General features: G+C 34.9%; 3 protein-coding genes, 4 long non-coding RNA genes and 1 pseudogene across 8 annotated transcripts in view; 3 read left to right on the top strand and 5 right to left on the bottom strand.

Moving 5' to 3' along the window:
• LOC147501679 (uncharacterized) overlaps positions 1-3,180 on the bottom strand; it is a 19,534-nt gene extending 16,354 nt beyond the window's left edge. The window contains exon 1 of the long non-coding RNA XR_015221431.1: positions 2,338-3,180. This is a non-coding gene — a long non-coding RNA (uncharacterized LOC147501679). The remainder of the gene's footprint in view (positions 1-2,337) is intronic.
• Positions 3,181-14,955: 11,775 nt separating this feature from the next.
• LOC147501678 (argininosuccinate lyase, chloroplastic-like) lies at positions 14,956-19,821 on the top strand. Its single transcript, XM_086606694.1, is given in 8 exon segments — positions 14,956-15,340; positions 15,471-15,734; positions 15,992-16,108; positions 17,029-17,177; positions 17,397-17,688; positions 18,457-18,621; positions 19,462-19,645; positions 19,648-19,821. Coding segments are annotated over 8 exon segments (1,569 nt in total). The 5' UTR covers positions 14,956-15,004; the 3' UTR covers positions 19,710-19,821.
• A 960-nt stretch (positions 19,822-20,781) lies between these two features.
• LOC147501677 (beta-ureidopropionase-like) lies at positions 20,782-23,040 on the bottom strand. Its single transcript, XM_086606695.1, is given in 8 exon segments — positions 20,782-21,301; positions 21,765-21,842; positions 21,844-21,990; positions 22,089-22,262; positions 22,264-22,317; positions 22,437-22,625; positions 22,705-22,812; positions 22,881-23,040. Coding segments are annotated over 8 exon segments (1,224 nt in total). The 5' UTR covers positions 22,989-23,040; the 3' UTR covers positions 20,782-20,935.
• A 100-nt stretch (positions 23,041-23,140) lies between these two features.
• On the top strand, positions 23,141-25,705 carry LOC147501676 (uncharacterized; annotated as a pseudogene). The gene is made up of 6 exons (XR_015221427.1): positions 23,141-23,384; positions 23,448-23,543; positions 23,627-23,667; positions 23,736-23,853; positions 24,437-24,518; positions 25,412-25,705. The product of XR_015221427.1 is annotated as an uncharacterized LOC147501676 (transcript).
• A 927-nt stretch (positions 25,706-26,632) lies between these two features.
• LOC147501675 (kinesin-like protein KIN-4C) lies at positions 26,633-38,037 on the bottom strand. The gene is given in 32 exon segments (XM_086604368.1): positions 26,633-27,224; positions 27,695-28,308; positions 28,501-28,615; positions 29,073-29,217; positions 29,327-29,421; positions 29,423-29,555; positions 29,738-29,809; positions 29,965-30,050; positions 30,204-30,235; positions 30,326-30,407; positions 30,486-30,557; positions 31,211-31,291; positions 31,374-31,490; positions 31,578-31,691; positions 31,774-31,872; positions 33,378-33,478; positions 33,594-33,789; positions 33,965-34,051; positions 34,269-34,382; positions 34,463-34,579; positions 34,670-34,761; positions 34,882-34,918; positions 35,392-35,516; positions 35,621-35,732; positions 35,734-35,803; positions 36,808-36,853; positions 36,856-36,970; positions 36,972-37,028; positions 37,134-37,286; positions 37,386-37,532; positions 37,641-37,821; positions 37,931-38,037. Coding segments are annotated over 31 exon segments (3,873 nt in total). The 5' UTR covers positions 37,764-37,821; positions 37,931-38,037; the 3' UTR covers positions 26,633-26,900.
• A 10,344-nt stretch (positions 38,038-48,381) lies between these two features.
• On the bottom strand, positions 48,382-50,175 carry LOC147501674 (uncharacterized). The gene is made up of 2 exons (XR_015219851.1): positions 50,062-50,175; positions 48,382-48,583 (listed from the first exon to the last, which is right to left on the bottom strand). It is a non-coding gene; the product is annotated as an uncharacterized LOC147501674 (long non-coding RNA).
• Positions 50,176-53,968: 3,793 nt separating this feature from the next.
• LOC147501673 (uncharacterized) lies at positions 53,969-55,301 on the bottom strand. Its single transcript, XR_015219850.1, has 3 exons — positions 54,787-55,301; positions 54,646-54,712; positions 53,969-54,038 (listed from the first exon to the last, which is right to left on the bottom strand). It is a non-coding gene; the product is annotated as an uncharacterized LOC147501673 (long non-coding RNA).
• Positions 55,302-61,080: 5,779 nt separating this feature from the next.
• Positions 61,081-62,934, top strand: LOC147501672 (uncharacterized). The gene is made up of 3 exons (XR_015219849.1): positions 61,081-61,224; positions 61,773-61,934; positions 62,019-62,934. It is a non-coding gene; the product is annotated as an uncharacterized LOC147501672 (long non-coding RNA).
• Positions 62,935-72,089: the final 9,155 nt, after the last annotated feature.

The following is a 72,089-nucleotide window of genomic DNA, read 5'->3' as shown; positions in this document are numbered from 1 at the left end:
GCAAATGCATTGAACTTAACTCAAAAAATAATTAACAGAAAATAAAAAAACCGAATGCAACTGCATTGAACTAACCTCATAGAATAATTGGTGGGAAATTGGAAACTAAATGCAAATGCATTGAAATAACCTAAAAGAATAGTTAACGGAAAATCAGAAACCGGATATAATTGTATCGAACTAATCTAAAAGCATAAATAATAAAAAAACTAGATGCAGATGTATTGAACTAACATTAAAGAGTTATTAATGGAACATCGAAAACTGGATCCAAATGCAATAAACTAATCTCAAAGACTAATTAACGAAACATTAATAAATAGATGAAACTGCACTAAACTAACCTAAATGAATAATTAATGGAAAATTATAAATTTGATGTAACTGCATTGAACTAACCTTAAAAAATAATTAACGAGAAATCGGAAACTTGATGCAAATGCATTGAACTAACCTCAAAGAACAATTAACATAAAATTGGATGCAACTGCATTGAACTAACCTCAAAGAATAATTAACAGAAAACCAAAAATTGGATGCAACTGCATTAAACTAAAATCAGAGATTAACTAACGGAAAATGCGAAATTAGATGCAAATGTATTGAAATAACCTCAAAAAATAGTTAACTAGAAATCGGAAGTCAGATGTAACTGCATCGCACTGACCTCAAAGCATAAATGTCCACTTTTTTAGCCTCCTCACATGAGTAATTACGAGTAATTAGGAACCCAAAATAAAAGTGAGTTTATAAAAACAGACTCTTACATGTATGCAAACTGTATAGAAATTGTAAACTATATATCGAACTAACCTAGAAAAATAATTAACGGAAAATCAGAAATTGGATGCAGATGTATTGAACTAACCTCAACGAGTAATTAACGGGAGATTGGAACCTGGATGCAAATGCAATGAACTAATCTCAAACACTAATTAACGAAACATCGAAAACTAAATGCAACTATACTGAATTAACCTTTTAATGAATAACTAACGAGAAATCATAAAGTGGATGCAATTGCACTGAACTAACCTCAAATAATAATTAACAGAAAATTAGAAACTTGATGAAACTGCATTGAACTAACCTCAAAGAATAATTAATGAGAAATTGGAAATTGGAAACTGGATGCAACGTAATACATTAAACTAACCTCAAAGAATAATTAATGAAAAATCAGAAACTTGATGCAAATGCATTGAACTAATAACCCTAAAACATATTTGTATTATATGTAGGGGGAATAAATGTCTCGACAAATATAGTTTTGCATTTCAAGTAGTGTTTATTATAATTCTTTTATTGTGATTGGGAATGTCTTGCTATTCAAGCAGCTTCAATATTATCTTCGCCACATTAGGCATTCTCACAAAACTTTAATCAAACTTCTATTATTAAACTTAACAATAAAAAAAAGTCGATGAGTTTTATCAAGGTTTGATGCTTCTTTTTTATAGAGTTAATATAATTTTCATATCTCATAGCTATGCATAGTTGCTAATATTTTTTAGAATAATTTAATATAACGACACTCATTCATAGGACACGTTCATGTGATAAATCTTTTCAAGTGGGAGTAGTGTATTCCTTGAGAATATGAAAACAATCAATCTGTTTTAGTGATTTGTACACATTAGTACGTAAGCCGAACGGTGATGATTTACTGCTAAATCACTATAAATCTAATAAAACTATTATACAAGCTAGATCGAGTTTAAGATAATTTCATTTGAAAATTATGGATTAATATTTTAAACCACAAAGTGAATAGACTATCTCAATTTGATCCCTTAGTTTCTAAGTACTTATGCACCATAATCGCTACTCATTAACGTATTTCGGTTTATTTTCAATAAAAATATATTCTGATTCAAAAATTTGCCGCTAAATCACCATAAATCTAATAAAACTATTATACAAGCTAGATCGAGTTTAAGATAATTCTATTTGAAAATTACGGCGGCAAATTTTCAAATCATAATATATTTTTATTGAAAATAAACCGAAATACGTTAATAACTAGGGATTATGGTGCATAAGTATTCGAAAATTTGTGTGAGACATTTTGTAAAGCCTTTTCAGCACACAAAATATTTAATAGATCCCAGGCGTATGCCCGGATCCAAAATCTAGTAACATACTGAAATGAACCTTATGACAATAGCAATCCTTACGGACATTTTGAATTTAAAAGAAAGTTAAGATACAATTACGCATACAGTAATGCTACTGTAATATCATGCCACGTGAATCAAGTACATAGTAATTTTGCATTTAGATAATCTAATCAATGAGTAACTGTACAATATAGTAATAGCAATCAATCAAACTCACAATTCAGATGTCAACCAAATTGCAAATATTAACAGAATATCTTATGCAGTTATGTACATTCCAAAAGAGAAGTTTCAAAAACTCTAAGATTGGATATGGCCCTGAGGCTATGATGGCAACAGGGAATGACTATCTTTAACAGCTCGTGGAGAGGGTGAAATCTTTGATAAACTCTGCACAGTTGGCAAAAGCTGCGCGAACAATCCGATTGGGAACACGAACATCAGTAATCCGACGACCATCACCATAATCATATTCAATACATACTTCGCTTTGAGAGGAGAATCTATTATACTGAAAACCCCCCATAGAATAGTCAAAAAACCCGAAGCACTTAAACAGAACATTGCACCCATAAATAAGCTGAACCATATTTTCTCAGAACTAGGCTCAAGCTCATCTAGTGGTGTATTTGTTGCATAGCGACCACTGCATTGACCATATGCTAACGAAGCGAAGAGGGTAAGCAAAAACAAACCTAGGCAAACAAATATCAATCCTCCTGTTATGATGGTGGATATATCAGCATGGTCGCCACGATGTAGTATGATCCTGGATAAACCTGCTGCAAATAACGCGCAACCCAAAATACAAAATATTACAGCGCGAAATATAACACTAAGAACATCAGATAGCTTCTCTTTTTCCATCTATAGAAGTGGAAGAAGTACTTGATCACAATCCGAGCATTCTCTTCTTAGTCTTTGGAATCACAAGTTCACAACAACCTATTTATGCATGAACGAAGACGTATCTAGTTCTAATGGAAGAAATAGATGATCATATACTTTGTGTTTGATTAGGAGATGTTTTTTCTTTTTTATCTGTTTGTTGGGATTGAGTTTGAATACGGAAGGTAGTTATGATTTGAGTGTTAGTAGTAGATTAGGACACATACTCCCGTTATTGTGCCGAAAATATTTGAAAGAATCTCATGGAATAAAGAAGTGGATCCACAATCCAAGGATAGGTGAGCGATCTTGGTGGGTAAACTTGAAACCATCAAACTACTGGTCTCAGCTAGGAATGTGACGATGAATTGTTTCGTTTGTATTATTGAATGAAGAGAAAATCATAATTATCAGCAACATATTCATCTCATTATTTGAGTTACATCAAGAGATCTACAAATAGAATTGAAGTCTCTCGTCTATCGACTTGTAGCAAAATCCCGGACTTAGCACCAACAGTCTCCGGGTATATAATGACACCTAACAAAAATTTGTTATTATTATCTGTGAAATGACACCGTTGATTATACTAGAAGTTTACCCTACTCTCGTTATCATTTTTTTGATAGTCCCCCCCACGGTACTTATACATAATTTGATTTATATATAGAATAAAGAAAGGTTGAGAGTTCACCCTATCAACGAGCTTTGCAATCTTCTCTTGTTTCAAATGCTTCTTCGGTCTGGTGAATGAAAGATGGAGGGCTTGCTGCTCGTGGTGTTGCGACTGTTCCGAGTGGCGATTCTCGGTATTTAATTAAAAAACAATAGAGAGAATTCACTAAGAAAATCACCCACCCAAAACTTTGGTAATTATCACAACAAACTCAATAGAACAATAAATACTACTACTTTATTTATCCAGAAACAGTCAATAACAAACAATAAGTATGAAGTAACTGATATTCATATTACACTAGGGTCCCAAAGAGGGCAGAGAGGCACATAAGTTCTCTTTTCCCACAACATAAATTCAAAACAATAATATGAGTCACCGCAAACACATTCATCTTTCACAACAACCTAAACTCAAAAGATTATTGTATATTAATATTCATCTCTAATATTAGTCAAAAGATTCATCTCTAATATTGTATATTTTTTTGCTAAAGAAAAAATTAGTGTGAGCAAATAAGCCATATGCCATCCAATGAGTTATATATTTCAAAGATTGAGTCATCCTTTTTGTTTTACATCTCCCATACTACTTTAATGGAATTTTTAGTATGTTTTGATTTGCGCAATGTGAGTGTAACTTTAAGATTATTGGATTTCAGTGATACAGTTGTGGCTTTGACTATTTAGTATACACTACTGACTTATGAATGAAGCAGGATGATTTATTTTTATTTTTATTTTTTTTCGTTTTTATATTTTCATTTCATTTATACATAGTTCATTTACATTTATTTGGATATGATGCAGTGTATTTGAAGTTGCAAGGAGTGTCACACTTAACAATTGACACACACATTGATCTTGGAGAAAAACATCTAAATGTTAATAATAAAAAATTAATAAAAATGTTATATCTATATATTTACACTGTCGAGACTTTCAATTTTTCATAAATTCTATGGTTACATAAAATTTCACGAAATGTCAATTTAAAACTCTATTTCCTTATCTATAAAACTTCACGAAGTGTTAAAATGAAACTGTACTATCCTATTTCACAAAATATAAATTTTTGATGCCACTGCGCTTGCGGATTATCAAGTGAATAAAGTAAGTGACTTTTATCAAACCTTGTTTTCTCAAATAGCAATTCATTGTAATGCATGAAGACCTTAAATGTAACTTATATCCATGAATCCATAATAGATGGGAAAAAAATCCAAAGATGAAACAAACTAAATAATCCGTGGTTCTTACATTAGATGCTAAAGCCAAAAAATAAAAGTTTACATAATGATCAATAAGTTTTTTGACTTGTCTTTGCTTTTGTGTAGGGAGTACCATTAAGGACAACCCATGATATAGTTGGAAGATCTGTTGCACTTTGTGTCTCAGTAAACAAACAGCTTCAGGACCTGACTCTTCCCGAGTTGAGAAGTATAAACCCAGTGTTGGAGGAAGATGTACGTGTACACATTTCTTGGAGTGCAAAATTCAGTGAAGAAATTATGCTCTTATGGATCTACCAGTTCAGAGTGCGTGGCCGATCAACTTAGTTTATGGGTTTCCAAGCTTGACATCAATTGATATCGAGATCAATGATTTCTTTCCCGACGAATAGAACTCACATCTTAATTTTACATTATTGGTAGACAAAAGAAAATTCCCCTGAAAAGTAGATAGACAACCAAAAGAAAACGTTCACACAAATTGATCATGGTTTTCTCATACTGGGAAACGACCTGCTAGTAAGGGTGGCAGAGACATTCTTGAATCCTGGCATGCGGGTTTGGGTGGATTCACATTTCATTAACAATTTGTGAAACTGTACTATTTCATCCGCAATCTCATCATCTTCATGTTTATGCTTTCACGTCATACCCGATAGAGTAAATCTTAAACCAATGGTTATCTAATGTCTATACTTTCCCCCCTCTCACTTAGTTCATTTTTTCTGTGATGCTTTTGTCGCTAAAATGTTTCCACTACACTAATGTCTAACCTCTTTTGTCGGAATGCAAATTCAAGAAATCCTCTGTAAGATCGTTTTGTGAGGATTTCTCCAATACCCAGAATACATGTCAATCAATAAAGAAAACCAAATAATAATAGGACATACCGAGCCCATAGCGTTGATCAAGCAAGTCCTATATAAAGCAAGTTTGAGCGTTGTTGTCTTCCACTCCAAAACCCTAACGTGTTCTCTCACAGGTGGATGGAAAACTTATGAGAATCGGAATAGGGTTTGGGGTGGGGACCTCAACTTATATATTATGGGTGTATTTCTATTATAGCCCATCATGATAATAGAAATACGCTTTAAGCCCAAAAAAAGTATCGCACATATCGTTAAGCCCATACTCATTTTTATACACGTGTCATGACTTGACACGCGTGTGGTTTGAGACATGTAAATGACTTCGGTCATGTTACTTTAAGATCACGGTTTAGTGAGTCTTCTCAATGTCACTTTCGAGGCGTAGTTCGACAATTAACAATTGTGTAATGTGTATGATCTATGTAGGTACACCTTAAAGAGAAAAGTTCTAACAATCTCCCACTTGTACCACATAGGTCATAACCGATATTAAACAATGTTGACCTTAAGAGCTCTAAATTTTATTGTCGAAATAATGAGTGGCGTCTCAAAAACACAATCGGTCCATTGAAAATAAAAATATAGGATCCAAATGACCTTTGCCACATTTAGCATGACTAGACCCATCCGTGGTCACAATACTAATATCTCCAACGACATAGATTAAGTATGGATGTGTAGCATGAAAATAACATGTAATGTGATCCCGGAACATGTTCATTTTCAACCTGGTCCAACCTTATGATTTATAATGATTTCTTTATTCTACTTAATCAAACTTTATATGTGCAACCATAAATGAATAAGTAGATAACTTTATTTCAAAAAAAATAATCATCAATAGTAAAACAAAAATTAATACAAACTCCCACTAAAAGGAAACATCGGAAGGACTAACCACCCCATAATGAGCTACATGCTCCTTAAATGCCTTAGGTGGTAAGCCCTTAGTTAGCGGATCGACTATCCGGAGATTTGTATTAACATACTCAATTGTCATATGATGATCTTTAACCCTCTCTTTCACGACAAGAAACTTGATGTCAATGTGCCTAGACTTTGGCGAACTCTTGTTGTTCTTGGAATAAAGTTTTAGCGGCTTTATTATCACAATAAACCGTTAATGGTTTCTCAATGAAACTTCATTGCATGAAGCCGAAGTGAAATTTCTATACCACTTTATTTGATTTGATGCTTCAAAACAAGCAATAAATTCTGCTTCCATAGTGGAGGAGGCTATTAGTGTTTGTTTGACACTTTTCCATGATACACCTCGGCTAACATGAAAACATAACCAGACGTGGATTTTCTACTATCCAAGCAACCAGCAAAATCTGAATCCGAATACCCAATCAACTCAAAATGATCGGTTTTTCGGTATGTGAGCATAAAATCTTTTGTCCTTTGCAAATACCGCATCACCTTTTTAGCGCTTTCCAATGATCCATTCTGGATTACTTAAGTATCTGCCTAGCATTCCAACCACGTCACGCAATATCCGGGACGTACAAACTTGAGCATACATAAGACTCCCTACTATTGATGCATAAGGAATATCTTGCATTTGTTCTTTCTCTAAATCGTTCTTTGGACATTGAAGCAAACTCAATTTATCACCCTTAGCAATGGGGGCATCACCTAGTGCACAGTTTTGCATGCCAAACCTACTTAGCACCCTTTCAACATAAGCCTTTTGTGATAAGCCTAGAATGCCACGTGATCTATCACGATGAATTTCAATGCCTAGCACAAAAGATGCTTCACCAAGATCTTCCATCTCAAAATTCCTTGAAAGAAATCGCTTGGTTTCATGCAAAAGGCCTATGTCACTGCTCGCTAATAGGATGTCATCAACATATAGCACTAGAAAAATAAATTTACTCCCCACGATCTTGTGATAAACACATTGATCCACATCATTTTCCTTAAAACCAAAAGAGGAAATGATGTGATCAAACTTTAAATACCATCGACGAGATGCGCTTTTAAGCCATAGATGGATTTCTTTAATTTACAAACCAAATGTTGAGCCTTTGGACTCAAAACCATGAGGTTGCCTCATATAGATAGTCTCCTGAATGTCACCATTCAGAAAAGCTGTCTTAACATCCATCTGGTGTAACTCTAAATCATAATGAGCTACAAGTGCCATAATAAGTCTAAAAGAGTCTTTCGATGAAACTGGAGAGAAAGTCTCTTTATAGTCAATGCCTGCCTTTTGAGTAAAGCCCTTTGCAACAAGACGTGCTTTATATCTGTCAATGCTACCTTTTGAGTCTCTTTTGGTTTTGAAAATCCATTTGTTAGCAATGGGTTTGACTCCATTAGGCAACTCGACAAGATCCCAAACGTCATTGTCTTTCATAGACTTTAACTCCTCTATCATGGCATTCATCCAATCTAAGAAGTGAGCACTTTGTTTGGCTTGAATGAAAGTAGTAGGATCATTTTCCATTCCTATATCAAACTCATGCTCTTGGAGATAGACTATATATTCATCTGAATTAATAGCTGCTCTCCGCTCCCTAGTTGATCTCCTTATTGGCACTTCCAATTGAATTTGTTGAGGTTCTTCTATAATAGCAGGGGCCAACTCTGGAATATTTAGTTGATCTCTACGCATCACGCCTAATGGCAGGTGTGATCAACTCATCTATGTGGATATCCATTAAAGGAATATCAACATGCTCTTCTTCAAAAGCAATATTCCGTTGTTGTGTGCTCCCACTATCCTCAACATCCTCAATAAATTTGGCATTATCCGTCTCAATTAGGGTATTGGAAGAGGGGCAATAAAACTTGAAACCCCTTGACCTTTCCGAATAACCAATAAAGTAGCAACTAACTGTTCTTGAGTCCAGTTTTCTTTCATTAGGCCTATATGGCCTAGCCTCAGCTGGACAACCCCAAATATGTAAATGCCTTATCTTTGGGTTTCTTTCCGGTCCATAATTCATATGGGGTTTTAGTTCTTCGCTTTACTAGGTACTTTCGGTTAAGGATATATCTGCAGATCTTTAAGGCTTCACCCCAAAGAGAAGAGACTCGGTAAGGTAGAATGACAAATCATACTCCTAACCATGTCCTTTAGAGTCCGATTTCGTCTCTCGGATACACCATTTTGGCGTGGAGTCCCCGGCATGGTGTATTGAGGAACAATGCCACATTCCTCCAAGTATCTTGCAAATGGTCGGATGTTGGCCTTTTCCCATCATACCTACCATAGTATTCACCACCACGGTTCGGATCGATAGCTTTAATTTTCTTAGAATGTTGATTTTCAACTTCACTTTATAGGCCTTAAATACATCCAAAGGTTGTGATTTTTCATGAATTAAGTATAGATACCCATAACGAGAATAGTCATCTGTAAACGTGATAAAATACCGTTGACCATTCCAAGAAGCCGTAGGAAATGGACCACAAATATCGGTATATATCAAGTCTAAGACACTTGAACTGGCGGCACCAAACTTCCTTATATTTGTTTGTTTACCCTTTATACATTCAATACAAACTTTAAAGTCTGAAAAATCAAGGGCACCAAGAACTCCATTTGACACAAGCCTTTCAATTCTCTGTTTAGAGATATGACCCAAACGCTTGTGCCACAATGTAGAGGAGTTCTCATTAATTAATCTACGCTTAGTACCATAGTTATTAACATGCAAAGTTTCATTTAACCTTAAGTGAGAGGCATCCAAGTCTAACTTGTATAGATTATCAATCAAAGAGCTTCAGACCAGATAAGATTTGAATTTTGAAAGAGACTAAATATTCCTTTTCCAACCGAACAAGTATAACCGGATTTGTCCAAACAGAAATAGAAATTAAATTCGTCTAAAAGGCGGTACATATAAACGATCTCATCTAAATCCAAATAAAAAACCGGACTCTAATTTTAATCTAAAGACTCAATGGCCTCAACACATGCCTTATTGCCATCACCCATGTAAATGAACCTTTCGGTATCACTTGGCTTGCGGCTCCTTAGACAACCACCGCATGGAAACACTAATGTGAATAGTTGCTCCGTATCTATCCACCAAGAATTAGAAGGTGCCGGCAAGATTTAATTCAGAACAAACAAAACTAAATTCATTACGCTTGCTTTGCTTTCCACTTTATATACTTTGGACATTCTTTCTTAATGTGACCTGCGGGGTTTCTTTACAAAGTAAGAAAGTAGCCTAAACTGTTTATCTTTCGCATTCTGTGGTGTCACATTATCTGCTGGTTCCTTTACCCTTATTATTCCATTTTCTTTTCTTAGTGCCCGAATTGCCAATAGAGGAAGTGGCCAAGTGAGCACTTTTCGTCTTCTCTTGTTTCACCTTTCTTCTTCTTTTCACACACCGAAAGCAATGAGCTCATCAAGAGTCCATTTCTCCCTTTGAGTATTATAATTGATCTTAAAGGGACCAAATTGTCTTGAGGAAGAGAAATAAGAATGAGGTGCACAAGGAGATCATCAGAGAACTCCAACTTTAGTGCCCTCATTTTGGCAACAAGATTAGATATTTCCATAATGTACTCTCTAACATTTCCTTTGCCAGTATACCGCATGGTGACAAGTTTGCTAAGAAGCGTACTTGCCTCCACCTTTTCCGATGCAACAAATCGGGCTGCAACTTGGCTTAGGAATTTCTTGGCATTTTCTTCCTTAGGCATTGCACCACGAAAAGTTTCAGAAATAGAGTGCTTCATTATACTAAGACTAAGGCGATTGGAGCGCTCCCACTTTTCGTAGGTAGCCTTTTCCTCAGCTCCACTATCAGCCTTAAGGTTAGCAGGCTCATCAACACGTAATGCATAATCCAAATCCATACATCCAAGAACGATTAGAACATGCTCTTTCCATTTTGTAAAGTTGGAACCAGTAAGAACTGGAATACTAGTTAAATTAGCAGATATAGAAGATGTATTCACTGAACATGATACAAAAGATAACTCACATTAATACATATGCCATTTTCTTTAATGCATAGACAATAATAAGCTGTAATATTATCATGCATTCATTAGTCTAAATGAAAAATAATAATCAAATAGACAAATGACAAGAAAGAAAAAACATTTATAAAACTTTAGTAGGGGGCCTTAATGAGAAACCTAACACACCGTTATAATTCAAGTCTTTGGACAAGCATTTAACGTGTAAGTGGTTTTCCTAAACACATAAAGGCTAATCGACATATGTAAAACAAAGTTAGGCTTGGCCAAACAATAAGTCTTCTTTAGGCCGACTATTGAATGCATAAGTAACTCCTAAAATTATTTTACATATATTAATTACCTTATACCGTCACTAATCCGGCCAAAGTAATAAACTTCCTTTGGGCGATTATTCTTGGCATGGATTAAAGACGCAACCATATACAATCTAATCAACTTTACCATTAAACCCAAATAAATTTTCCATGAAAGAGGCCACTTAGGCAGCGTATCACGTTGAACTTACCCAAATTTCATGGTTTAGATTGCTAATTTTCAAATGTTTGGAACATGCTATTATTCAATTCTATTAATTAACATGATAATAGAAGAAAAGAAAATTCCAATAGCAAACTTAAGAAATCCAAACATGATCAAACTGAAATTTAAGTTCGTCTACTTTATTGGGCTCGAAAAACTCTTCGATTTGACTATTCAACCGCCCAAAACGGACTTAAATTGAGTTATATACAACTGAAATAAGGTAATTGAGCCCAAAAAATACCAAATAGGCCCAAAACCGGGTCAAACTAGGTCCATTCAGCATGAGTAGGACCCGGTCAGCACAAGTCAAACTTTGTTTGCAAAGTCAGACTTGGCATACATGGGTCAGACCCAAGCCTAATATAGTTTATGGGTCGAGATGGACTTTGGGCTATGGGGCAGACTTTAATAAAACACAATCTCTCTTTTAGTGGGCTTTAATATAAAACAAAAAAGGCCCAAAAAAAAATTTGTGTTTGGATCGGTTTTAAAACTCAAAATTTTGGATCAGTTTTAAAACTCAAAATTTTGGATCGGTTTTAAAACTCAAAATTTGGGATTGACGAGTTGACTCAAGGACAACTCATCGTCACCTTCCTCGAGTCTGAAGCAGTAATGTAAAACAAACCCTTGATGCTTCGGCAACCTTACTGCCACCCCTGAACGCCACAACCAGATGATGCAAACACAAATTCAACCGTACAGATGTAATCTAGAGTTTAGTACGACCCTACCCACCAAATTTCAGCACAATCCAAAGATAGATTACAAAGATCTATGGATTTAAAGTCGAGAAAAACGAGTTTTTAACGGATTAGCGGCAACGAATCAAAGGTATATTAATCGAAATCCATCATCCACCTTATGAACATGATTCTTGGATAACGAAGTTGCGACCCTATGAAAACCTTTTACCGGAACAGATTCGGTGATCCGATAAAAAACGAAAAAAAAATATATTTCGCAAACTTAACCGCATAACTAAAAAAAAAAATTCGATTTTTACTCAATGTTACACAGTAATTAAATTAAACTGTATGTTTTCTTCATGATTAACATCTAGGCGACTGATACCAATTGTGTGGGATTTCTCCAATACCCGAATACATGTCAATCAATAAAGAAAACCAAATAATAATAGGACATACCGAAGCCATAGCGTTGATCAAGCAAGTCTATAAGCGAAGCGTGAGAGCGTTGTTGTCTTCCACTCCAAAACCCTAGCGTGTTGTTACCCGGTGGATGGAAAACTTATGAGAATCGAGAATAGGGTTTGGGGTGGGGACCTCAACTTATATATATTATGGGTGTATTTACATTATAGCGTCGTGATAATAGAAATACGAAAAGCCCAAAAAAGTATCTCCGCATATCGTTAAGCCCATACTTCGGCTTTATACACGCGTGTCATGATGACTTGACGTGTGGTTTGAACATGTAAATGACTTCGGTCATGTTACTTTAAGATCGCGGTTTAGTGAGTCTTACCAATGTCACTCGGGCGTAGTTTAACAATTAACAATTGTGTAATGTGTATGATCTATGTAGGTACACCTTAAAGAGAAAAGTTCTAACACGTTTGTCATAGATTGCGAAGTTGTCGCCTTTGATGTGGAAAAGTAGAAAATTGTGCCTTTCCAAGTATGGTGTATTCAGAAGATATTGTTCAAATTTGCGGGCATACCCTTTCCTGTTTGGATAAATAAAGTCCTATGATGCAATGATACGGCAAGGATATAGGACTCGAAGAAAAGTGAAAACCCCAAAGTGATCGTGAAGAAATCTCAATGGTCAACAAATGGATTTGTTGGCATTTCACTAATAAATGATCTTTTAACATAGTGAAACACAAGCCATGTTTCTATTGAAGAATGAAACACTATGTCAAACTTGTGTTTTTTTAATAGTAAAATAGCAAGTAGATTCAAGTGAGGGAAAATGCTTCAAAAATTTAGGTTTTCATTGCCTGAGAATGATGATCGACGATATGTAAGTATAAATGGTACATCCCACGCACATGCCCAACACTTGCAACTAGTTGCCGCAATTGAATATTCTTGTGAGGTGTGGGTCAAAAAAGAAAATGAGTTTTCCTCAAACTCTATGCCAAATTGGCATTACAATTAACAACATGAGATTTGCATAGGAAACTAAAAAGTAACATATTATAGTTATCCAATGTTTAATAGTTACCTGAATTAACAATATGAATATCCAAAATTTTAAGGATGATGAATATCCGAACTGGAACTTGAACCAATTATTATGATTTTGATATATAAAGTTTAGTATTAGTGTACACTAAATAAAACTAAATAAAGGCAAACCTAACCATTATAATACGTAGTTTTTGTTTGTTACGTGTAAAAGTCTACTAAATTATATATAATGAATGCATGTTATTAAATATATATTTTATAATATTACATTAAATATGTATATTATAAATATTAATAATATATATAAACTAATAAACATGTACGTGCTCGATAAATTACATGAATAAAATAATAAATATGTGTAATACTAACTAACAATTGTGGTATATGTACTTACGGGTACTCTACACATTAAAATTTAGTATGATGTATATTTATATACAGTATATAATGTACACGTGTTCAATTTAAAATACATGTGAACGTACAATTTATAAGATGTATTTAAAGTTTTTATATAATTTTTTTTAAAGACTATTGAATTTAGGACCATTATTTTTAATGAGAGGACAAAAATACTAAAAAACAACTTTTATATCGATTATATAATTAAAAAAAATTATTTTAGTAATAATAATAATATATAATCCGAGAAGGAAACGAAACCCAAACCCAAACCGAACAGGAACTGATATTCTAAATCAGAAAATTGGGTATAGGTACACATACGCAAATTTCTTAAGTTTAGAGGAAATAACAAACATTTTTTTTGTTTTTCCTCCATAAAAACTGAAATTTGACATCTGTCTCAAATTTCAGACTGACTTTTACAATTTTGACCTCTTTTATTAGTCCCAACTAAAGAAGCCAACTACCAAAAAAAAAACTACTAACTAAATCGATTACCAAAAAGTAGTGGGTTAATCAAAATAACTAAAATTCATTCGAAATCTACAAAATTCCAATTAAAAGTGAGATGAATTTTTGGAGAGACCAAAACAATGTGGAAAACATCAACTTAAAAAACGGAAAAAATGTATGTTGATTACAACTAATTTTAATCTGACTTTAACAATTTAAAATGCATATCGATAATTTTGAATAACATGTTTAAGCTTTGTTTGATGTAATTCAAATTGTGAAATTGTGAAAGGACAAATAGTTTTTTTTTATAAGACAATTGTATTATTTGATTGCAGTACATCTTGGAGCAATACATACGCACCCTTGGCTGATGAATGGTCTCAATTGACACACACACCTACAGCATGGGCACATTAGATTTTAGTATTATTTATTTGTGAAAGAAATTGGCAGTTACAAATGAAAGAGTAAAAAGGAGAAATAAGAAATTTTAAAAACAGTTAATACACCCAAAAAATGACGTGTTATTAAAATTGAAATAGAATCAAAAGATAATATTGGTCTTTCTATGGACAAAAAACACACTAAACAAAATGTCTAGAGCCCAATTTATACTATTCTAAATATAAGAAAAAAACGAACCGGAACCCCTAACTAAAAGGAAAAAACAATCTAATAAACAAACCGCCCGAGAGACCAAAAAAAAAAAAAAAGTAAAAATGGAATCAGTCTACTACTACAACCGCTCCTTATCAACCTTCTCTCTCGATTCACTCTCCAAGATTTCCATCACCTCAAAACCTCTTCTTACCCACTTTCGTCGTATTGGTTTTGCCCGAATAATCCCATCACCCAATAACATTTGTTCTTCTACTTCCGAGATGAGTAGCAATAGTTCAGTTAACAACAAAGAAACCAAGTTATGGGGAGGGAGATTTGAAGAGAGTGTAACGGATGCTGTTGAGAAGTTTAGTGAGTCCATTTCTTATGACAAAGCTTTGTATAAGCAAGATATTCTAGGGAGTAAAGCTCATGCCACAATGCTAGCTAAACAGGTTTTTTTTTTTTTTTTTAATTGTTAATTTGGCTAATATAACAACGTGGGCTTTGATTAAATGACTTGAATTTGAGTAAAGTTTATTTATTTTTTTAAAGTTTAAGGTTTAGTGTATTACTTTGATGCAGGGTTTAATGACTGAGAGTGATAGGGACATCATATTGCAAGGTCTTGATGAAATACTAAAGAGCATTGAAGCTGGGAAGTTTGTGTGGAGAACAGACAGGGAGGATGTGCACATGAATATTGAAGCAGCTCTTACTGATATAATAGGTGAACCTGCAAAAAAGCTTCATACTGCCAGGAGTAGAAATGATCAAGTTGTAACAGATCTTCGATTGTGGTGTCGTGACGCTGTTGATAAGATTGTTACACGCATCAGATCCCTTCAGGTTCGTGTTCTCTTGAGATATCAATCATATATTTACTTTAGGTCATTCCCCAGAATTAAGCAGGGAATGTGTGTATCAACATAGTGCTGGAGTCAATGCCACCTCAGAGAACAAGATACCAACCAACCTATCTTCCTTTGGTTCCTGTTGTAGTACTGTTTTTTTTTAGGGTTGTAAAGGACCTGCATTTTACTTCTGTAAATAAACAAGTTTTTTTCTAAGCCATTCATTAAAAACTCATATTATGTAATCTGCAGGTCGCACTGGTTAATTTGGCTAAGAAAAATGAAGGCTTGATTGTTCCTGGGTATACACATATGCAAAGGGCCCAACCGATTCTCTTGCCACATCTTATCTTGTCTTATGTTGAGCAGGTAAGGGGAGGTTTCTGTGCCGTGCATATATTATATAGTGTGTGGGCATCGATATAGTTTGTAATATGTTATGAAGTTCCTGTTATTTGTTACCTTTTTTACTATTTTAAATGATACAACACCCCCCACTCAGACTAGAGTTACACACAAACTCTTATTGTAATTGAGCTTAGTATCTTGCCACTTGTTTTCACTGCCATGGCATTGTCAGTGAATGTTGGTATTGGTGAGTCGAATTTCCTATATATATTGACATATCGTCATGTTTTGCATAAAAGTTTGGCGTCTTGCTCTATGATTTCAGTCACATGACCATGGTACAACAGTCAGACTGGAGAACATTCAGACTCTCCTCACAAATGAGTTTAGCATCTTTGCCACTTGTTTTGAAACAAAATGTTGTAAATTGTGGTAATAGTCTGTGAAATGGGTCCACTTGTACGTTCAGAACTGGAGCAAGAAAGATAACTATACATCGCTAGTTGAAACCAAAATCTTGATTCAAGTACCTTGTTTGTTGTATTCTTTTTAAGGTACCAGTTGACTTTATCGTTGTCTTTATCAATTAACAATTATTTTGTTTGCTTGAGACTTGAAATGCTTACAAGGAACTAATCCACATAGCTTAGCTAGAACGCTAGTGTAGTAAATAATTTAATCAATAGCTTCAGATGCTTGCCTCACCACGATGTCGTGCATCCTAGTCGATGAGAGTGTTTCTCATTGCTAAAGTTAACAAGAAAATGAATGCATGGATCTTGCATTCAGATCTGTCTCTTCCCTTTTCCTACAACATTCAGTTTTGAAAATGCTTGGAAAATGTGGGGTAGTTTACCATGTTTTACAGGTGAGTCAAATGCTGTCTTTCTGTTCATTTAGTTTCCACAGAAGTTAACTTTAGCAATATAAATGTTTTGTAGCTTGAGCGTGATGCTGGACGCCTTACGGATTGCAGAGGACGCTTGAACTTTTGCCCTCTAGGTGCATGTGCTCTGGCGGGTACTGGTCTTCCCATTGATAGATTTATGACCTCCGATGCTCTAGGGTTTACCGCCCCAATGAGGAACAGGTATATGCTCACATAGTTTTTCTTCTTGCAATATATTGCTGCTTCTATCAGTTGAATCCACAAGAGCAAATCAGTGATAAAAGATTACATTAATGAAAAGGGAAAAAACTAGAGTGTGAAGGGTCATTGTCATATTAAAAGACAATAAATTAACAAATCAATGCATTTTGTTATCCGGTGTCCAAAGTTGATTACTTTTGTTTTCATGATGTTATATAGCATTGATGCAGTTTCGGATCGGGATTTTGTCTTGGAGATCCTGTCTGCCAATTCCATAGCTGCTGTTCATCTTTCTCGTCTTGGTGAAGAATGGGTTTTGTGGGCATCAGAAGAATTCGGATTCCTCACTCCAAGTGATGCTGTCTCTACAGGAAGCAGCATCATGCCTCAGAAGAAAAATCCTGATCCAATGGAACTCGTCCGCGGAAAATCTGCCAGAGTAGTTGGAGACTTAGTGACCTTATTAGTTCTTTGTAAGGGGCTCCCACAAGCTTACAACCGTGATCTACAGGTAGATCGTTTTCTTAGATTCAGTAAGAGGAAATTTAAGCCACTTATTTAAAAAGGATTGTTTCATGCAAAGCTTATCAAAGCTTCACCTCTCGACATATAAACCAACTAAAGGTGATGGAATACTTAACTCTGGAGTTTGGTTCGTATTTATCCACCAGAATGGAAGCTTTCCATGGGGAATACTTTCCAATTTCCCATGAATGAAAAACACCCTTACGTGTACCATGTGTGCACCATGTTGTAGTTTACTCTTTACTTTTCTAATTTTGAAAACATTGTTACAGTTTATTGTAAATTAGATTGCTCGAAAGTTGGAATTGCTGGAATGGTTTCACCAAAATATTTCAGCAACTCCGCTTTGAATATTTTGGTTGAGAAAAATAAACTCTTCATTTGACAAAAGAAAAAGAGAAGTTAGAAATCATACTGAATGTTTTCAGGGTAACTTTAAGAATATTATTATGTCCAAATTAACGATAAACTAATTAATGTTAAGTGTCATCAACAGGCATTGAGATATCAATGAATCGATTTTGTCTTTAGTAAAAACATCTAGTTATGGAAAGCATGCATGCTTCCACTTGTAGAGATGAGTTACCTCTCAAACTAACGCAAAAACTGCACAATGGACTACTTTGCATTTGTTATTCTGTGGTGTAGTGGATCCTCCCTTTATGATTGTTTGATTATCACTTTTCCCTTTTTCTTTCGTTTTTGGTTTCCCTCATTGATTATTCTTTAGTAATCAGGTTTTGGTTTTGAACAGGAAGACAAAGAGCCTCTTTTTGACAGTGTTAAGACTCTATTGGGGATGCTAGAAGTATCAGCTGAATTTGCACAAAATGTTACCTTTAATCAGGAGAGAATACAGAAGGCTCTACCATCTGGGTTTCTTGATGCCACTACGCTTGCGGATTATCTAGTGAATAAAGTAAGTGACTTTTATCAAACCTTGTTTTCTCAAATAGCAATTCGCTATAATGCATGAAGGCCTTAAATGTAGGGCTGGTCATCGAGTCGAGTTGTTAAGTGAGTAACTTTCGAGCTTCGACTCAAACTCGCTCATTCAATAATATGAGTCGAGTTTGAGCACATTTTAAAACTCGAGCTTGAACTCGAGACACTCGCGAACTACTTGCAGTTCACACTTAACATAGTTATGTTAACGCTTATTTGGGATAATTATTTATGTTAGTGTGTTAGATTATAATTACTCAACACATATTGATTGTATTTATAATTTGCACACCTTGAAATAGTTGTTTGATAGTGGTTATTGTGGTATTAGTGAATTGTAGTTGCATTTTGGTATTTTTTTTAGATGAGTTTAACAAGTTATTTTGGTTTTGAGGTAAAATTTAGAGTCTATTTGTGCTCAATTATATCTAGTTTGTGGTTGAAGTCGAGCCTATACATAATACAAGTCAAATCAAACTCTAGAGCCTATGATCGAATTCAAATTTGTAGTCTAGAAGAATAGGAATCTAGACTCATTGAGCTACTCGAATACTCGATGAGTCGAACTTGAACATGAAATAAAACTCGAACAAAATTTGAGCTCGACTCGAGAGATACACGAGCCGAGCTTGAGCACACGAGTAGCTCGATGACCAGCCCCACTTAAATGTAACCTATATCCATGAATCCATAATAGATGCCAAGAGAAAACAAACTAAATAATCCGTGGTTCTTACATTAGAGGCTAAAGCCAAAAAATAAAAGCTTACATAATGATAAATAAGTTTTTTGACTTGTCTTTGATATTGTGTAGGGAGTACCATTCAGGACAGCCCATGATATAGTTGGAAGATCTGTTGCACTTTGTGTCTCAGTAAACAAACAGCTCCAGGACCTAACTCTTCCCGAGTTGAGAAGTATAAACCCAGTGTTCGAGGAAGATGTGTACACATTTCTTGGAGTGCAAAATTCAGTGAAGAAATTCTGCTCTTATGGATCTACGGTTCAGAGTCGTTGCCCGATCAACTTAGTTTCTGGGTTTCCAAGCTTGACATCAATTGATATTGAGATCAATGATTTCTTTCCTGATGAATAGAACTCACATCCTAATTTTACATTATTGGTAGACAAAAGAAAAATTCCCTGAAAAGCAGATAGACAGCCAAAAGAAAAAGTTCGCACAAATTGATCATGGTTTTCTCATACTGGGAAACGACCTGCTGATAAGGGTGGTGGAGGCATTCTTGAATCCTGGCATGTGGTTTGGGTGCAACCAATGTATCTTAAGCGTAGCAACTGAGTAGACTGGATAGAAAACCTCTTGCAATTCACAGACGTCAATTTTATATTTATTCTTTCTCTACATTTTTCTTAGTCATTATTGGAGCATTGTAATCTCAGTTTTGAAGAATTGTCATTTTTTTTTCAAGCTCTTGCTTTTTATTGATTAATGTTAAATCAATGACTGCTCGTGCATAGCAATCTTAGTCTGCTAGAAGACATATCCACAAGTAGAAAAAAAGAGTTTGTTACAATTGTGGTTTTGAAATTTTTATGAAGGATTTTTCTTGAATAATATCCTTTGGTGTACTGGCGCAGTTTTGTTCATTGCGATTTGCGAGACAAAAATGGTTACTTGCTAGTATTATGAGGGTAAAAGTTAACTTTGCTTGGGAAAATTGTTTAACTGCTACTGCAACGGTGCAATCACGAAAGGGGCTGGGATCCCCACAACCTTTAAGCTGACCATTCAATGGCAAATTCAAGTGGTGATTGTGCATCAACGAGAGACAATCCTCACGTTTCAGGTGGAAAAAATGTGGTGTCCAATTATCGCACAAACACGGATGGTTTTGTAGCAAACTAGCAACTACCAAGTATGACCTGAAACTAATAATTGACGTTTAAATGATGGGGTATCATTGTACCCAGCATCACTGTGTTTAAAATTCTTTACTGAACAAGGTGGACCGATCATTTGGTATGAAGATCGTCATGGTCAAGATGATAAGATCATCTTGCCAACAGTCTCGACTCAATTCCGTACTCTTCTTCTCATACAAGCGACTGTTCCACGCTCGAACCGACTGTTGATAACAAGTTTGCACATAAGCAACCACGAATAACCATAGACTCCATTTTACATTCCTCTTTCTTTATTCATTGCAGATATATTCAAATGTTTACAATCAAACACACCTCGAGCTTGTTTTCATATTGAGGATGATCACAGCTACTGCTAACAGGAAAGAGAACTTGATTTGTGATTCTTCAATGTTTACCAGCACCTAGGCGGTCTTTTTCTTTAAAAGGGGATCAGCAATGACTTGAGGTTCAAAGTCTGGCTTCACATACTGGGAAAGCATATCTGCATACATATCATACCGAGCAGTCATTCGGAATCCCCATTTGTCTTTCAGCTGCCTACAGAGGTTAAGATCCATGTCTGATATCAACAATCCGTCCCTGTAACGTGAAAGGGATGGTGTGCAAGAAGCGTCTGGAGCGGAAAAGTAACTTGATCCATAGAAGTGACCAAAATCAGCATGCTGAGGTTTCCCGTCACCTGAAGTGAAAGGATTGGGAAAAACTTCTGTGCCGACACGATTGATTGACCCGACAAAGTAACTATTTGCTATGGCAGCATTACGGGCCTGAAAAACCATTAACCTTGAGAAATCAAATCCCTTGCCGCAGATGAGTTTCGATCCTACTTACAATCACAACCACTAAACACATATCATAGCACATGTCAACTAGAAAAAGAAACGCATGTACTGTACAGTAACTACCAACCCACCATCTGGTGAGCCAGCTAGATTAGATCGCGCATGCCGGTTTCCAACTCAACCATATGATTATTACATTTCAACCAATGGAACCTCTATGAGAAAATCCCTCCTGATCCTTTTGAAACCTCCATGAAGATGTAACAGTGAATCATGAGATATTCCACACTTAATCGATCTTATGAAACAGTAGATTCTCTATGATATCTTAATTCATAATTGGTACTTTAAATGATCCATGCTCGTTTAAAATAGAAGCAGATATGGAAAAGAGAGAAGTTACTAGGCAAAATATGATATGTAAAAGGTAAAAGGGACAAAAGATAACCTCAATGGGCCACATTGGTTCACTGAGTTCTCCAACAGTAGCAGAAGGGTTGAAGACAATCTCAGCACCATTCAAACCCGAAGGCCAACCAGTTCAGAGGATGGTGCCTTCCATAACATATGTTAACAGCTATCTTCCCATATGCAGTATCAAACACAGGATGCCCTGTGTTCCCTTCCATATAGTATGTGCTCTCATTGAAATCCCCAACTCTAGGTATGTGATTCTGTTGTACATATTATTCAGAAAAAGTTCAAACAACATAATCAGTAGCTGATCCCCAACAATCAATACCAATACACAATAGTGTTAGCACATGTTTACCTTGCGGTGTTTGCCAATAACATTACCATGATTTCCAATTATAACAGCAGTGTTCCAGAGAGTTTCTCCATGGTTCACATCCCTCTCGAGAATTGGACTCACTATGACCATATTATATTTCCGTGCCAGGTCTTGAAGAAATTGGGTCGTTTCCCCATCGACTGGCTCAGCAAAACTCACACCATCTCTTCTCCCTGGTACAAAATGCAAACGGCATTGTCCATGCCTCCTGGGATAAAAAAATATAAACACATTTTGAAATATTAATATTAGATGGAAATCCATCTATGTAGGAAGTTTTGTAAAACTATTCATATACATAGTAGTTTGTTTTCGTTGGTGACTCACTTGTAAGCATAATACATTGACTCCTGAAGCGCCTGCAGCATCTATGAGAGGTTTAATTTTCTCGAAGATGCCTCTCTTCTGGTCTGAAAAGGGTGCTGTGGTGGGAAGAGCAATAGAGTTCTGAATGAGACCTACTCGAACCATTCGAGGCTCTCGTAAAACTTCTTTTTCAGCATGGAAGCAGAAGGCCTACAAAAACAAACCAAGAGATGATGAGTCGGTGTATCTACCTTGACGACATATAATAAGACGAGACAAATTATATTACCTGCATGTCAAAGTCATATTTAGAAGATAGAGCAATTGCAGAATCAGGGAGACCGAGTGATTCAAGTGGTTTTCCACAGTTTAGTCCGTTAAGGATGCGTCCTACTTCCTGGAAAATAATTAACTAAAGATTAAAGTGTGTATTCCCCTCACAAATACAAATCAGTAAAAGATAACCTGAAAGAGGTGAGGTGGCAGAGAAGTGGATAGAAGTTGGTGAAGTGAATCGAAGCCGCCGCAAAGTGAACCATCTTTCTGTTCTTCAATCTTTTTTTCGTTGTCCATTTTTGTTTTCTGTTCAGCTACTAGATACGGTAGATAGATTCGCCCACGTGTGGACTAAATGGGCTTTTGGATAATGTTCGAGGCCCAGCCCGTTAACAGCCGACAGATAATAAACAAAGCTACACGTAGACACCTTTGTCATTCCGTGGGTATAAAGCAACTTCGAACAGCACAAGAAGAGATATTTTTGTTTGTTTGAGATTAATAATGGCAAATAATAATAATGATGATGATATAGAATCATCATCAGCCCCAAATTTACGACAGAGAAGGGTTAGGACAGACCCATTTTTGGTAATTTGCAGATGTTTCGGGCTAGTAACATCACTAACTGCCATTCTATGTATTACAGTTAACGTTGTTACTGCTGTTCGTTCTTTCAAAAACAGCTCAGATGTAAGTATTCATCATTTCTCTTTGTTTTAAAGATGATCACCTCTTAATAGATTCATATTGCAGATATTTGACGTGATATTTCGATGTTACGTGATTGTTTTTGCTGTGTTTGTAATCATGGCTGAAACTGAGTGGCCTTTCTTTTTCAAATTCTGGAGGGTATGTAATGTTCTAATTCACTTTCTTCTTACTAATTGCCTAGTTATTTACCACTTCATCATATTTCGATCATCTTATTGCAGGTATTAGAGTATTGGGCTGGTAGAGGCATGCTGCAGATTTTGTATGTAAAAGTTTCTTCCCCTCCCAAAAAAAAAAAAAAAAAAGAGACTAATGGAATGTGTTTTTCAGTGTTGCTGTCATGACGAGAGCTTTCCCCGAGGCTAATAAAAAGCGGAAAGATCTTATGCTTCTTCAAGAAATAGCAAGCTATCTGCTTCTAGCTTGTGGTGTTATATATATTATTTTGGTAAGATACTATTCTCACAAAAATCATCAGTAATACAGGCTGATTTTATAATGCTCTACTTGTTATCCTAGGCATGATATGCTTAAGTAAGCTTGTGCATCCTGTATCTGATTTTTTATTGCTCTATGTTGCTGAATTGAATGCTGATTTTCATCCTATAGGCTTTAAATGGAATACATTCCCGTGTCCGACACACCTTTTTTTTACTAAAAGTTCTTTGTGTGGGCAATATCCATTTAGTATAGATCGTAAACTTCTACTTGCAGGTGTGTTGAACACACATTCAGATTGAGTCCCAACTTTTCAACCTTTTATTGTGATCTTGTAGGCCTAATTTTACTTCCTATTTAACAATATGAGAATGGTGAGTGTTGGCAAATTTCATTCGAATACTTGGTTGTTTTGAAATTGTTTAGAACGGGATTCCTGCTTTTAGTGTGAAGTATTTTGTTTATTTTTTTTTAAATATAAAATTTTGATGGTTAAGACTGCTGATGGGTGTGTGACTTTGTGTGCATGGGTATAATTATCATCAATTCATCATCATTACTGATCCTTGTACATGGTTGAGGATTATCTTCAGGGTGTACTCTGCATTGGTTTCTTAAAGCGGGCTCGCCAAGTCAAAGAAGTGACAAGGGATCAAGCTGGCTAAAGATCTCGAGGTAAACTATTATGCAATTATGTGCAATTATATTTCAATAATTGATCACTGAAAATCTACTTTACATTTTGTTGTTTAGCTTCTTTCTTAGTGATAAGATACTTAGTAGCCGACCGGTAGATGTTATTGATCTGAAACCTTTAAAAAGTACAACTAAATCTGTAACTTTTTCTTAAAGGAGGACCATAAGAAAGGTAAGATTGTAGAACCTTTGCCATTATGCATGCAGACTAAAAGAAGTTAAAATTCCTAGTAACCAATTTTTTGTTGAGAAAACAAAAGTAGGAAAAAAACAGGATGCACCCTTGTACTCTTAAGGACTTCAACTTTGGGGGTTGTCGATTAATTAGTAAGGATGAAGTGCTCATGCTCACGTCTCGGGGTGGCTTGTATGTGCGTATATTGGTAACATCAATATTAGATGACTGAACTGATCTCAAACTCACTGACAGTCTGACACACACACACACATGAAACGGTAGGTTAATAAGTTCCTCATAATGGGGTTTGGCCAATGGTTGTTGTTGACTACTGTGCGCATATTGTCTCCACCATTATGAAGTTCTCAGTCTAATATGGTTCTGATTGAGTTAGGTGTAATGATCTCATAACTGTGAGTACTGTCTTGGTAACTCTGCGTAAAAGACAAAGCAAAAGGGCTTTTGTAATTTTTCCCAACTAGTTTGTTAAATATTTGCAATGGCTCTTGACTCTTGAGGAACAACCCCACCCCCACCCCAAGTTATTAAGTCAATTAAGTTCATTCATTTGCTTTCCATCTTCCGCTATCTTTGTGGATTACTTCTCTTAATTGAAATGCTTATTTTCTAAGAGCGGTATTAACTTCAGATTATTTTTGGTTCGTGCCATTTTAACTTCAATGAATAAAAGCAGGAATTGGAGCGGCGAAGGGAGGAACTTGAGGCTTTACTAGCTGCAGAGAGGACTTGAGATAACTAGATAAAGATTCCCAAGGTGGATGTTACTATAAGCATGAAGTGGGGATGAGGAAAATGATCTTGCTCTGAGAAAACACATCTCACAAACCTTAGTCATAAATCTGTGGAGTTATTCCTTATGCTGTGGTTGTGATCCTTCGATGCTTCTAAAGAATTTATTCTTTGCCATTGTGTAAATTTTTACACCAACCATGAGACTACATAATCAAATCATTCTGGTTGTCTGAAATCTGTTGTTACTTCTTGTCTGTGAGAAATGAAAGTTTGATGCTTTAACTAAATAAACTGATCCGTTGTTTGATCATTTGTGCCAAGATTTATTTCCGTAGGTTGCATAAAAAGTAATAGGAGCTGAAGTTTTGGTTTTTTAAGTTTTAACTCGTGCTTTTGCTTTTAACAAGCCAATTAGAAATGTCAGTAATCATTGGAGACCTCCAATGCTAAATGCGCGCTATGATAATTTATAAATACCAACTAGTCTATTATGAGTCATTTTTGCTTCCATTCCTTCTGATATAATAGCGCTGCTCATGCTACTCCCATTCTGAGTTTTCTGAATATTGTATACATCAAAAGTGATAGCCCAAATAGAGGGGTGGTATGCAATTTTAGATGGCCAGAGTTGACATTGTAAGGGTCTTGGCAATACTTGTAAGTTTCACCAGTTCAGCCGATACGGCATACATCTATAGTGTTGAATGTAGCTTTAAGCCTCTAAGGCCTAAGGAACTAAGATAATTTCAACAAAGCAGAAAAACGAAACTAGAATTATTTAGGTTTTGACTCACTCAAAGGGTGTCAGGGCTTCTAATTTGTTAGAGAAGGCATTATTTGCATACCTTGTAATCCTGCAGTAGCTTTGGAGGTTGCAAACCGAAAACGTGTCAGTGATAGAACATACACACAAAACCTTTTATGCGGCTAAAAGTCTTGCTAATTCACAAACGAATTCAGCTTGTGCTTTAAAGAGTAGTGTCTGATCCGTCAGACTCAGAAGTACCACTTAAGAGTATTTTGAATCACCCTTCCCTCGTATAAATTTGGCACAAGTATCACCAGATGAAGTTAACACGGTTATAATGATTGACTTATATAAGCACTGAATCTCTCACATGTCAGATATAAAGAAAATGGGAATATATAGAAATAACAGTGGTTGGCATTAACTTTTGCAAGGAGATTAACATGTCCAAATAATTTACATCAATGATCAAACTTGTTCTTTCTTTTCGTCAAATAACACAGATCAGGAAAGGACAATTAGTGTTTACAAGGGGATGGCAATTAACCAAGTTGGTACTCGCTCATTTAAGTTTGTCAGATTCGCATTTGCCAACCAGAACTCTATTCACCGCAAAATGTTAACTTTCAAGGATCATAGCAAAAATTGCTTTTCAAACCAAGAATAGAGCATTACTCTCAAGTCAAATGCCATGGTTCTCCTTGTCTGAAATAATTGTTTGCCGAGTGGGACTGTTTGGAGAAACTACACTTCCTTCCACTCTTTTACCAACGCATTCATCAGCCTGGACTGAATTCCTCTCTCTCAAGGGGTCATTATTTGAAGTTGCTGACCGCATTGCCCGTGGGAGTCTTAAAGGAACATCTTGCTCGACCATGTTGTTTTCAGGCTTTGTGGGGGATTGGGTGTTATCTGACTGACTAGAAAGTGGAGGCACTGGAACGAGCTGAATTACTGATTTCTTCCATTTCTTCCTCCGGTTTGGCCGGGGTGCATTTGACTTAACCTGCATTTTTTACCTTGTGGTTAGTATGGCAAATTACAGAAGACAAAAAAGGAAGAACCAGCATTAGAATAAACAATAAAGATAGGAAGCACAACAAAAATAAAACAACCAACTGCAATAACACTAAAGATTTGCTCCATACCCAAACTTAAAAGCAGACTTGCAAAGAGTTTACGAAGAATCAATTTATAATTAGTCTTAGTACAATCGATGCAACTAAGACTAATTATAAATTGTACATAAACTTTGTGCAAGCTCTTAGAATAGCATACAATATGAGATATTATGCTCTCATCTATCATAAAAGCATCCTTCCAAAGTTTCAAAAATATAGATTGAGGAGGTCAAAGGTGTGCAACTTATGCAAGAGCAAGTTGCACTTCACCAGATCAAATATCAAATACCAAGTAAAATATCCTCAATTCTATGGTTTCAAGTACTAATTGCTGCAGAGATTATTAAAGGCATACCTCGGTGTTACCAATATCAGAAAGGGGCCTCCTTCGTGTCTCAATATCTTCATTTTTAACATTATTTGGCTTTGCTGACAAGGCACTCTGCAACAGCATTGCACCCTGAGATGCAAGGGCTTTATATCTATCAGTATCATCAATACCAGTAGAGTCTCCGTTGCCTCTACTCGTCTCTGACTGTGGTGATTCATATAGCTCCGTCTTGTTTGATCCATCTTCCCTATTTGTGCACTTATTAGGTGCGCATCCACAGGACTCCCCACAAGTGGAACCCGTACCTCGACACTCGCATTTATCTGTTTTGCAAAAAGATCTCCGACTGCAAGAGCAGCAAACACTTGATGTAGGTTTTGCATTCTTGCACGTTGGTTCTTCAGTATGAGGTGAATGTGAAGCAGGACCTTCTGTCTGATGGGAAGCTACTACTCCATTACCTCTTGTTCTAGAACTCCTTTTCTTTAGCAATATCCCTGATTCTAGATCAGATTCCATCTCAGATGCCTCCCAGTCCTCATCAGCTATCTCAGATTCTAGGTCAGAATCAGAAATGTCCATGTCCTCTAATAACTCAAAATTACTTCCAGGAAAGTTGACAAAAGAGGCCGAGGACCCTGTAGAAAGAGAAAGAAAGGAAAGAAAACCAAATAAAGTCAAAGGTAAACAAAAAGAAAAGAACTAACTTGGCGATAAGCAATAACTAGCTTAAACGAAAGTATCAGAAAAAATTGCAATCATATTAGAACTACTACTAATAGGCAGTTACAAGACCACAAGAATATGCATAAAAACCATATCCCTTCAACTAACAAAAAGTACCCTTATAAAGTCATATACACGTCCTTCCCCTGAGTTTGGTATATGTAAACCAGATTTGCTTGTATTCACCATCAAATGCTTCCTAGCAATCAATTTCTGTTTCTATTTCCAGAATAGGAACAAACCTTAAATAAGTTTAACATAAAAAACATATAGGAAATAATATCTTGAAGTAAATTGAACAGAGTTATGACCAGAGTATGTAGTCAGGGTTAGACCCTTAAATGTAATGTAAAGAAAAGGACATTGATATTTCCAAACTGTGATAAAACAACTTCTATGAGGATTGAGAGTAGTGTAGCTTATTGGATGAAACCACTACCGTCCATCAAGCAATTTATCTGATCTACTAGAAGAAACAATGAAAACAACAATTTCTGGAAATAAAATGACTGAAGAGTTGTTTTCAAGGGATGATTCAAAGTGAGATGTCAATGCTGGAAGAGAGATAATGACTAAGAATGCCAATATCTTTTTAGGATGATTACATTGAGCACAGAATTACCTGTAGAAGGCATAAACATGTATAAAATATAAAGTCACAAGAAAAGACACTGACCCGCAACTTCTCTTTCTGAAGGAATTCTTCCTTTTGCACTTCCAACTGCCTAACCAAACCAGTGAGCCTGACAATCTTTTCCTTCAGTTCTCTTATTATGGAATCCTTTTCTCTGCAATCCACCTCTTTATCTCGTAACAGACACCTAAGAAAGATTTAGAAACAAGGAGAAAGGATAATTAGATCAGAGACCTATCAAGCATAATTCGTCAAAAGCTTTAGATCAGATATAATGTTTCTAAATTTTATGGTACCTCAAGGAAGATGCTAAGTTGAAAAGATGGTTCATCGCATTTTTTGCTTCAGGTAAAGAACGAACTTGATTCCAACGACCCTTCCCACTAAAAAGACAGCTCACGTTCTTCTGCTTCAGACAATTGTGATGCCATGGATACAAGGGTGTTGGAGGAAGTAGCAAGCATATTTTCAAGTGCAAAGATCCTAGAGTTTCTTGCACCTGGAGACACTGTCTGAGGGCAATCACTGCATGAAATGTTGACACTAGTGAGGCTAAGCACATAATTATCCGTGCAACAAGCGACATATAAAGCCTTGCATCATAATATATAAGTTCCAGGGATCACTCCCCATATTGCCAGTGGCTTTGAGTTGGATGAAATAAATTTAGGAATTAGTTAAATATAAAGATTTTAGAAAAGGAAAACCTCATTGCTTTCTGTTTAAGTGTTTCTGCTTCTTCCTTTAGCTTTGCCACTTCCTTTGCCATGACAGCCCTCCTAGAAATGTGAATGGGAGATCATAAAATTACACTTACAACTCCAAAATTAATAAAGAATCAAGCAACAAAAACCACAGGGTCCTAAACTTAGGTGTTTCAAAGGAAAAGCTGAATAAAGGTCTATTTAGCAGAAAGAGAAGGGGGAGAGCTTACGCATTCATCTGTTTCTCATATTCAGAACGGACTTCATGCACCCTTACCATGACTTCAAGTTCATGCTCAATAGCCTGCATCAATGCCTTCTCATGGAAAATCAATATGTTAGTGAGTGCATTCCAAAATCCTTGAACAGAAAAACAAAACAAACAAACAAACAACATCTGCGAGTATGTTTGAAAATAAGTTATTTCTTTACTCCAAGACTCCAAGTTTCCAGTTTGACAGTTTTATACCTGAATTCCAGGACCACTCCCATTTCCAACACCTGTATGATGCCACAAACAATCAAGGTTCAGAATCTGCAAAGTTTGCAATTAAATACAAATCACGGATGAATATTATCAAGAGCTCTTACGAGATGAAGCCTTCCTAGCTTCCAGTAGTTCTTTTAGTCTCTTCGTAGCCATTGATGCTTCTTCAGTCTTCCTTTGCAAAACCTGAAGTATAAACAAAATGCATAAATAAGAAGCATTGTTTGCACACTTACAAAAAAATTAGACTTGTATGGAACTAACCATCTTTTGCCTCTGATTTAGAGCCAACAGCTTATGCATCTCATACTCATTCCTCCTTCCTTCCTTTTTAAGCTATGATAGTAAAATCATATTACACAAACTCAAAACCCTAGCATATTAGGAAATCCAAAAAGAACACAAATACATGTAATATACAGATATATGCAGATAAAATAAATCTATGACTCTAGATAGTTTTAAATATAATAAGCAGGAATGACTAACTTGGAGAATTAAAAAGATAGCCAAAATATATAGTTAACTAGTGCAAGCAAGAAATAAGTTAATATCTTCACATCTTCGTGTTGTCAGCTCTATGAAGAAGCAAACACCAAAAGTCCAAACTAAACAAGAAACCAATTCTCGTGCACCCGAAAAATATAAATACACAAAAAAAAAGGATAAATATAGAGTTAGAGACAAGTTCCAGATTTTCATAAACACAAATGTCTTTCGCCATAATGCAAAGGTACACTTAAAACTACAGCATGTCATTTGAAAACCAGATAATGCAGAAAAATTGGGTTCATTAAAAAACCTCTATGCTGGTTAATCAATCAACTTTAACAAGGGACAACTATGATTTAAATAAAGAATCTCTAGACTGATCTATATTAACCAACTACAGATGACAATGGTCAACTGTAATTTGTAAACAAAGAATAAACCACTTATAAGCATACATAGGGAAAGCTAACTTGTTTTACCTAAAAACTAGTGCTTACCTGAAGAACTTCTTTCTCTCGTGAAGCTTTCCACAATCTAAATTGCTCCGATTCTTGCTTTATTTTCTGCTGCAATTGAACCTGTATAATGCATATTGTGAATGGCTGTCAGAAGCTGGGAGAAAATTTTCCGACTGTGTATAAATCTAGCAACAACAAACACCTTTTGAGTCTTTATTCTATGAATTTCATCCTGCAACCGTTTTGCAGCTTCATCACTTTTCTGTTTCTGCCTCAGGAGTTGAGATTGTGCATCTTGCTTCTTCTTCAACTCTGACACCTGTAAAGAGGTAAAACTAATCAAAATAGCTAGATAGGACGATACCAAATAAAAAAACAAAAAGAAAGTGAAGCATGGAAGTTTTACCTGTGCTTCAAGGAAATTCAATTTTTGCAGATATGTTTCCTTCAATTTTTGAGCTCCATCGTCAGATGCAGAAGATATGTTTGAAATGTTTGATCTTAGGTCATCAATCTCCCTCTGTCAATATAAAAAAGAGATAAAGGTTAATTGGATTTGTGAAGTATGTTAACTGCCTAAATATAGATGATAAAATATTTACCATCAAAGCTTTCTTTTCTTGTTCCATTTCATGAAGTTTCTTCTCATAGTGTTGTTTGAGCGCTGATGTATCCACCGTTGCAAAACTCTTCATTTCAGCCTTCAAAACATAGAATATTTAAGGGAATAAACAAAGAAGAAAAAGTAAGAGGGCGAGGCCAAGGTAACAACCCAAACAAAAATAAGATAACAAATTAACAATGATGATGATGAATTCGAAATCTCTGCCAGTGCGCTTTTAAAATGATAAGAACTTCCCAGAAAAATATAATAACTAAAAGCACCGATTTTTGAGCATGTAGATGGTCGTCCGCATTTCCATATTAATTGTACCAAACATAGGAACCAAACTCCTTTATAGATTTATCATGTTAGCAGGGTCATGCCCCAATCTTATTAGGTCAGACTTTTCAAACTCAGTACTTCACAGTACACAATGATCCACATTATGACTAAATTTAAAGGGGCCGCTAACTTAAATGAAAAAAGTAACAAACTAGCGGATATATTTCAAAAGATAGAGTACAAGGTAGTGGCATCGCTTTCCCTCTTAATTCTGTAACCAAGTAAGGAATTCATTCCTCTGGGTGATTCTTGTTTCACATTCTGCACTTAGCTTTTTTTTACTATTATTAATAGATGTAAGGGGTCGTCCCCAAACCCACTATTTAAGTCGTCGACGTCGACCAAGTTTTTGCACCAACAATACATTTTAATGGCATGTGTCACCAACTTTGGTACTTAAGGAGTTAAAAGTAATCATGGAAAAGAACTTTAATATAAGCCCTCTACCTCTCTTTTATCTCCAGTTGGCTATAGTGGTGATGACTGGGCTGGTATTCTATCAGATCGACACTCCCACATCTGGTTATTGTTTGTACCTTCTTTGTTGCTTGTTCTAGTGCAGAGGCATAGTAAGACGCCATGGCTCACACTGCCTCTGAGATGCTTTGGGTTTGTTCCTATTCCAATATCAAAGCATTGTGGTAAGCATCCCCACCATCTTCACTGCTATCAATCTTGTCTTTGAAGAATTGATTTAGTATATCGAAGTTGATTGGCAGTTTACTCATGATCTCATATTTAAGAAACATATAACTAGTCCTTAGTTCTGTACTTGAGATCAATTGCCAGATACTTTGACCAAGCCCTTAGCTCGGAATGTCTTTCATCCTCTCTTCCAAGCTAGGCATGTTTGACATGTTCGCTCCAGCTTGAACATATATTTCATAATGTAATTTAGTGCACTTTGCCTAATTATCGGATCCCTTAACGTACTCCCTATATATATGAATATAAATGCCCACAATGCTAACTCACTATGTTGTGACTTGTGAGACTTTTTCAGTAAGTCTCTCTCTTTCCATCTTTTTTTTTTCTACTCTTGTATATCCACCATAACCCAGAATTTGATTTCCATCTATATTGATACATGATGTTACTGAACCATACATTTTCTATTGTCTATATAATATATACAAATAAACATTAAATGACCAAATAAAAATAACTTGCACATGATGCATCAAATTATGTAGTCCCTTCTCTAGCAAAATATGAGATTTGATGTATTAGGCTCTTACACTTAATAAAGTAAGAGTGTACCTCTTTCTGCTGAAGTCGATTGTCCAATTCCTTAAGCTCTTGATCCAATTTATCTTGAAGAGAAGAATGTTCCAACTCCTTCTCGACAACATCAGCTTCACCTATATTATAATAATAGTAAACAAGGTTAGAACAACTCAGTTCCGTTATGTACTAAAAAGGAAATCCAACAAAAAATAGACAAAGACGGAAAGCCATTCAGGCATTTCAGCTTACCAGGAACCTCAGCATCTTTGTCATTGCAACCAGATAAAAAGTTATGAAGAAGTTTTCCTGGGTGAAGCCCATCATCCTCCAAGTCAAGGCAATCAACAAAATCATTACGTCTTGTATCATTCAAGCTTTGCAACCGCAACAACTGACCCTCTAATTCCTGAATCTTCGAAACATAACTTTTCACTAAATCGCAGTCCTGAAATGCATACAAAAACATCAATATCAATGACCAACCAACCAAATTTGAAATTGAATCTAAAAAGCAAAGTTTACATTGTAAAATAAATAATAACAATAATACTAGTACTAATATTCTAATAATAATAACAAGAACAGCAACAGCAACAACAATAATAATAAGTGTGTCAAACCTGCTGTTCATCCCCACTCTCGATCTCATCCCAGGATTTACCATTTCGAGCAGACTCAATTTTCAAAAGCAGTTTATCTTTTTCAACCTGACAAATTCAGATGGTTATTGTAAGACTAAATGTGGAGATGTAAATGCATATTAACATAATAGTCACAAACAACAGTTCATACCTGTATACAGAAGGAAGTCAATTCAAAGTTTTTCAATTTCGTTCTCAAGTATATGAATAATAGACATGAAAGACATGTGGGAGGCTTACTGAAACAACAGTAGCAACATTGAAAAAAAATTGTCCAACAAACCTGAGCATCAAAAGCACGATGTGCTAGCTGTTCACAGTTAAGCTGCCGTTCTCTAAGCTCCCGATGTAGTTCTGAATTACTTGCTTCTAGCAATGAAATTTTGTGCCTAAGAATCTAAGGAATAGAGAGAGTAAGAATTTTGGCAAAAGAGTATTGTTACTCTGTTAGTCAAGTTCTTAACAGCGGTTTCATACCTGAAGCTCCTCTGATGGTGTACCACCTTCTCCACGAAAATAGAGAAGCTCAGCTTGCAATTGCTCAACTTGGCTACGCATTCTTTGCATTTGAGCTGTCATTGGGTCACGATTTATCTACATAAAGCAAGAAAACAATGACACTTAGTTGAATAACATGGTAGAGTAGATGTATTTGTATGCATTTTTCTCAAAATCACGACTTACGATTGCTTTGTTCTGAATGTTGCGAGCACGATTCGCATACTTTAAGGTGTTCAGTGTCTCCTCCGCATTTGAATCGGCAGGACTTACACAAGCTAGTTAAACAACATATAATGTATGAGAAGAAACCTAATTACACGCCTCTAAAATAAGCAAACAAGTGAGATCCAATCAGAAAAGGTTCAGATGATTATACTCTGACAAAGTAAACTCACCAATCATCACTGTCTTGCTGTTTCCACCAAGGGAATCCTACAGGTACAAAATACAGCGTTAACAGTCCAAAAGACTTTCTTGCACTTTATTCCAGTTAGTGTCATAAGATGATAATGAACTTATAGGCTGATAGCTAGCATTAAGATTACTTGAAGTATAATAGAAGAAACGATGCTTTATATGGGTATGAATCTTCACAATCCAGTTGATGAAGATGCAAGTTCAAACCCTTACAGTTTGGTGATATAGGTAGCAGAATACTGCATCTTACATATACTTCCCCAAATATTAGGCTCTAGAAAGGCAGAAAAGGATCCTACTAGGCTACTACATATTAGTTGTGGATGCTAATTTTGGTTATGTAATTCTAAAAGGATCATATTCAAACACTAATTCACAGACCAATAAATCAGGTAAATCTCAAGGTAGAAACAAGTACAGCCCTGGGCCAGCTGGCTATATAACAAAGGGAAACAACTGGCACAAACAGAACAACCCAAATTCCTTACCTGCAGTAGCCGTGTCAACTTGCTGTCACGATAAGGTACATGCCCTCCTTCCTTTCTCTTTTTGTCATCACCTAGGGCACTAATTACATTACCGAGAGCCAATAGTCCCTTATTTATGTGAATTCCTAGGAAACACAAGGTGAGATTTATCAGTTACCTACTAGAACTTTTAAAAATAAAAATTATGATAAAAGGTAAGATCCTATAAAGATATTATAAGTACAATTACCTTCTTTCAAAGCGTAAACCATCGGCTCCCCGTTAAGCAGCGCGTTCGAACCAGCAAGGTCTACTAAATGAAGCTTTGCACATAAAATGTCATCACCAATATCATCATTAAGCTGCTACAGTACTATCAAATCGACTACTTCTCTTCTGCTCCATGGATATTGTAAATATGGCATGCGAGCGACTATGCACAAATAAGTTGACGAGAGGATATAAAATAATGAAAAGTGAATAATAAAATTGCCCTAATTTGCACTACAGTAAATATAAAGTAAAAGGTATTAATTCCTACTGACTAATTTGGTAGTTCCTTAGGAACATGAGGAGTTTAAGCTCTTGCAGGTAACAAATTATATATTGTCTTGACCGCCCTTTGTTACCAGGGATTTTTACCAGTAAGTCAGAAAACAAAGACACCAGACAACAAGTGATACTTAATTTAATCACGGTAGCTGCATTAAAAGCTTTGTCAACTTCATTCTTGAGACCAGAATGAAAATTGAAGTTAGTAAGCAGATCCGTATATCTTTTTCCTGTTGTTATTTAATATTTTTATTTGAACACAGAGAAGGGTGTTGCTATATTCTTATTCCACTAATCTCTGTCTCTGTATTAGTGAAAGCCTCTTATGTTCTTTCTCTAAGGAAAATGAGACAGACAATAATGATCATCAAACTCATGTGCAACTGAGCGTTAAAGAAAGCACTCTGGCGCTTGCAACACGCCATTAAAAAAAAAGAAGCATACATGAGAAACATAACCTTAAGTGCCAAGCGTATTGATCGTATTCACAAGCGGAAATTCTGAATCACGTCTTCATGCTGATATGTTGCGGGCGTTTTAATTAACAAAAGACTAAGAAAGCGATTGCAATTTTAAACAAATTTGGTAGGAGCACTGATGGATTTTTGTTCAGGAGTGTATAAATATACAACTAAAGAAGACAATTCATCATCTTCCCCAACTAATTTAGTATTAAGATTGATGAGATTGTATTCAACATGTTCAGAACCACAAATACAAAATAACTGGCAACTCTAGCAGTGAAAACTGGAGTGAATGTCACATCTCAGAATCAATAAGTACACCAAAAAAATGTAATGGAAATGTATAATAGCAATTGGCACAACAATACACTAATTATGAATAAAGGGCAGAGAAGAAATGCCAGTAACATAAGACTAATACCTTGATTGGCTGTTCATGTTAGTACTTCCAGTAGCACGGGATAAAGACCCCTAGATAGATATGCAGCCATCTCCTCCTTTGTTCTGACTTCTGGTTCGGTAACACCTGCAAGTGTAATACCTCCATTTGCTGTCTCTCTTATTTGTATTGGATTTCTGACAGGGGGCAGCTGCCTTTGTTGCAGAGACTTCAAGCAAATCGAATACTTCTTCTTTAAAAATCTTTAGCACAAAAACGAATAAAAGCACAGTGAACAACACAACTTCAAAAGTTGTATTTCAAATGTCAAACCAGCTCGCTATAAAGAGAAAGTGCAAATGGTTTACCTCAATGAATGCCACTCTGATTAGAAACTCAACATTGTCTTTCATATCTCCAATCCTCGAAAATATAGTCTCTATCACTTTTGGAATAATCCCACCACTATTCGCCTCTCCCGTATAATTGGTCCCCATAGTGTAAGTCTTTCCAGAACCAGTCTAATCCAGACACCCAAACACAAAACAACATTTTAATATCATACAAATTAATAAACAGCACAAGCTACAAACTCAAAAAAAAAAAAAAACTAACTATACCTGGCCGTAAGCAAGAACAGTGGCATTGTAACCATGGAATAGCGCATCAACCAACGGAGCAACACAGTCCTCATAAATAACACCACAAGGAGATCCCGAACTCCCATAAACATGATCAAACGTAAACACATGCGAACCAATTTGCACCTAAATTACATTAAAAAAAAATAATAATAATAATCAGATTTTCAGTAATAAATTTTAAAAAAAAAATAGAAAATGCAACAAATCTAAACAGCTGAAAACAAGTAGTACCTGAGGTTCACCAGGTACAACAGTAACGCAGTCAGTGCAACCAAGTAGTAGTTCAGTAGTAATTAAAGGTCGTATATTGACAGCAACTTTGACACAATCTTTATCATGTGAATTTGTCTCCATCTTTTAACGTTTTATTATACAAGCCCACAGGTTTTTTTTAAGCTGTATCCTCAAAACCCTAAACCATTAAATAAATATCGTAAATTTCAAAAACCCTAACAAAAAATGAGCTTAAAAATAATAATCGATATAATAGATCTGAAATGAGAACAGATCTGGAAACTTACCTTTTTAAGAAAGAAAAAAAGAATGAGTTGACTCAGTTGAAGAAGAAGAAGAATGAGGATGGGTTTGTTTTGAGTGAGAGAATGAAAATGAGGAAAGGGCGCTTTTAGTATGAAATTCAAATAGATTGAAAATAATATTTGGCACGTGTGTCGATTTGCTGGTTGCACGTGAGCTTTTTTTTTAAGTTTTAACGGTTTTGTATTCGGGCCCAATGAATCATCAAGTTGGCCCAGTTGACTTGTTTTTTTTCACAGAGTTTGAATTTTAAACTCAAGATGATGCTAGCCCTAAGTATTTAAAATCGGTTTTCGAAACTAATTGGTCGGAGAGCGATATGCGATTAATCGGTTAATCAATGATTTAATCAGTTATATCGGATGTATATATTTAATGTTTTCAAAATATATAATAATATAATCATACCAAATATTTCTAAACAGTGATCCGAGATACAACAAAAAATATTAAATTTTCATAATCATGTGTAACTCGCTCAATTTTGGAGTACTACAGATATGTCAAACACAAAAAATACGTTAAATATTTAAATGAATAAGGGGATTGAGAAGCGATAATATTTATTAGAGAGATAATACAATAATTTGTATATTTAACTTTCGTTAAGGAGGGGAAAATAAGTAAACTCTTAGCTTTGTGTATTGATTGGGTTCTATTATTATTAATGACCAAATCTACAATGCACACAAGTTTATATGCATATCAATGCGCAATAAAATTGATCGTAGATTTGCCATCGATCAACACAAAGATGAAAAACTGGATAAAGACTAAAACTTGAATAAAACATAAGAATTATGTTTTTTTAATCTAAAATGGGACTTCTCCCTTCCTCCGCTACCTTTTCTCCTCAAACATCTTCTCCTTCGTTCCTTCGTAAAACCATATCTGATCAATTTCATCAATAGAAAGTGTTGTTGCCTTGATTTGAATTTGTTAATTAGAGATAGTAAGCTTGACGAAAGTGCATAACCAAGAAATGCAAATTTAATATTGCTCTAAAGCTTCTGATCTAATTGAACCCAATGCAAATTTTTGGCTAAAACTAGAGTAAGAATGTGTTGAAGTTTAGTGAAAATAAATAGAAATGACTATTTATTTTAAAAAAAAAAAAAAAAAAAAAAAACTCGGTAGAATATATAGAATTTGATAAGTTCAACTATGTTGTTCGTACATAGGTAGTAGATAATTAAACAGATCACTAAATACGATGAATAAACTAGTTATATGAGTTTGAGTTTGAGTTTGATGATACCTTTCAAATCTAAGGGTAAGAAAAAATGATCGCAAGAGAACATAGATAAAGTAGAAGAAGATATTTGACAATATGAGTCAAATGTTATGGCGAGAAAAGAGATTAAAAAAGAAGAGTCTGGCGGAGAAAGATTGAGAAGCCATACTACCGAGAAGAGAAAACCACCAAGGGGAGAACTCGGAGCACAAAAAGACGAGTGAGGGTAAATCTGATAGTATTAAACTATCAATTGTGCGATTGTATGGCAACCTGATCATCCAGTAATACAGTTTCGTTTTACAAAAGAATCTGCAGATCGTGTGGTCCATAATTGTGCGTATTAAGTTCATTCAAAGGATTTTACATGGAAGAAAAGCTCATTATTAATATGGTTTAAGAATCCAATTCGTTAATTTTAGGTATTTTTTTGGATAGGGAACCGATATTTTAAATAATTTTTTTTCTCGGTTTAGCGAGAAATTGGTCATCTCGGCCGATTAATCGGCCAATTCGGTGATTAAATTGGTTCAGTGAGAAAAAGTTAAAAAATCGGTAAAAACTAATCGGTTTATAAGCAATACACGATTAATCACCCGAGATATCCGATATTAATAGCATAGGCTAGCCCACATTATTATGTACGGCCTGTGACCAAGGCCCAAAATATCGCACCAATATATCTCGTTTTTTGGAGTATACGAGATGGAAATATTCGATATATTTCCACCGAATATTGAATTTTATTTTTGCCGTCGATATATCGATCGATATATCCGATATAAATTGTTGACTTTGATCGGTTTTATTAATATATCAATGACATTTTCGATATTTTATAATATATCGACATATAAAATAAAATTTTGACTGGTCAACAAAAAAAAAATATTTCCAATATATCTTATTTTTAGGGTACACAATATATTGTCCGAATTCAATATTTTGGTCCTTGCGTTTGACTAACAAATTGCACTACTATCACATAGAATGCTAAATTTTGTGGAATGTTTTATTTGTAGCTCTCATAGAGAAGAATTCCCCCTAGGATTAACTAACCAAGAAGATTTAGCCTACTAATTCCCACTAATCGAACACACCAAGATTTTGCAAACGACATGATAATTCATATCCTGAATCAATAAGAAAGTAATAAAGATAAATATTGACCAATACCAATTAAAATTTGATTTATATGGATGGAAAAACAGTTGGCAACTTGGCACCAAATTCCTGAGGGTTGCATACTATTATTACAAAGCAAGAAAAGCTTGCTTGGCTCTTGCTAGTGACAGGTGAATCTGAACTTTGAGCAAAATAAAATCTATTAACCCCTGCCTCGAAAGCTGCAAGGCTTACCCCATCATCCTCCACCAAAATGCTTGTTACCCCCATTTCTGAAACCTGCAACACATTCAGTCAAAATGGACAACTATACTATTCCTCTAAAACATTATTGAAATTAAATTATTTGCTTCCGTTTATATTTATTAATATATTTCATTGAAATTGATTTAGGGTGTTTGGGGGGGGTTGTTGTTTGAGGATGGTTTCAACTCAATAAGAAGATTTTAAGAACCATAACAATAAATTTGATTGATTTTTTAAATAAATTGCAAGAGTCTGTACCGCTTCAATGTTCCTCTCCTCATCATCGAAAAAGAGCATAGAGTTAAAGGGCACCCCAGTTCTTCTCTGGATTATCTGGAAACGCTCTCTCTTGTAGGACCAACAAGGAAAGATCTCCTGCAAGAAACAACAACACTATTATCAACATCTCAACAAGGGAAGTATACATACGGTTGAAAAAGGAAAACAGGAAATGATAACATTGGTATATAACTGAAAGCAAATCAAAACAACTCTCCCTGGAAGCTACTGAATGCAGTTGAAGACTACCAGTCATTGGAAGTGTTAAACTTAATGCAGATGGCTCTGTACAAGAAAGTAAGTGGGGGATATGGGAGACTGATCAGAGATGCAGCAGGAGATGTTTTAATGGCCTATATTGGGTCATCGGAGCATCAATCAGTCGTGATTCAGGAACTCAAAGGGATACAAGCAGGGTTATAGTTTTAGTACGCGACTATAATGTTTTGTGCATACAAGTTCGTTTTTGCTATCATGTTGTTCTTTCGTTTCATATGATGCGAGGACGACATTGCTGGACTGGTGGAACACCCCTTATAGATGGCCTTATCCCATGGTAAAATTCCGGCTAATTTATAGCAGTTCCTGATTATTCTGGCTCCACAGGTTAGTGCGTTGGATACACACGACACCCAAAATGATATATGACTCCTATCAATAACTGTCATGATCTAGATTTATGGTTGATTTCTACCCATTCATACAGTTACAAGTTTAATAGTGACTGGTATGTCGTTGGGAGAACCCAATAGCCCCGATTTCGGAATAAATGGCTATTTCTAAATAGAAGTATACAACATATAGGTATTAAATAGTTGCATGGTCTCTTGCGAGTTACGATTTGTAATATTTGTTTGAGATGAAAATATGATTGGACCATTGAATGTTCTTCTAGAGAACTTCTTTCACTTAGGATTTCGGAGCCCAAATTCTTTTAGATTGTTTCTCTTTAATGGGTACAACACACAAGGCGTTTGCAGTTTGCTAGCTAAAAAAAATTAATGAAAAAGTAGTAGACAATTGTGAGGATGTGTCTAATATAATAAGTTTTATAGTTCTGGTTGCATAAACCAATGCCATGTTGCCACTACTAAAAAAATGACATATTATGACGCTTGTTTTTTATCTATCTTGACGGCTTTGTTACAAACCGTCAAGATAGGTGTTTTAATAACATTTTTATGCCAATTTATTGTAACATTATGTCGTGTATGACACAAACGCCAAGAAAATATAATAAATTTATGGACGGCCATTTGCAACATTATGTCGTGTATGACACAAGCGTCAAGAAAATATAATAAATTTATGACGGCTGTTGCAACATTATGTCGTGTATGAGACAAGCGTCAAGAAAATATAATAATTTTATGACGGCTGTTGCAACATTATGTCGCGTGTATGAGACAAGCGTCGAGAAAATATAATAATTTTATGACGGTTGTTGCAACCTTATGTCAATAGTGTATGACAAAGCGCCAAGAAAATATTATAATTTTATGATACTGTTGTAACATTATGTCGTGTGTGACACATATGTCAAGAAAATATTATGATTTTATGGTCAAATTAGCAGTATATTAAACCGTTCCAATTTTTTTTGGTGCAAGTTTTCGGACCATATTCAACCGTCAAGAACGAAAGAAAAACTATCGTGAGTACAAAAAGTGAACCGTCAACATTAATCAGACCTAGCACTGGGATAGAGGGCAAAAGAGTAGATCGTTTTTATCGATCTTATTCTAAATATCAAATAAATCTTGAGGTGAAATTTCAAAAACACCTCTCAGCTTATCGGCTTAATTGTTTCAATCATCTCCTTTTCAGTCCATCTTCATCTTCTTACACCCGACCATATTCCTCACTCAAACTCCCATTGATTACTCTGAAGACCTAGCAAAGTTTGTCAAGGAACGATTCCTTAATTAATTTTCTATGAACGACTAAACCATAACCATTTTTCTTCAATTCGTGAATCTGAAGCTTTTTAATTCGAGAATGGGCGGGACGAGTGCGTTTGGTGGAGAAATGTCGAATTCTGAAATTGATCGAAAAGTTTGAAAAGTGGATGCTTTTGTACAGTTCGTTTCCATTAACGGTTGTTGAGAAAAACTACAAAATTTGTTCTAATCTCGAGAGCAGAAATAACAAGGTATTTTGTATTCACTCGCTTAAATGGGGGTTCTGAATTGAGTTTGTTGGGCAGCCTATATAAGACAAAGGTTCTGGATTTTTTTAATACTCTTATTATCTACCTTGAGGTTGTTATATTGATTTGCATTTTTCTTAAATTCTTGCTTTTGACTTCAACAGTTCTATATATTTTTGATGTCTTCTTCATTAAACAATTTAGATTTTCTAATTTCCCATTTATATTAGCATTATTGGCCTTAAATTTGATGATATTGTTATTATGTTTGGGTCGCAAAGCTTGAGAAGAAAAGGGTATAAATAGAACCGGTTGAGTAAAAATATAAGGTGAACTTGAATAGTTGAGTTTGTATCCTCATAATATTGATGATTATTTTCTTTCCCCATGTTTCAATACATCTCGATCGAGACTCATCTTGTTATGCTAAGAGACCGATTAGAGTGATGGATACATACTGAAGGTTCCGATAATGATCATATAGATATTGAAGGTTCAAATAATGTTCCAAAGACTTTGTAGTGATCTATATTTACTTGTTTGTTGGAATAGGTTGCCAAGACGGTGGATCTCGTGAAAGGCCAAAGGGGAAGGTAACGTGAGAGCCTGGTCGGTCAAAGGTGGAAATACGATTATTGCTTTTGTGGAAGATCCCGATGGTTATAAGTTTGAGCTTTTGGAAAGAGGGCCAACACCCGAGCCTTTGTGCCGCTTGATGCTTTCGTGTGGGGGATCTCGATGCGTGCAATACAGATTCTATGAGAAGGTAAGGGTCCATGCGCATTTAAGCATAAAGTCATTCCTTTCGATGTAATTTGCATATGTATTTGCAAATCTTTTTTGCCCCGCATTTATGTATACCAATGTCTGAAATTTTGTTTTTCGTTGTTTGAAATAACATGCTTTTGGCATGGAACTTCTCCGCAAAACGTGATAACCCCGAAAGTACAAGGTAATTAGACTCTTGCCTATAAACAGACTCCACCTAGTTCTCGTTTCTATTTGTAAACATTCATGCAATAGCATACATTAGTCGGCGGCACACATAATAGTACATTCATGAGGACTCGAAAGCAAAGCAACACATAATTCCAACCGAAAACATTAGTATGAACCGCTCGGAAAGAGCCTTTACTAGCTACACTAGTAACATCGGTCGGCCACAAAGATAAAGGGATAGTTTGCCCTTTGAACCTCGCTCTTCCCTTGTCTAATGAAAAACATTGATGCGGACACGATCGTCGGGGAGACTATTGAGAGGATCCGTGATTCATTTCCAAATGAAAGAGGCTGTGAGACTTGGGCGTAATCTAAACACATGATGTATTTTCTCTCGCTTCTTAACCACAGCCTCGATTTCTCAAGTTTACTTAATATTAAATCTGAGTTCCGCGGACACCGGATGAAAATAATTAGACCGGACTTTGGATCATCCACACCACGCTGAACTAGAGGAAAAAATGACTCAATTGGAATTGCCGCATTACTTTTCATTGGCGATAGAAAGACCGATCGAGCGGGATCCTTGAACATGGCATATCAACCTAATGAATGGATGCCGCTTTTTGGTCGTGGTGGTATTATCGATCATCCGGCTTTCTTTCATCTTGGAAGTTCTTCCTCCTTGTGTATGTCATATCCATGCACTTGGTAGAGGGCGATAGCTCTTTGGTTTCCTATGCATTTAACCGACAGTTCGGTCTATGAACAAGCTATCCACGTAATTGCTTTTGAAAGTGGGTTTTGTGTTTGGGTGGTGATAGGTGCGAGTAGTGGCCCGTGGGAATTTTATTTTGTCGCTTGATAAGTTAAATTGCTTTTCCGTAAGAACAATACAACTGAATCATTGGGTAGAGAGAGTCCTTCATTAGCTAACTACTTGATTCCGAAGTTTGGTAAAAAACGATTACGTTCCATTTGTTTAGGTGTTTGTTTAATGGTGTTGGTTTTCTCACTTTTTCGTCATTATTTTTATAGTGTTAACTTTGTTTAGTATATTATATTTGCACTTTTTCAGATCGACGCTTTGGCTCATTTCTTTTCAAGATACAATCGCTATGATGGGGTATGGTCCTCAAGATAAAATGTGGTTTTGGAATTGACATACAACTATGGTGTCACAGAGTACGACAAAGGAAATGCTTATGCTAGAGTGCATACTTCTTTCCTCTCCTACTAAAAAAGAAGTGTAAAGAAAATTGAAATATTGAGCGGTGTGAACTTAAATCTGCAGTCTCTCAATACTGATCCGTTAGTTGCCTCCCCGATTTCGTTTCTACCTAATAAGTTTTCCACGATTCTATATCTCCCCGGGTCGGGTGTTGTCTAAACTTATTTAATTGGTCGATGGGTATCTCTAAGGTGATTTTCTTTGCTTCTTTTACCCAGATTGCAATAGGCACGGACGATGTTTATAAGACTGCAGCCGCTATTAAGCTTTATGGTGGGGGAAGATCATGGGAACTGGTCCCTTGCCCGGCATCAACACAAAGATTACCGCTTGCTTGGATCCCCGATGGTTGGAAATCGGTATGTCTACTAGACCTTTTGCTTCATGCCTAGCAGTTTAAAGTTTGTTATGTTCAAGAGATTTCTTGTCATTATAATAAATCTGCTAAACCTTTGGATGGGGATTAAGAAAGAGGCATCCGTTACATTCGATAAATGCCACATTAGTTATGCATGCGGGGACCAAAACTTTTAGAGAGAATCTTTTTCACTTACTAGTAGCCGCACCATTTGAAAGTTGGAGGCTTGTGTGCAAGATTCATTAAATTATACCATCCTCGATATAAACTTGAGTAGAGAAACATTCAAACATAAAAGCAAACAAACTTTCTTAATTTGCTTCTTGTAGCTTGAATTTCAGAGATTGGACCGTTGGAGGCTTGTGTAAACTAGAGCATCCTCCATATGATTGAAAGTTTGAAACCAAGTGCAGAAACTTATACAAACTCTACTAATCCTCGAACCTCCTTTGCTTTTATCCCCACCCTTGTTTTTGTCTTTTATCCCCATCCATAGATAATCTTATCCCTTCATTTTTTCATGTTAATATTTCATGATACTATTCTTATTATTGTTTTTCTTTTTTCGACTTTGATTTTTTGCAGGTTAATAAGTTTGATGATGAATGAAAGTCGAACCATGCAAACCGATCTTGTTAATACATATTATGTGGATATTTTTTATTAAATGTATGTAAATTTTGGAGATGATTGAATGTAATGGATTATGTTTTGTGAATGGATCATGAATTGGCTAGTTTGTTACATTGATAATGTTAAGTTGCTCGTAGTGGAGTTGGATTGTATAAATGGTAAATTATTTATGCAATTTTAGGTGGTATAAAATAAATATTATAAAATTTTTTTTTTTCCAGAAAATGTATCTTTTTATGACGGCTTAGCCAAAACCAACACAAACTAAACATGTTTCTTGACAGTTTTTACAAAAAATTATGACGGTTGTACCAAACTTAATGACGGTTTCCATGTAGCATCCAAGATTTTTTTTCTCCTATTATGACGGTTTTAGCTCTATTTTTAACATAAAATATATTAAGTACATAACGGTTTTGGCAAAACCGTCATAGGTTTAATGACGGTTTTTGTAAACTTTTATGACGGGCTCTATAATGACAGTTGTGTTTTTAACAAACAAACGTCATGAAACTTGTTTCATGACAGTTTTTAGCCGTCATTACAAGTCTTTTTTTTAGTAGTGCATGCTCATATGCATGATTGTACACGTGTCGATGTTTGGTGAACTTGCATACTAGAGCTAATACATAATGGAAAGGCATGTTTGTGGTTATATCATTTTAGGTTGTTAGTATTGTTTTATTGAATAGGGGCTAAATTTTTGTTTAAGAGTCGAAGGATAAAATTTTAGTATGTATATATGCTCTTCAACTATAGCTTTTGGTTTCAATCCACATGTTGCTTCTTTTTCCATACATGCTAATTTTTTTCCCAAACTATGATTTATCAGCAGCTAAACTACTTGCCCATGCGGCAATGCACTTGCTACTGCAGCTATCAGACCCAGTTCTCATTTATAGAAAGATATATGAATTGTTTTTATCAGGCATTGATTTATTAATGATATGGTTTGCTCTTAGTTATACTAATATAAAGAATAGGCCTTTTCTCACTTCATTTGGAGATTCAAAGCGGGATGAATTGGAATGATACTTAAGTGTCTCGCGCCCATGCATTTGAGTGAGGACTATGTAGCAAGTGTTTGGCTAATGATGTGCGAGTATAAATTTTAGGTACATAAGTATGATGTACCAATGCTCACATACAATAAAGTTGTTAAACATGAAAGTGTAGGAAGCTTATTCCAAAAATATACTTATTGTTAAGTAAACAAGAAAATCAAATTGATATAACAAATATATCATGAACAAACATTTAATTCAACTAATTAACTTAATTTACCAATTATTAAATCCGAGCCTAGTGAAAATTCACTATGTCCTTAAGACAGATTTCCCCTCATGATGCTTGAAGGTTGATGGGAAACTGTCTCCCAAGATAGAACGGATTTCCTTCTATAGAAAGCTAGCTAGCACTTCAATTCTATAGACTCAGCGAACACAACATAGTATTTGACTAAGAACAGAGGGAGAAGAGAAAGATCAGAACTCTGTGTGATCTGGTGTATTTTTCTCCAAATTCATCCAATATTTATAGGTGAGTGGTGCCTCTTCGAAACAACACAGTGACTCTTGGGAAAAAGTAAGCAACTCTTTGAAAAGTCACATGTTTCGAAAGGACACACCATTTCGGCATAAAACACTGTTTTGAACCAGTGCCTATTTCGAAAGGTCACACCTTTTCGGCATAATGCACTATTTCGAACCAGTGCACATTTCGAAATGTCACACATTTTTCGCATAATGTAATCTTGTTTTGAACCAAAAGGCACCATTTTGAAAAGATTTTTCTCACTTTACATACTGTTTCAAGATAAACCTATTTTATCTCAATGTGGGATAATTTGGGAGACAAATTACTTATTCATATCTCAATGGATTTGTACAAATTCACTACACTAGAATTTGTGATTTGCGACGGTCAAAGTCTGTCGTTTTTTCTGATTTGCGACGGTTTTTAGTGTCCCAGCTTCCGTCGTTAATCGCCCTGTCGTTAATATTTGCGACGGGTAAAGACCGTCGTAACTGGAATTAGAAAACGACCAACATGCCCGTCGCAAGGTCGTCGTAAGAAAAAGGACAGACAAAACCGTCGTTTTTCAGAGAAAATATTTTAAAAAAAAATGCGCAGGCCAAATGACCTACGACTGCTACTGTAGCTAATTTCTGTAGCTAATTCAAAAGAGATCCCCCACCCTTACTTCACAATACTTCACATACAGACTAGGCAATTGTCGCATACCAAATTTAAAAAACATATTATAACTCCATAGTATAAATAACATTACTCATTAAGTGGCTCATTCAATCAACAATTTAAATAAATTAATTAAAAAAAAAATCAAAAAGCTGCTAACTAAGCTTCATAACAAACTATACTTTTTAGCTTTCCATCACTTGCACCATATTCTCAATAATCCCTTCTGTAGCATATAAGGAACCTGCAACGAAAAAAGTTCTTTTAACAAGATATAATTTGATTCTAGGATCTAAAGATACGATATATTTAATAAACAAAAATTGTTATCGAAGGGCAATTTGAAGCCACGATATATTTAATAAACTGCATGAGTTCATCACATTTGAAGCCACGAAAAGCTAGAGTATAATTATCCTTAAGACAATTCTAAGCATGAAGTAAAACAGTCTTCTTCCGCTCAATACCACACACATAGTCGTACATTAACCTTTAACATGCATCATAAAAAAAAAAAAAAAACTAGCTCCTTGATAAATCTAAACGTGGTAAAATGTATAATATGCGAGATATAAAAAAAGATGACTTTGATCGGTTAGAACAATTAGTCCATTTACACCGAGTGGTCGTGTAGGTACATGACTGAAAATACATGACTTATTAGATTGTTTGGTGTGTAAGTCAACCAAGTATTGGAAAACCATATATAAAGAATTAATGTGTTATCATTTTCCAGATTAATGAAGAATATGACATGCTACTTTAGTAACCCAATATGTATAAATTATGAGGAGAAGATGCTCAAGGTAATTCTATAAAAATTAAGGACCTATCATATATCTTCCTAGATATAGTGTAAACTGAACTATAATTGAATGCCAAATTAAATGAATAACTTTTTGTTTGTCTTCCATATTAATTTCCCTAATTATTGTTTACTCATAATCTAGATAACGGTTTTTAAACATCAAGATAGTAACGTTCAAACAAGTCTCATTTCACAAAAAACTAAAATCAAACAGTCATATTATAATGTCCGATAACCAATTCCTTACCTAAATTGGTATTTCATACTAGCGCATCAATCTATGTCATAATGTAAATTAATGGAAGCAATTATATATAGTTTACAAAACCGTTTATGAGCCAAGGGATAAGACCTTAACATTCTTTTGGGGAGTTCAAGTCACAAATTGTGTAAAGGTACCTTGACATCGATTCATCAAATGGTAATACTTCAAGACAGCGTGGCAAGTGGGTAGTGTCCCCCCCAACTAGCTTGGCCATAGCCCACAGCCACAATTCATGAAGGCTTAACAGTAAAGGAAGTCATTCAAAACTGAAACAAAACTACCATCGTTGGGATAAATATACCAATGATATTCATTACCTTTAATGACTAACTAAAAAGAAACCTTCACTTGTAGTTTGCAAGTAAGAGATGTCTAAAAGGATAACTAAAAGCAAAACAAAAAAGACTCAAAAGTCGTTAATAGCTGGAAACTGGAATAATACACAAACTAAAAATTTCTATCTTTGGTAGTGTGATCAATAAAACAGTTTCTCATCCATATGTACTTTTCTATATGCATCTCTAACGTCTAACCCTTCCCCGCAAGTAAACCCAGTTCAATGCACCAACAATCACTATTAACCTTTTTTCTTTATATCTAATCACATTTAGTTTCTCTATTATAGTGAATCAATGGTCAAAGATTTTACCTTAGGATCTCTCCTCCAAGCTTGGTAGGCCATATCGCCATAGCGGTGTAGAACGATCCATCATATGTATCCATGCCGGACCTCCATCTTTCACCTCCACAAGTTGGCATAACTATAATCAAATCAATAACGATTTCACTTCAATTTACGCTAGACACCACTTAGTAGTATAAACTATTAAACATTTCTACCGAATTCAATAACAACCAAAGTGAAACCGAGATATGAGAGTAAGTCAACTACCTTCAATGAATTCAAGCTTGGTTTAGAGTTAGAACTCAATGAAAATGGCTTAAATTGAACCAAACAACAACGAAGAATCTTTTGAAACTGAAAAACCTAGTTTATCTCTTCAGTAAACACACCTATTATAGGCCTCCAAACCCATCCAATAACAATCCCAATTAATAATGCAATCCACAAAGGACCTCGTGATATGATACCAACAGTTCAATACTTTTCCAAATTGTTTGGTTTTCATCAAATTCAACCAACGTTGATACCAAAACCATTATAAACCATACAATCAATACAAAAATAATAAAACTAATACCTCTAGACAAGAAAAATCACATAAACACTTACCAACACGGAGCCCAATAGCCTTATCTTTGCGTCATCTCATCTCATCCCATATCATTCTGTCATACAATATTGTTTTGAGTTGCATATAAAGGTAATCAACATAATCGGCGTGAACAGAAGATAATCACTAGATCTGTCACAACAACTTTGATACTTGCTTCAAACAAAGCAAACCAAACTTAAGAATGTCGCGGAACTGACTTCTCGATCCATATACCTAACCATAACACTCGGAATTCCAACCATGCACGCTAATATTCAAAACTTACCGAGACTTGCTAGCATTCCAATAAGTTTTTGCAACTCTAGAAAATATTCCATTATACAACACTATATGTATATTTTTTAATAACATATGAGAAGGTATGTAGAGACAGTGTGTGACCTGTTTCCATTCTCTTTATATTAACCATCAAATTATTAATTAACAAGAATTATATTACTATTTGACTACTTACTTAATTGTCAACATGCCTATCACCAACAATGCAGAAATTCTGCCTGGCAGATGAATCTTTCAAGGTTTGGAGTATAAGAAATTAAGAGGATGATGAGTGATTGCTTTAAGGATCTAAAAATCTTAGCCGGTAGGCATATTTATGTCAAAACCCGTTGTGTATACCTAACCGGCTAGCAACCAATTTTTACTCAATAAAGGAATGTAGTTCGTAAGAGATAAACCGACAATACAAATTGATATTGCTAAATAAGTACATGCATTACTAAATGCTACCTGCATGCCTGTGATTGCGTGTTCTAGAACGTGAGGATAGTTAAATTTTTCCAAATGATAATAATGATAGTAATAAAACACCAACATTAAGTATACTTGGGACTTAAGACCCTTTCTAATTTGATGTATTTGCAGAAAATTACTAAAACATAACAGATTTAACCCCCTCCCTTTTTTTAAAGTGGCTAACCACTTTATGAAGCTATAAAACAATATTATAAAAGAAACAGGAAATATGAGGCAGAGGCTTCCGCCCCCTTTAAGGTCTTTCATATTGCCCTAAAAATGGATCGCCCCCTTCCTACCCCTTTCTCCACTAGTTCTTTGGATCGACACAAGTTTTTCTTCCTTTGGATACTAAATTAGAAGTAGTACAACCAAAGTATTGAACACACATAGCTCAAGGCAATCTAGCTGAATAAAGATATCTTGGAAGAGAGAAAGTCAACCAATATAGCAAATGTTGAAGCTCAATGAGACCGAAGTCAAGAGGAATAGATTACAAGACATTACTTGAGAAGTGCTTTGTCTAATACCATATGAAACCCGGTGTGTGTGTAGTGACGTTAGTTTACAAAGATCCTCCGGATAATGAACAATGAATGTGTGAACCATAATATGGAGTGTTAATACCAGTTGGACGCTAAAACTTAAATGTTTAAAGTTCACCATGAACTTTTGGTTTGGACCATTTCCTATGTTAGATTTTTCAATGTTGGGAAAAATCTATGATACAAAAAATCTGGGGACGCTTTATGAGTTCTCCATGACTAGGACCCACCAATTTTACATCAAATAACATGTATGACATAATACGGCACCGGATCTGAAGTATCCGGGCATAATAGGTAGACATAGCGGAGATGTTCCATCATTATAGGTAAACAAGTCTGAAATCTTGAACACAACAATCAAACTTAAAAAGAGCAGTTGTTAACTTGTTTTAACTAAGAATCCTAAGAATGTACCTTCAAAAGCTTGCCGCTTTAATTTGCGGTGATTGAAGAAGAAAGTCTTTATCATCCACCCTAATTATAAAAAAAAAAAAAAAGGCAACATTAGTAACATGTAAGCATGTCACATGCCAAACACAAAATTTTCAAACTCAAAGCAGACTTAGAGAGAACATTTGACAATCACATACCACTCTTTTATTTTATATGCTCTTTGTAGATGCTCTTTTTCACACGTTTTAGAACTTCTCCAATGTGTTGGAAGCATCTTCTAAGTTCAGAACCTGCACTGGGTCACAAGCTAAACAGATTAGCAATATAAGAAACAAAATTGTTGATTACAAAATTTTCCTTTTGTGAAACAAAACAACATGAAAGGCAGCAATTCCGGGACAAATTACTTACAAGAACATCTCAACGATCTTTTTAACATAAATATATACTGATTGTTCCAATTTCCAACATATAACACACATGCGGACCACATGTGTACGTAAATAGGATCACTTAGGTAAGAAAATCTCATCGACTTCTTTAGCACAAAACTATATATAACTGATTGTTCCAACAGAAATATATGCACCAACCCACGTATTTCACCAAAAAAAGTAAGCCCTTTCTAACATGCATACCGACTATCTAACAACGTAAAAAGTCGAGGCACATGATGTGGGGAAATGAATGGTATAATGGATGATTCAAAGCAAAGATTATGGGGCCAAGAGGAAAGTCCACATACCGGAGAATAGCATGTGAGTTCTTTAAAACACGGGTGAGCTGGTGGACTACAACTTCATTGAGGAAGAGGGGACTGGGAGAGGGGAAGCGGGTTCCGAAATGGGTCGCCCTAGGTATTAGAGGTTGTCGGATGTTGAGGGGTTGGTGTTCGAATATCTTTTGATGATATGAGGGGTAAGTATGGGTGTATGGGACTAGGATTTTACTTTGTTGCTAATGGCCTACAAAACGTAATCTCTTTTGTTATTTCAATATAAAGTTTGCAATTGTCAATAACAATAAAACACAAATAAATAAATGCTAAAAGCAAGGAAGTTAATGAATTAAAGTATGACGGAAAAGTGAACTATGACCACGCCACTACAGATTCCTAGTTTGACATCAAATATCAAGGCTAACACACGGATCGATTGTATCAACGTATGAACCCAGATGACCATTTGTTGAGCCGACAACGTTTAGCAAGAGCAAATGTTTAATCAAAATTTCCAATCTTGCATAAATTTAACACTCCACCTAAAATGCAATCCATCAAGAAAAGGACGTAAAAGAAATTATATATATATTAATTTATTTAACAATTTCAGGACATAACTTATTTACAAACATAAACACAGCAACAAAAACAGAAAAATAAACGAAGTGTTGCATAAAGTCTTCTATCAAAATTTCGGAGGAGATAAGCTGTTAAAGTACAAATAAAATAATAAAATAAAACAAATTTTAAGAAATTTGCAACTTAACATAGACATACTAATTGATACAAAGTTGAAACAAAGTACAACGAAACTCTCATCTACTAAAGAAGTGGACTAGGGAATACTTACCACGCCCTTTAGTACAATATCTGTTTCAGAATCACTGTTTTTGGTAAACAACTCCGGTGATGATCTATCAAAAGATTCTTTTCGTGAGTGTTATATATTGCCGGACCTTAGTCTCTCCCGAATTGGAGCCACCTTGCAGACCTATGAAAGATGAAAGTTTAAATCTGTTCAATTAGGATGGGAACACATTATAATATATCATCCAACCATATAATGGAACAAATGATGCACATAAACATCCATAAAAATATGACTAAGACACTAACTACTATGTTGGACCATTTACCAAAATAAGCAGAGGGGCTCATCTAAAGCAATAGATTACAAACATCCCAAACATTCAAATTGTGAAGGTATAAAATATTTAATGGGTACGCCATCAAATAAAACAACAAAGAAGTTTAGAATGTGTGTGTGTGTGTGTGTGTGGGGGAGGGAATAGGAAATTACATTCTTTGTTCGTAAGGTGTTAATAACTGATGATTTCCCAACATTGGGATACCCAACAAACCCCACGGATATTGCTTGTTTATCACTTTTTTAACAGCCTTAAAACCCCAAAACCACTATACTTGAACAACTTTCTTTTCTCCATATATAAACTAAACCTAAGAGCCAATTTCTTAGTAACTAGTATATTCCCTTCGAACTAAAACCCCAAAACCACTAGTTTTTTTTAACATTTCTATCTCAAATTTAGAAATAGCTAATGAAAACAAAAAGATAGTAATTACTCAATACCGTCTACCTTAAAAAGGGATTCTGAGCCAAGTTCGTGGAGCTCTCTTGTACGGCAAAGCCGAAGAAGAGTTACCCTATTGTAAACACAAAAACAAAATAACAAAGAAATGAGGAAATAAGCAAAATTGAAAAAAGATATTAAAGTTACCTTTGAGAGTGCATTCACAGCACCATATCTCCTTTGAATTTGATTGCACCAACACAAAACAAAAAAGAAACGATCTTTGAGAATTTTGAGAAGAGGATTTGGTGAGAAGAAGTTGGGATGAGTTAGGGTTTAGGTTTTGAGTTAAGTGTTTGGTGAGAAAAATTTTGGGGTTTTGAAATGGTTCTTCTTCCATTCGGAATCGATCCCCATGGCTCACAAAATCAAGTGATTATTGCGCGGCTTCAAGAGAAAGGAAAGAGAGTAGGTTGAAGTGAAGCAAAAACACGGTTGCAAAGAAAATGACATTTTGGATGGCGACGAGAAATTCTTATGTTTACGACGGTGGGTTTCATGTTTTTTATGAAGACAAGTGTTTTCGTAGCAAATCTTTTAGAGAGTCTGTGATTTTGTACCTACGACGGGGGTTTGAGAAAGTGCGACGAGTGTACGAGTAGTTAGTTAAGGACGGTTAAACCAGTCTTATTGGTTCGTTCTTTATCCTCAATTCTGGTGTAGTGATTCATTTTTCTAACAATCCCCCACATGAATGAAAATTTGGCTTCTTCTATCATAAACATCGGATTTCTGTTCTTTTACAAATGAAAAGATACCGCATCAGGTCAAGTAGCATGGGAGGCCTTGAACTTGCCTTAGTGAAAGACGATCAGATTTAATTGGACGATCAGTAGACTTCTATTAATGTCCTTGAACTGTCAGCCGTTTGTATAAACCTAGGCAATCATCTTCACGCAGTATCTTTTCGAATACTGTTGGTTCTCACGTTTGTGTTCATTTTGGCCTTGAACACTTCTTGGTTTCAGATAGTGCTTTTGAGACATTTGCCTTTAAAAAAAATTGTCTCAGTTATATAAAATTTATTAATGTATTTGCAATACATATCGGACCATGCATATGCCTTCTTTAGGTATAAGTGATGGAAAGATTCATATAAAAATTGATTTAACGATGTGACCCCACCTGAAATCATATAATATGCAAATGGCACTTCAATTGAATATTTAAACCACAATTATCATTTTAATCCAACTCCAAAATCATACCTAGAACCATAAGGCTGTATCCATACATTAAGCCAATTGTACCTGAAAGTACATATTGAACAACAACCACCAAAAGTTTCGTCCCCTGGATTCAAACATATCATAAGTGTAAGAGTAGTTAACAAAACATAACAAAGCATAGCATGCTATATATAAAGTGTTACTTCAAATTAATTATATATATAATTTGTTCTTATGTTTTTTATATTAATATGTGTTTTGGTCTTTTATAGTTGTTTTTTCTACTTCAGTTCATTATATTGTTTGATCCCAAATTGTGAATTGTGATATGATAAATGTGTTTGTGTCACTGTCATATAAGTAAATGATGCTTTATTGGTTAAGAACCAGAGCATCTTACTAAAACAACATCACAAAATAAGCTTAATAAATTATAACTTATTTTTGAACATTACAACCCTAATAAATAATGTCTCCAAAATTATTTTCCAAGATCATAATAAAGCTTATAAATACTTTTGCCCTCTCCTGCTTTTATTTGCTTTTAATGTTCATATTCTCATATTATTTTAGTCTAGATAAAAACAGTGTAAAATTTATTTAATATTTGAAAAAAAAATTGTCTCAGTTATATAAAATTTATTAATGTATTTGCAATACATATCGGACCATGCATATGCCTTCTTTAGGTATAAGTGATGGAAAGATTCATATAAAAATTGATTTAATGATGTGACCCCACCTGAAATCATATAACGTGCAAATAGCACTTCAATTGAATATTTAAACCATAATTATCATTTTAATCCAACTTCAAAATCATACCTAGAACCATAAGGATGTATCCATACATTAAGCCAATTGTACCTGAAAGTACATATTGAACAACAACCACCAAAAGTTTCGTCCCCTGGATTCAAACATATCATAAGTGTAAGAGTAGTTAACAAAGCATAGCATGCTATATATAAAGTGTTACTTCAAATTAATTATATATATAATTTGTTCTTATGTTTTTTATATTAATATGTGTTTTGGTCTTTTATAGTTGTTTTTTCTACTTTAGTTCATTATATTGTTTGATCTCAAATTGTGAATTGTGATATGATAAATGTGTTTGTGTCACTGTCATATAAGTAAATGACGCTTTATTGGTTAAGAACCATAGTATCTTACTAAAACAACATCACAAAAAATAAGCTTAACAAATTATAACTTATTTTTGAACATTACAACCCTAATAAATAATGCCTCCAAAATTATTTTCCAAGATCATAATAAAGCTTATAAATACTTTTGCCCTCTCCCCGCTTTTATTTGCTTTTAATGTTCATATTCTCATATTATTTTAGTCTAGATAAAAACGGTGTAAAATTTATTTAATATTTGAAAAAAAATTGTCTCAGTTATATAAAATTTAATAATGTATTTGCAATACATATCGGACCATGCATATGCATTCTTTAGGTATAAGTGATGGAAAAATTCATATAAAAATTGATTTAATAATGTGACCCCACTTGAAATCATATAACGTGCAAATGACACTTCAATTGAATATTTAAACCACAATTATCATTTTAATCCAACTCCAAAATCATACCTAGAACCATAAGGCTGTATCCATACATTAAGTCAGTTGTACATGAAAGTACATATTGAACAACAACCACCAAAAGTTTCGTCCCCTGGATTCAAACATATCATAAGTGTAAGAGTAGTTAACAAAGCATAGCATGCTATATATAAAGTGTTACTTCAAATTAATTATATATATAATTTGTTCTTATGTTTTTTATATTAATATGTGTTTTGGTCTTTTATAGTTGTTTTTTCTACTTCAGTTCATTATATTGTTTGATCCCAAATTGTGAATTATGATATGATAAATGTGTTTGTGTCACTATCATATAAGTAAATGACGCTTTATTGGTTAAGAACCAAAGTATCTTACTAAAACAACATCACAAAATAAGCTTAATAAATTATAACTTATTTTTGAACATTACAATCCTAATAAATAATGTCTCCAAAATGATTTTCCAAGATCATGATAAAGCTTATAAATACTTTTGCCCTCTCCTGCTTTTATTTGCTTTTAATGTTCATATTCTCATATTATTTTAGTCTAGATAAAAACGGTGTAAAATTTATTTAATATTTGAAAAAAAATTGTCTCAGTTATATAAAATTTATTAATGTATTTGCAATACATATCGGACCATGCATATGCCTTCTTTAGGTATAAGTGATGGAACGGTTCATATAAAAATTGATTTAATAATGTGACCCCACCTGAAATCATATAACGTGCAAATGACACTTCAATTGAATATTTAAACCATAATTATCATTTTAATCCAACTCCAAAATCATACCTAGAACCATAAGGCTGTATCCATACATTAAGTCGGGTTAATGCATGAAAGTACATATTGAACAACAACCACCAAAAGTTTCGTCCCCTGGATTCAAACATATCATAAGTGTAAGAGTAGTTAACAAAGCATAGCATGCTATATATAAAGTGTTACTTCAAATTAATTATATATATAATTTGTTCTTATGTTTTTTATATTAATATGTGTTTTGGTCTTTTATAGTTGTTTTTTTTTACTTCAGTTCATTATATTGTTTGATCCCAAATTGTGAATTGTGATATGATAAATGTGTTTGTGTCACTATCATATAAGTAAATGACGCTTTATTGGTTAAGAACCAAAGTATCTTACTAAAACAACATCACAAAATAAGCTTAATAAATTATAACTTATTTTTGAACATTACAACCCTAATAAATAATGTCTCCAAAATTATTTTCCAAGATCATGATAAAGCTTATAAATACTTTTGCCCTCCCCTGCTTTTATTTGCTTTTAATGTTCATATTCTCATATTATTTTAGTCTAGATAAAAACGGTGTAAAATTTATTTAATATTTGAAAAAAAAATTGTCTTAGTTATATAAAATTTATTAATGTATTTGCAATACATATCGAACCATGCATATGCCTTCTTTAGGTATAAGTGATGGAACGATTCATATAAAAATTGATTTAATAATGTGACCCCACCTGAAATTATATAACGTGCAAATGACACTTCAATTGAATATTTAAACCACAATTATTATTTTAATCCAACTCCAAAATCATACCTAGAACCATAAGGCTGTATCCATACGTTAAGTCAGTTGTCATGAAAGTACATATTGAACAACAACCACCAAAAGTTTCGTCCCCTGGATTCAAACATATCATAAGTGTAAGAGTAGTTAACAAAGCATAACATGCTATATATAAAGTGTTACTTCAAATTAATTATATATATAATTTGTTCTTATGTTTTTTATATTAATATGTGTTTTGGTCTTTTATAGTTGTTTTTTCTACTTCAGTTCATTATATTGTTTGATCCTAAATTGTGAATTGTGATATGATAAATGTGTTTGTGTCACTGTCATATAAGTAAATGACACTTTATTGGTTAAGAACCAGAGTATCTTACTAAAACAACATCACAAAATAAGCTTAATAAATTATAACTTATTTTTGAACATTACAACCCTAATAAATAATGTCTCCAAAATTATTTTCCAAGATCATGATAAAGCTTATAAATGCTTTTGCCCTCTCCTGCTTTTATTTGCTTTTAACGTTCATATTCTCATATTATTTTAGTCTAGATAAAAACGGTGTAAAATTTATTTAATATTTGAAAAAAAAATTGTCTCAGTTATATAAATAATAACCAATATGCTTAAAATCATATAACATCACTAAATAAATCTAATGAATCAACATCGATCACAAAAAATGTATCATCGCTTATGTTTATACCATGAAATAACATCTCCAAGGTTGTAAGGTATATATGTTACAAATTCTTCCTTATCTCTCTCTACAAATAGCTACAAAATCTCTAAAGACGAAATATATGTTTTGCTGATTTCTTCCAAGCAGTACGAAGTTTCCTCCGCGTATTTTTAGTTACATGCATAAGGTTCTTTGTAGTTTTCTGTGGTAGGTAAATGGGAGTGTAGTTTCGGTTTGAACAAAGTCCAAACTCCACCGACTCCTCACTTTGATTGTGCTGTAAGAACGACGGCTACCGAAGCTCTAACCATCACTATATTGTGTTTATAAAAGGTTTAATTGAATATTGTTTAAAGCTTGCTTACTGCTAATAAAAATGATTTTCTAAGCTTCAACCAGTATGAATGAGATTTCTGCATCTTTCTTTTGTGCACTACCAAGGAAAATAAATTTTCATCGTGCATTGTGTATTTTGCTCTTCATCAATCTTTTTAAGTAGTATTTATATTATTAATTTAAGCTTTTAGTGGTAAATCTACTGGCACGACTGTGTAATTTAATTCATCCCAGCTAGCCTTGCTAAAGAAGCTTACATATATAGATATATATATATATATATATATAATCATTCTCTAAAAAGTAGCTATTTAAGTTAACTTAAAATAAGTACATAAGTAAAACTTCACCTATAAAATAAATTCAAACCTATTTTTTTGTGGTTATGAAGCACTCACCATAAAAATCATCTCCATAAAATTTTAGCTCATTTGAAAACCTTTAACATAAATAAAAAATTATTGCAAAAACTTGACATTTTTGGACCGTTAGATTTCTTTTTAAAAATGACAACAATATTTCTATATGTTAGAGGTTTCCAAATGAGCTGAAATTTTGTGAAGATGATCTTTATGATGAATGCTTCATAACCACAAAAAATTAAGTTTGAATTCATTTTATAGGTGAAGTTTTCTTCGTACTTATTTTTAGTTAACTTAAGTAACTACTTTTTAGAGAAGGACTGTATCTCAATCCTTCCGCTAATGTTGTTTTCTACTTACATGCATTACCACACTTGGTTATGCTTTTGTACGGCCAGTGAACATGTGATTGACTCCACATAATTACATTCAACCTCCTCATGTATTCAATGGATATAGACCAGCCTGAAACACAACCTTTTCCACCTTTAACTGATAAAAACTAATTAACCCTTGCATATCAGAATTACAGACCACTCAATCCGCCCTTATAAATTTCCGCCCTTATAAATTTTGCTGTGGCATCAGTAACTGAGTGTTGTTGTCTATTTTGTTGGTATAGACTTACAGTCTATTAACAACTAAATGGTATGTTCATAGCGGATCTCTAATATAGTGATGAGAAACCTTCAAGCCTACTGTGTACATTTATGCATTCATTGGTGTCCATCTATACTACAATGTTGAAGGCTCGGTTCCATGTAGGTTCCACTTTTGTTGCTTTTGTCATAATTGATTATAGCCTCTTACTGGGAGTACATTTCAGAGCTCCCAAGCATTTAAGGGCACTATTGGGATCTCGAGATGCAGGGCATAGTCGTTCAAGCTCACTTGAAAATGATGGTAGGTCTATCTCTTCTCTGGACGTGTGTCCTATGATAATTTTCTTCCTGTTCTTTGAAGTTTGTTTGAATTTCTTTCCATGCTGAATGTTTAAAACAGCAGATATGTAGCCATTGGTTATGTCCATGCCATCTGCAACTATTGTAAGACATTGCACTGAATGCAGAGAGTGCATATTTGTGAAGGCCATTGTAATTGCTGTTCTGGATGTTGTTGGTGATTTTCTGTTCCTAAGTTCTCTAATAGGTTGCAGTACTTACTGGGACAACATTTGACTGAAATCTTTGACCTGCCCTAAACAGACCTCTGGGACTAAATTGCATTTCCACTCCTACTAAAGCATTATTCACACGGATAAAGGTTTGATGGAAACGGTGACTAAAATGATCAATGGACTGTCCCTCACTCACCCACACACACATCACCACCTCTATTCATCTGTTAGACACCATCCTGTCAATCTTTCAATGTTGGATAATCTGCTGCTCATTTATGTATGATAATGCGACAATATGGATTGCTTTCTGAATACTTTCGGCACTCACTAGGTATTTCTTCACAAGTTGAACTCCTGAGTCCTCCAAAAGGTCTGCTCTTGGTCACCCATGAATCAGGTTCTATTAACACTGCACATTCGAGGGAGCACATTGAGATCGAGCATCATCCATAAACAATGAGGAAGTCGATCTTCTATTGCCTGGCATTAGAAGGTAGGAGCTACTATTTTTTTGTGTTTCCCTTCTTGTATAACCCTTTGTTAATTTAGCCAAATTAATCATCTTACCACATTACAGAGCAGTGCTTTCTGGCGTTTCAGTGTTTTTTGGCACTTACATAGCTTGTGGAATTCTTATGGAGACTTGGATTGCAGTATTGCACAACAGCGCAAGTGCTTTCTTATGGTAAGCTATGGCTTTGTTAAAAAATGGGATCAACAGGTCCCCACAGCATTGACTGGTGGTGACAAACAGGCCCCAGAACATACTATGTCTCCGAGGCAGATCGAGAGGAGCCTGTAACGTTTAGTGGAAGTTTCAGACTGAATAACAGATCCCTGCACCCAGAGAGAAAGTGTGCACATAAGTATCAAGAAAAGTTGCTTACCCCCTGAGAACTATTAGAACCAAAGTTTTTAGGGGGTGAGTCACTAGAAGGGGCACTGGTGAGAGAGTTTTTTCATGCGCTCGTCAATGATGTTAAAAGCACAGTTAAGACGTTCAGTAGAGGCTGCCCCAAGTTCTACAATCTTTATCGCAGTACTTTTCAAAGTCCAAATGTCAACTGCATTTGATTTTTGTGAAACAGCTCCAGCTCCATCGCCACACTATCCAACGTACCTAGTATTCATTGTCCCTCGATTTATGATGTATTTAGGTGGAATCTCGACCACGTTTGCCTCTTGAAATACTTGAAGGACATGCTTGCAAAGCATCCCTTCAAACTCAAACATACGACAGCAGCAGTTTGCAATATTGTTACGTGAATCAAATGAGACAATATTCATTTCATCGTCTTTATCACCAAATCCAACCAAGTACTTGCTTATAGGCTCTTCTTCGGTAATCATCCTCGCAATGCAACCAGAACTTTCACAAAATTCATGGCTGAAAACCGTAAACATACTCCTTGTAAATATTCTTTCAGCTTGTACTTCTATGGGGTGTTTTGATGTCGAACCCACACTTGTATACATGGTCATAAAATCTTCAATTCGCCTTTCCTTTACAGCCTGTTCATGTTGTGGTATAAACTCATTCAGAGGTGACCCATCATGCAAAAACCGTCAAAATAGTTCATCCCTCACCCAGATGCATAGTTATCATGCCGGAAAATAAAGTATCTTGCAAGTACAATGGCACCCAATGCTCTCGCATATCATACATCCCATTTAACCAACTATTTTCATCTAAACAAAACATCGCAATGAGTGCTTTCCAATTAAATTCAAATTCTTCTGGTTTTTGACTGCCATAGACACACTTTTTGGCCTGGAAATCTGGATACGTATTTGATGTATTTTGTTGGTGGAAGCTTCAACAATCGATAAACCCCAATCATTATTGATTAATAGAACAAACACCTAAAATTAGAGTTTAAACCTTCAAACGTAAAGAAAGAAATAATATTCAATAACAATGAAGCCCTAAGTCTTAGATGTCTTTACTTACGCCTATTGGAATGGTTTTCTTGTTTTGGCATGCAAAATCTAACGTGGCACCCTTTAAGGAGTTCCATATACAATGTCTAATTTTGACGGGTGTTTAATTTTGACTGGTGTGATAAACTCAGTTAAAACTTAAAAGTGGCTATTTGAATATTAAGTTACTAACGGACCACAAATTTTGTGCCGTTTGTGTCATAATTTTCCATTCAAATGTACAAAGTGATCGGATGACTCTCATTTCCCATGGCGGAGAAATCCTAATTGGTTCATCCAGGAGGTAATACTCGTTAACCCAAGAAGTTTTGACAACTAAAGACACTCAAGGCCAAACAAAACACTACTATCAATTTTTATAAACTTTCTCTTGTAGTAGTATAAAGTAAGAAGGGTGGCTACCACATTCAAGCTAATGGATCCTAGTTTTAACGACACCTATTAACCAAAGGGAAAAGTGAGAAGGGTATTTAGTTTTGTAAAACAACTATTCATATTTAAAATACAAGAAAGTAAGAAAGTAAATGAAGTTGAAAAGACAATAACAAGAAGTACAGAAAGTTTTGACATAAGAAATCTATGAAGGAGAAGGGGATTAAGGAGAGATATAGTTGTAAGATCTAAATCTTCAGTTCATCTAAAGAAATAACGAAATGGATAAAACTACTATACATTGGAAACTTACATCATCACATTGGTTTTCACTTAAATAGCCTTAATTGATGGAGAGAGTTGAATGTGTAAATGCTGAAGGAATTCACTTAGATTGATCTGAAGTCAATCCACACAGAGTTTGGACCAAAACTCAGCACCAAATGTTAGGAATATACAATTTAAATGTACTTACTCTTTACCAATCACCAAACAGTACAAATTTTTTGTCTTGTAAGTGTTTTGTACTTCTTTGTTAAATCTGAGTCTAGTGTAGAAACACTATGTCTTTAAGACAGATTTTCCCCTTCACGGTGCTTGAAATTTTGTCTTGTAAGTGTTTTGTACTTCTTTGTTAAATCCGAGCCTAGTGTAGAAACATTATGTCTTTAAGACAGATTTTCCCTCTCACGGTGCTTGAAGGTTGATGGGAAACTGTCTCCCAAGATAGAATGAATTTCATTATATAGAAAGCTAGCACTTCAATTCTATAGAATCAGCGAACACAACATAGTATTTGACTAAAAATAGAGGGAGAAGAGAAAGATCAGAACTTTGTGTGATCTGGTGTGTCTTTCTCTCCAAATTCAACCATTATTTATAGGTGAGTGGTGCCTCTTCGAAACAATACAATGACTCTTGGAAAAAAGTAAGCAACTCTTTGAAAAGTCACATATTTCGAAAATACACACCATTTCGGTATAAAGTACTGTTTCGAACCAGTGTCTATTTTGAAAAGTCACACCTTTTCAGCATGATGCACTATTTCGAACTAGTGCACATTTCGAAAGGTCGCACATTTTCGGCATAATGCATTGTTTCGAACAAGTGCATCATTTTGAAAAGGTTTTTTTTGCTTTACGTACTGTTTCAAGAAAAACCCATTTCATCTCAAGTGGGGTAACTTGGGAGACAAACTACTCATTCATATTTTAATGGATTTGTGCAAATTTATTTTTCTAACAATCCCCCACATGAATGAAAATTTGGCTTCTTCTACCATAAACATCAGATTTCTGTTCTTTTACAAATAAAAAGATACCACATTAGGTCAAGTAGCATGGGAGGCCTTGAACTTGCCTTAGTGAAAGACAATCAAATTTAATTAGATAATCAGTAGACTTCAATTAATGTCTTTGAACTGTCAGCCGTTTGTATAAACCTAGACAATCATCTTCATGCAGTACCTTCTCAAATACTGTTGGTTCTCACGTTTGTGTTCATTTTGGCTTTGAACACTTCTTGGTTTCAGATAGTGCTTTTGAGACATTTGTCTTTAAAATTCTCATAGAAGCGGCCCCATTTTGCACTAACATAGGTGATATCTATAAAGAGTACCCTGCAATACTCCACTTGGATAACATAGTACTTTCCAAGATATAGTAAATCATTAAAAGCTTGACTTATCCTTGGTCTTGCGGCAGATATGCACTGTCTTATATAGGAATGGGTTAGAGTATAATATTACTCTCCAGTGATAACTGAGTCACAAACATAATTCAGTTGACCCTTTAAACCTAGATCTTGGGATCTCCAGTCAATTAGGTTGGTTTTTCCATTATGAGGACTTTTGGTTGATTATCTCAAATGCTTTAAGCCCATTCCCTTTGATAATCTTTCAACTTGCTCTCTTGTTAAACCTTTTGTAAGTGGATCCGCAATGTTATCTTTTGACTTTACATAGTCGATTGAGATAACTCCATTTGAGAGCAATTGTCTAACGATATTATGTCTACGACATATGTGTCGAGACTTCCCGTTATACATGCTACTCGTGCTCTACATACCCAATAGCGGATTAAACGTCATAGTGTATACACACCGCTAACTGAGGTTTAGCCCGGTTTGGAATATCCTCTAAGAAATTTGAATTCACTAACGCCGCCTATAGCCTCGTCAACGATATGAATCCTAGGTCATGGTTTGATAGATTTTGTGGTAAATGCAAATTTTGTCACCATTTGCCAATGGGAAATTTGTTAGGTGACAATTGCAAATAACTATTGGTAAATTTAAATTTGCACTGTTTGATAATATCTTGTGGCAAATATCATTTACCATGATTTGTAACAATTTGTCTTTGTTTGATTGTCAAAGTTTTTGCCATCGCAAATTTTTCATTTTGTTTTAAAAAAATTTTGCCGCAAATAAATTTACGTTTTTTTTATCGGTTCCACCTTCAACTCATTTATTCTTCTCTCTCTCTCTAACTCAAGGTTAGCCACCGAAACTCTCTCCCCTCTCTCTCTTTAAATTTTATATATATAAAAATGAAATTATTTTAACTTTGATTGCAATTTCAATTTGACAGATTTGGAGAGGCGGATTCATCTCTTTCTTATTTTAATTTGAATCAAGGTGAGAAATTGAAATGATTTTCACTTTATCGTTAAATTTCCAAATTCGACTTTTGGGAGTAAATGATGTAAAATAATCCAACCGAGATTTGCAATCAAATCTTTGGTTGCAAAATGGAATCTGTGGTCCCAACATTATAAGCTGGGCGAAAATATTATCTCATCTAAAATAAGTATTGTGTGTTTGACTGTTTCATTTGAACAGAAGTATAATTTGAGGATCGTCCTAAACACTCCTATCCAAATCGTAATGTCGATAGTCGATACTGAACTAGGCAGTAGGAGTAGAGAGTGGAGAATGTGATCCCACTGAATTTCAAATAGTTTTAAGAATGCTCATCACCTTGCTAAGCACCCGAAAGAAGACCAAACTCTCACTTTTTCACTATAGTTTGGGCTCAATTTAGTTCGCATTTCATCAGACACATTCTAGAAGTGAGAAGTTCAATATTAAAATGAAGAAAGCAGATAAAATGTTTCGGTTTGGCGAGAAGTTGAGAGTTCTAGTTGAAGTCTTCTTGGTGTGTTATAATCGAATACTCTTCTTGACGATTGATCAATGACCATAAATATTAATTTCTCTGCCATAATTTGTTATGGTATTTGAATTAACATGTGTGGAATGGTATGAATGTTTCAATTAAATTATTTGCTTGTGGCGGTGTGTGTGGTTGTGGTGGGATGTGTGTGTGTGTGTGTAGGTGTGTGTGTGTCGTGTTGGTGGATGCGGATGTGTCTGCAAGTGGTGGCTGGTGTGTGTGTAGGTGGTGGGCTGCTGGTGTGTGAATGTGTGGGATGCGGTGTGCTGCTGGTGTGTGCAGGTGCGTGGTGTGTGATGCTGCAACCAAGAAAACAGAAGAATATACGCATAAGGTCATTTTTTTTTCTCATCTCTGTTTTATTTGTTTCTTATAATATGAATTTGATTTCAATGCTATGAATGTTTGATTTAGTTTATCTTATCTAGGATTAAGATATTTGTGTTGCTTGTATGATAGGATTAAGATATTTCTTATAATATGAATTTACTTATTGCTTTAGTTGAAAGAGTGGTGCCTTCTGTCAAGTATGAATCTCATGTTCATTCCTTTCACCATGACAATATACAGAGAACCATCGGCCAAGAAATTCCTGCTTTGCTTGCCTTTGCCTGAGGAGGATGAACACAGATGCCTGGAAAGCAATCTTATGTGTCTTAATGGGTGGGGAGGACTAATTAGATGCTTTTGAAGTTGGATTTATTCGGGAAGCAGGTCAGCATTCTTTGCCCGTCTTAATCTTCTCGTGATCTTGACTAGCGCTTCAGTTACTTCTTGTTTAAATGAAATTATGATCTCATCTCCACAGGAGAAAATTTTCAACAAGTATTATAGTGTTTTGGCCTCCAAATTTTGTAGTCATGACAAGAATCACAAATTCACGTTACAGGTATCTGATTTCTCGTTATTTCTTTATTTGATGACTATTGAATTAGTATGGAAGTGTTTGTGGAAAGACAAATAACAAATAATATGGTTTCCATAATACTTCGTATTAACACCTGAATGTTTCACACTGATTCATTGGTGAAAATATTATGATGGAGCCGACAAGCGAAGGGATAATCTTTTGTGAATATTTGGCAACAAAGTTCATCTCGTTCTCTCTGTGACTCTGTATGTGCGTATTGTGAGGATATGTTAGTTGTAAATGTAATCTGACAGAAATTGCACTTAACCGCACCAAATTTTTAAAAAAAAGAAGGCTAAACTAGAGCTTCTTTGAACCTTACATGTTCATTGTTTTCCACTGTGTTCTAATTTTTCAGTATTGCTTGTGGGACTATCTATAGTAAGAGTAGGACCCTTCAATTCATTTCACGACCCATGCATTAGAATGCTACTACTGATCCACAGATCCAGCTGCCGCACGAATTATATCTCAAGTTTAGTACAGTTTGCACTTGAAAAAAATGTCACTTACTAACTACATCGGTAATGCTTAGTATATGGAAACTAATAGACTAACATACTAAAAAAACTTTTAATCCGGCCTTGTCAGGTTCCTTGACAAAGCAATGAGTTCAGCAGTTGTCACTTCAGATGATTGGGAAGTTTGTAGCATTACTCAGGTGGAATAAGCAAAGGCAGTGTTGCGTTTAGCTCCAATTTGGGCTACTTGTTTGATTTATGGCATTGTAGGTCCAGGGTGAAAACTAACACTTTCTGCTTTAGATCGTGAGATGACATCTTCTCGTCCATCACTCCCAGATTCACCGTCTTCATCCATGTTCGAGGTATATCATTGTTTTTGTGGATGGATACATGCTTAGCTACTGGTTTGCTTCCTTGAACCATCATATACTTGCCTCCTTATTTACACTTCTGAAATTTTCATAGGCCAATGATTCCATTACTTCAGTCCAAAATCATTTCAAGTCTCCATCAACAAAAATAATCAAGACTACCCACAACTCAAGATAAGTGATTAATGTCCACCAGCTAGAGGTTCATGCATGGATGGCTTTGTTTGGGTTGTTGAAGAGGTTACTAATTGCATTCTTCACTCTCGATTTGGGAATAGTGTGTTCTCCGGTTCCAAGTTTCAACTACTGCTACCAATGTGCTTGAGACGGAAATTTCATGCGAATGCTACAATCTCTTTATAGCCACATTTTGAATTTCTCATGATGATGATCCCGATGTCCCGCCTAGTTTTGGTTGCTGGATGTTAGAAGTCACTTTGTATGGTGCAATTTACCCTGTCTGGGAAATTTTCAGCGGATTGCTGCTATCGTGATGAAAAGCTTCCTTAGTATTCATATTCACACATGCCTTAGTTTCCTTTGAAGAGGCACTATAATCTTTTATTATTATTATTATTTTATGGTGAAAAATGCCTAGAATGAAGTTGGTTTTTGGTTTGAACTGTGAGACTTGACAGGTTCTATTTTCATTCATACCCACAATAGGTATGAACATTGATTGTTCATATCTACCCATGCTGAACGTCAGCTATGAACATTGATTGTGGCTATGAAAACATGAACCCAAAACAGATATGAACAATAACTGTTCATATCCCAAATTATGAACATTAGCTATGAACAATAGGTATAAACAAAACAGATATGAACAATAAATGTTCACACCCAAAACAGATATGAACATTGATTGTTCATACCTAAAATATATATGAACAATAAATGTTCATACAAAAAACATGAATCCATAACAAATATGAACATTGATTGTTCATACCCAAAACATATATGAACAATAAATGTTCATTAAACATTCATTGTTTACCCAAAACATATATGAACATTGATTGTTCATTTTTTTTGGGAAGGTAAATGTGAGGCACGGGCATACCCTTTTGTATACAAGTCCATTTAACTTCTTTAACCATCCCTGATACGTTTCACTTGAACATGACGTGCACTTCATTTCAGGCTTTCTAATTCCATTGTCTTTTCTCCTTCAAGTTCTTGTAATCTTTAAGTCTGTTTAAAAGCGCGCACAATCCAAAGTCGTCTTTTCCTACACACTTTACTCGCTAATAAGCCCATAAGGAATATTTGTCGTTGGAAAGCATGGGGTGTGTGACCATTTCTTCATATATTTTATCACATATATAACTTCTCAATCAACTATATAGTTGTTCTTCATCAACTGCTTATTAAAACAGATATGAACAATAACTGTTCATACTCCAAATTATGAACATTAGCTATGAACTATGTTGCAATTTAACACGGATGCGGACGCAGCGACACGACGCAGACGCATTAATCGACGCTGTGTGACTTCGGTTATATCTCAAAAAAGTAGGACGCGGACGCGGACGCGGCAAAGGACGCGGAAATTAATTAATATTTATAATTTTATTTTATATAAATTAAACATTAAAAACTTAATTAAATGTATCAACATTCATAAATTCAAAACTATTAAAGATAAATAGCCACAAAATTAAGTTTAATATTTCCTAATCAAACTTTAAAAACATGTTATAAGTCTTAACAAAACAAAAAAAATGAAAAAATTGAGTTTTTTAATATTATTATTATTATTATTTTTTTTAAGGTCAAAATCCGCGTCCTGACCATGTTGACTGCGACCTGAGTGTGTCTTGACCCGCGTCCTGACTATGTTGACAACGTCCTGACCACATCCGACGGGCGTCCATGCTGCGTCGTGTCCGCGTCCACGTCAGACGCGGACACAACCTATTAGGAGGTGCGTCCGTGCTTTAGAGGCTATGAACAATAAATGTTCACACCCAAAAAAAACATGAACCCAAAACAGACATGAACATTGATTGTTCATATCCAAAACATATATGAACAATAAATGTTCATACCCAAAACATATATGAACATTGATTGTTCATTTTTCGGGGTAGCGCCGTAGGCGCGGGCATAACTTCAAAGATTGGTGGACGTTTTTCTTTGATAACACGAGGTCACATTTTCAAATAAAAAATATAATAAAATGAGATAGGACAAATTTGCGGTAGACACACCTGGGCACCCTAAGGCTAAACAAAGATCAGTTGATCATGGTACCAAATAGGGGTGTTCATGGGTCGGTTTTTACTGGTTTCGAGTTGCATTCTATTTTTAATGGTTCCTATCAGGTTTGGTTATTTTATTTTATTTTTAAGAAAACCCGAAACTATACCCATTAATTAAGTTGGTTTCGGTTTTTTCTTGGGTTATATATTATTATTACTAAAATTACGTTTTTAATTACGTAACAGATATAAAAGTTAGTTTTTAGTGCGACAATAACACTTATAATGGTCATAAATTCGATAATCTTTGAATTTTTAAGAAAAACTTTAAGTACAACTCATAAATTGTGCGTACGCATGTATTAATTTCCATTTTAAATCGAACAAGAGTACACATACATACATACGATCTATATAAATATATATTACACACTAAATTTTAACATATACAGTGTATTAATTAATTCCGGTTCGGTTTTAATTCCGCTATTAACATTTTTAAACCCATAACCGCTATAAACAGTTTTAATTCCGATTCGGTTTCGGGTAATTAGATACCCATACACACTCTAGCTCCCAAACATATATAGGATACTCACAAAGTAATATTTTCTTTGCTTGGGATTAAGGCTGTGTTTGATAGCCCCATTTGTCATGGCAAATGCAAATAAATGGCACTATTCACTTGTTTGGCACTGTTTGATGTGTTTTTTGAGTCATGGCAAATTTTTTTTGGATTTGCCACAAGTTGTCATTTGCCATGATTTTGGTGGCAAAATTTACTCTGGGGGGAGCTGAGTAAATTTTACCACGACAAATTTGTACACAAATTTGCCACCAAAATAAGTGGATTTGCCACAAAAAAGAGCCCGACCAAAAAAAAAAAAAAAAAAAAAAAAACTCACTGGAGCGCTCAACCAGGTTCGTCTTCTTCCCATTTTCTCTCAATCCCTCTTTCTACTCTCATTAGTTTCTCTCCTATTTGCCATTAACTTCTTCTTCTCTCACACTCTCATTAATTTCTCTCCTCATACAGTTGTGTATTGATTTGGAGACAAGCAACATAATCATCGACTTGCACAACTTGACGGAGGAGGTTTGTTCATCTCTTTCTCTCTCTCAATCTCTCTCATGTGTGTGCATGTTAATTTTCATTCTCTCATTCTTTTATGTTAGGGTTAGGGTTCAAGTATATATAATGA

This window comes from Coptis chinensis, chromosome 4 (genome assembly GCF_015680905.1).
Source record: "Coptis chinensis isolate HL-2020 chromosome 4, ASM1568090v1, whole genome shotgun sequence".
Lineage (NCBI taxonomy): Eukaryota > Viridiplantae > Streptophyta > Magnoliopsida > Ranunculales > Ranunculaceae > Coptis > Coptis chinensis.
Note: the sequence above shows the minus strand (reverse complement) of the source record. Positions and strands in the feature narration are given on the sequence as shown.